Genomic DNA, 70,599 nt, shown 5'->3' with positions numbered 1-70,599 from the left:
TGGTTTTTGGCTGACCGGGCTTCATCCTGAGCCGAGATCCTAGCAGCTCGGGCCCTCTCAAATTTGGCCTCAGCCTGTTCGGCCAGACTACGAGCAAGATGCAACTTCTTCTGCATCTCCTCGTAGTCGTGGGATGCTTTGGAGAGCTCCACGGAGACGAGCTTGGCTCTCTGAAGATGAACAAGGAAAAAACTCAACAGAATGGCCATCAAAAAATGTGGAAAAGAAGCCAAGTCAGAAAGCTTACCTCCACAAAATTCGTCGGCCATTGAAAAGGCTCAGGGACGTGTTCCGGGATGTCTGCAACCACCTCGGAGATGACCAGGTCTTTCCCCGGCACTCTTGGGGACTCATGAAATTTCCCCTTCCCTTTAGCCGAACACGACTCCGGCACTTTCGGATCCGAAGAAGAGGTTTTTTGCCTCTTCGGATTCTTCTCGGCTTCAGACGCCGAGCGAGGGGCTCTCTGCCTCTCCGGCTCCACAAGCTCGGAGGACTTTCGGATAGCCTTATTCAGCATGTACACTGCCAAAAAGCAAGAAAGCAAAGTCAGATTTTCTTCGTTAAAGCAGTAGAGCATAAAGATAAAGAGAAATCCTCACCCTCGGCCTCTTCGTCCGAAGACGAGATGTCGAACACGACGTCGCCCTTGACGAGCTCAGACTCCGTGTATTGTTTCCTAACTATGGGAATCTTGTTGAGCTCGCCATCGAGCTCGTCCAACGGTTCAGGCCGAGGATGACGGATAACGGACTTCGGCCCTCTCCAGGGAAAACTAGGAGCCGCGGTCCTATCATAGTAGAAGAAGCGGTTTTGCCACTTCGGCCACTTCGTTTTACAAAAGGCCCTAAAGGGCTGTACAGGGATCAAGTAAAACCAAGACCCCTTCCTCTTAAATTGAAAGAATTTAAGGATCGCCTTCAAAGACAAATCCCTTCCTAACTTACGGAGTTCGGCAGCGAAGGCCGACAAGTGCCTCCAAGAGTTCGGAGTCACCTGGCCTAAAGGAAGCTGAAAAAAATCTAGTAAATCTATAAAGGCAGAAGGGAGGGGGAAACGAAGCCCGCATTCTAAGCTGGCCTCGTACACGGTGGCGTAACCCTCCGGCGGGGAGTCAGCCCTATGATCACCGTCAGGTACCACCGCCTTCCCCCCAGGAAAAAAGTATTTTTCGGGTAGGGATGTCACAGTATCCTTACTCAAAATACTATGGAAATACTCTACGGTCTTCTCCCCGGACTCTTTCCGGCCAGAAGACCCCTTACCGCCTTTCCTACCGCTACCCGACTCCGAAGAAGAAGAAGAAGACATTTTTCTTACTTTTTGAACGTGAAGAAAGTCTGAAGAAGCTCTTGAAAGCGGAAGAAAATTTCTCGAGAAAGAGAGAGTATAGAAGACGCAACAGCAAAAGTGTTCAAATGAGGAAGAAAGAGCATATTTATCAGATTCGGGAAAGATTTCGAAATCGTTGCGCTGTTTCGAATCCCACCTTTTCAGGATTCAACGGCCGGATTTTACTGTCGCATTTAATGCAGGCACGCGCAAGGCACATCCCCTGACGTCAGCCTCCCCCTTACCGTTATCCAGAATGCCGAAGTGACTCACCTCGCCGAAGTGATTCACTTCGCTTTTCGGGGGGGGTAGTGATGGGGTACGAACTAAACCCTAATGGCAAGCCCAATAACAGTGACGGCCCATCAGCCCAGAGCCCAAGAAAGAGTATCTGTTCGGCACCAAAGAGTTCGGCACGACCAAAGAGTTCGGACTCAGCCTACAGCTCGGTAAAAGCCGACCAGTCAAGCTCTCCTCTCAGATCGGCAAGAGCTGATCGGTAAAGTCCAGCAGTTCGGTCTCAGCATTCGACCGAACTAGGAGTTAGTGGACTCATGAAAGGCCTCCGCGACCTCCACTATACCCACGATCTATTTAGTGGTACGAAGCAGTTATTGAGCAGTTATTACTCACCCACGATCTTGTTAGTGGGGCTGCAAACCACGATCCTAGTTCAATGTATAAATAGGACTTAGATCAGATAGACAGGGTTAAGCTCTCTAGAGATAAAAAATCATATAGCAAGTCTGTGTTGTAAGCTGTAATCCCAGATCAAGCAATACAATCTTGCCCCCCCTTCTTCCCGTGGACGTAGATTTACTTCAGTAAATCGAACCACGTAAATTCTTGGTGTCGTAGTCTTTATTCTCTACCAGCATTTACTAACATCAGAAATTCGCGGATCCATCAGAATGTATGGCCTATTACCGTTTATGCAAATTGAAATGTGACTCTTATTGCGGGACAGACTAAAATGACAAATTATGACTCGTTATGGGACATAGGAGTGATACAAATAAACCTTAAGTCAAATGAATATGGTAATGTCAAGTATCTAGCCTGGATGATTCACGCGTTTTTGAAGCAAGTGGATTTTATAAGACGATTGTACAAATCGAGGTATGATATGATTTCTTTATGAAGTGTAAAATATTGTGTCAATCTTCTCCAAGCACGTGACTCTTCTTATAGGTAGCTTCCTTTAATTCACCATACCAAATAAAAAATGGGCTCAACTGTAAGCAGTATTAGTAGGCCCAAAGTGATCTTGCTCAGGCCCAAAAGTATCACCGAAGTAAACAAAAATCGACATATTCAATTCTTCAATGTATGGTACGACTTTTTTAATTATAAATATATCCAACAATTAATTTTGTTCCCATACATGGTATAAAGTGAATAAAGTAGAGTGAATACAAGTTGTACTCTTCGTGATGTGAGCCCATACAATCAGATATGAGGCCCAATGTTAGTTTAGAATTAGTGGGCCCAAATCGATATATATATATTTACACCAAAAAGATGCATAAAAATTTGAGTGGATTAGACCTTGATGATCATGTCATACATGACAGCATTGTCGACGAAATTGGGGAATGCTAAGTCAATTTAGTTAGTGGAAATCGATTACTATAAGTTCCATTTTTTAAACTAAGAGATGACTAAGACTATGTGTGTGTTCTTTCCTTTTCATAACAAGACTTCTTCACCATTTTAGACTCAAGCCATGGCCCCATCCCTGATTCTACACTACACTTTCAACACTAATAATCACTACTAACATTTTTTTAACTAAATCTACGTATTCAAATTATAAATTGAAAATGTCACCTCTCATCTAATGGGCCTAATTGTAAAATTATTGGTTATTTTAAGGGAGTATGTTGTTAAATTACTACTAGTACTACTTTCTTTATAGATCTGAGTTTGTCACACTTGACTACTATACAAATATATAATAAGCCTGATTTTATCTAGAATTCATGATGAAATTGGTGATGGAAAAATATGCATACATGTAACTGATCAATTCAATTGTCTGAAAAAGTGTTGTAGTTGTAGGGACTTTGAAAGTGGAGTCCAACCTTAAAGTATATGTGCAACATGGTACATGTACTTCACAGTTTCTAACATTCACATTATCATCAAATTCTGAATCATTAAATTAATGCATAGATTCCTGCCAATTGGAAAAGACCAAAGTCATTTAATTTGACCATCACAACACTATAATTGGAAACCCTTGAATTATTGTCATTCCCAATTTTTAGACTTGTATCATATTTAAGTGATATTCCCAGTTTATTTTGTTGAGGTCAGATCAAGCTAGTGGTGAAATAATTGTGAAATAGTATCATATTGGGAGCTCTAATAATAGTACAAGATGTAAGTAGAAATCAATGCCACACCTCAAATATCAAAGCTCCAGTTGTACTTGTACAACAATTCTTTTTGTTTGATGCAAAATATGTTGAAAATATGGAACATATATATATTGACTAATATAGCACATGCATAGCATGAGAGACCCTACACGGCAATTGTTATGTTAATAAATTCCAAAATAAATCATCACCATTAAATTTCTAACCATATATGGGTTTTGGCCCAACATCAAGACTTTCCTAAATCTAGAATTTTTCAGTAACATAAAGGAGATTAAGAAATTAATCACTTGGGTCATTGGTCATGATTGAGAACTAGTAACAAAATAACAAAGCAATCGTTCTATCTAAAAATCGCATATAAAATGATAGCAAACGAGCAACACACGTCAGCAAGGACGAGGCCAAGTTTTAATTAAGTATTCTAGAAAAGACAATTAATGAATATATTAAAATTAATTTTGACTAGTAATAGATTTATATATATGTGAGAAATTAAGGGAGGGCCTATGCCCTTATGTCAATACAATAGATTTCCCTTACGTCGTAGTATTATCTGTCAATCATCATCCATCAGAGAAGAATGGTTTCACCGTAGTAGCTTTAAACCGAATGAAAAGTTTCATTATTAGTGGTGATATTTTTGTTGGTGGGTAACAAATCTTACCTCACTAATTAACCAATCTATCTGGAATCATTTTCATTCGTGCTTGGATAATTATTGAATTAATTATACTCCATGGCATCAATAATGGAGACACGTATCTTTTTTTTTTGTGAAAATCAAATCTCTTTCTCCACCTTCTTTTTCTTATTGATTGACAAAAGTCTGGATTTTTCTACAGCACATTTAGAGGGGGAATTTTCTTTATGGTGATTAATGGAAGGAATAATAATTAAATTTTGGTTTGCTCAAATTTATTAGGTTCGCAGTTTGGTAACACTTGCCAATTTTGGTGTTGACTGAATTAATTAATTATGATTAATTATCCATTCGTTGCTTCCTAAAGTCGATAATGTCAAGGAATTTAGGAACCAACATCAGTTTATCCTTGATTTTGCATTTTCTTCCCTTCTTTGATTAACTCAAATTTTCTGTTGTAGCTCAAAATTAATTTTTTCGAAAATGTCACCTCAATTAAATTTCCTTATATTTCGATTGTTTTTTATGTTCGACACCAGGACATCTACCGGCGAGAATAAAAATATATGTATAAAAAGTAGTATGTGCCTAAATTTTAAATTGAACCGTACCAATTTTATTTAAATTGGTTTTATTAATTATTATACTATTTGTTATTTATCACATCGCCTAATATTAAATGTTAGTATAAGATTGGAAAGATTTATCATAAATTCACGCATTATTTAAAAACTAATCTTTTCTAGTATAAATTATTGTGCAGTATATATGTAATGTATTTCTAATTCATTTTAAATTACTTAATATTAGTAAATCACTTTTAAATGTAAAATACCTAAAATTCTAATATATACTATTGGGGGGTGTCAACGTATTAGCCAAAATATACTATACATCATTGACCAAAACTAAGAAATTTTACCGTTAATTGGGTACTCCTATTTGGCTAAGAATGGAAGATGAAAAGAAAATTTGGGTTTAATCACTATAATTATATTTGGATTTCTCTTCAATTTCATACAGATATTTTTAACTTCTTTCTCAGAACTGATCAAGCTTTCAAAAGATAGAGAAAAATATACTCCGTAAGTGGAAATTTATCGATATATAATATACTGCTACTATATTTATAATTTTTGAAATTTCAAGTGGCATATACACAAATATATAATTTAAATAAAAATAAGTCGGTATATATGTATAGCGGTATTCGTCCTAATTACGTTGAATTAAAAAACTTGTTTAAAAAATAAGTTATAATTAGGTATGCTTCTCTTCACTTTTGAATTATACACATCAAAATTTATCCCTAAGAATTTGAGGGATATTAGGGACAGCTTACAAAGGACAACATTATACTATTATTTTTTAAAATCATACAAAGATCAATAATTTACAAGAAGAGGATAAACTAATTAATTAATTTGCTACAAATAGGGAGTAAGAAAAATAGGTAATGCAACCAACTGTTAGTCAAGTCACAAGCAATTTTTCTCCATCTATCACTTCATGTTAGGCTGGAAATAGACTCACAAAATATGCAAAGGATAATTTCGAAAGGAAAAAAACTTATCAAAATGGAATAATACAATTTTCCAAGCTCCTTCAGAAATGTAATTGATCTCTTTTTTCAATACTAAGTAGTAGAAAATTAACACCATTTATGCATTAAGATAAGTAGTCACTATTTTTGGTACTACTCATTTTGTAAAATACAAAAAAGAGACAATATTGAAACAACGTTTTCAAATCTAAACCAAAGTCGCATTCTTGCCGGGCACGAGCTCAGCGGTTTCCCATCTACTACCTTATTGTAAAATGACACGTAATCATTTTAGTTAGCCAAAAACGCTTGTCTCAATCGCGACTTTCCACCGGGCCTCAACAGTTCTTTTGTCAGCGTTAAAAAGTCGGTACCGTAGGAACCGCACCGGACGGCAACCTCGGCCACGTGTGAATTGTAAGAAACTATTCAACCTGTAATAGTACTTTGCTTTCAAAAATAAATAAAATGAACGAGTTAGGCCATCCACTACGCGGTGCGCCACCGTCCCACGTTCCGTCACGGAGAGATGGAACGCTCGCGCGACGCGTTGCGGCACACCGGCCCGCCCCGTGCCTGTCACGATCACGTCGCGCGACCCGTCCCTGCAAGACAAGAGACGGGCTGTCTCGCCACGCGCCATGGCGACGTGGCGCGCCCCTGCGCCATGCGTGACGCTCACTCGCCGGCTCGCGAGTGGGATTTGTCACGCTGACGCAATAATTCATTTTTTTTAAAAAAATGATTTTTTTAAAAAATATTTTTTATTTAAAAAAATTGATTTTTATATTTAAAAACATTTTTTATAAATAAATGAATACAAGAAATTCGTAATAGCCCATATATATTTAATGGGCTTGCGAATTTATGAAACCATTCTTGGTTGTTTCTCTTTTATAGAGACATCCTTGAATGTTTTATGTTCCACTTTCGATGTAGGACAAACTCATTCTTGGTTGTTTCTCTTTTATAGAGACATCCTTGAATGTTTTATGTTCCACTTTCGATGTGGGACTAACTCATTCTTGGTTGTTTCTCTTTTATAGAGATATCCTTGAATGTTTTATATTCCACTTTCGATGTGGACAAACTCATTCTTGGTTGTTTCTCTTTTATAGAGACATTCTTGAATGTTTTATGTTCCACTTTGGATGTGGGACAAACTCATTCTTGATTGTTTCTCTTTTATAGATACATTCTTGAATGTTTTATGTTCCACTTTCGATGTGAGATTTTAATTATGCCTTTTTCTATTTTTTTAAATTATGTCATTTTTATTTTTTTAGAATTTTAATTATGTCTTTTTCTATTTTTTGAATTTTAAGTTGTAATGTTATTTTAATTTTAATGAAGTGTGTTTTTTTATTTGAATTTGTTGGAAAAAAAAATAAAAAAATGAAATTGAATTAATAGTAATTTAAGGGACGGAGGGTTGCAGGTTCCGTCGTAAAAAAAGTACAGTGGGGCCCGCAAATAGTGTTTTAAGGGACAGTTAAGGGACGGTATAGTGACAACGTTGTGGATGACCTTAGTCTATTACGATAGTACAATTTGTAATTGGTCCATAAATTTAAATTTTAGAGATTATGTGACGCTTATTTAATAAATTGACATTTACGTGTTGTTTGCGAGGTTCACATTGCGGTGAGTTATGAACGACAATGAAGAATTGAAGCTGCAAATTAAGCAGTGAAATACACAAGTTAAGAAGAAAAAAAGACATAAGTGTGAATAAAATTATACTAAAGTTATGATTTAATTCGAAGAGTTTGAAAGTTATAACCTTTGCAAAATGTCAACTACAAATTCTATTTAAATGGCAATTTCTCATAAATAAATTTCTTAATGAAACTTTCTAAGTCTATATCAAAAATAAAGTAATCCGTGCACATTTAAACTTGTACCACGGTGCACTTTTCCACTAATTTGTAGACTTGTAGTAAACCGTTTCCTATTTAATAGTCAAAACGAAAATTCGATTTCCAAATCATTATATCTTCAAAAAGAAATAATAAAATTTGCAATAGCTTCTTACAAGGATTTATTGACTTGAGCTTCATAGAAGGAATTGGAAATTGAGTTAATTACGTTCGCACTAAAAAGACCGGTGCTTCATGATTTCATCTCTATATATATTGAAGACTAACTATATAACTTAGGTACACGTCTTCTTTGAAATTGACATATTACATAATTTTATTAGTATATTTTTCATGAATAACACAAACACATATTAGGTGATTCGAACCTTCAATTAATCTATTAATTAGAATAAAAATGTTTTACCAATTAAACCGGACTACATCATCTAAATTAATGCGATGGGATGTCAATTAACATGCATATATAAAATAAAGGTCAACTAAATTAATAATAAAAGGTTGGGAATCACTAGATTCTCCTTAATGAGAAATCTTAGATTAATAATGCGATACAACCTCATCCCACGTCAGATAAGTGAGGGTAACAAATAATCAACTTATATACACACACCATATATAATGCTAAAAATTTAGAGAAATGAACTCATGAAACGGTATCCAATTGATTTAAATCAATTAAATTATAATATGCATATATATAAATCTATAATACAACAAAAAAACATAATACTATTATGTTTCCGAGAGGCTAGGTGATCATATAAAAGTCATTAGACAGTCTTTTGAATCTTCCATGTGGAAAATTATAATCTCACAAATGTATATATTAAGACTAATTTGCCATTTCGTGCTCTAAAAGTATGTTTAGTGATTGAGACTACGTCCTAATAAAAATTGTTGATAATATATTTCTATATATGAAATTTTATAGTATGTTGAATATTTATATATACATTTTTGTGGATTTATATACACATCTTTTCCAAATTACAATCACTGTGGTTTGAATCCCATGAGATATAAAAATTTCTTTTTTTTTCCAAACAACAGTCAACTTAAGCCTAAAATATTGTAACAACTTTATTCATTCAATATAGAATTGGACATGAGTTCTAATAAGTCTAGCTTGTGTATACTTGAATTATGAATATATAATTAGCATGTTTATCGAGTAAACGAATAGGACATAGTACTAATTTTTACGATAAGTCATTTATCGAATAAACGAATAAATTCATGTCACACTTATAGTTAGCTGTTAAATTGCTAAAAAAAATTGGATACAATGTAAAATGGCCATTACGCCACCTAAATGGCTTGATGACGTCATATATGGACACACCCTCAAATTAGATTATCCATTATTCCTCATTTTGCCGAGTAATAAGATAATTCATGAAGACAACTCATAACTAGCAAACACCCCCCACCCCACCCCACCCCACCCCCACTTTGGAGGGATGTTTTCCCTCTTCTATAGATACCTAATATCTGTTTGTAAACCCACAAACTACAACATCACAACTTCTTTTTAAAAAGACAGGGTATCCACCGGCGATCCCAGTAACTAATTATCCCTAATCCATAGAGATTATATATAATGGGATACAGCGGAAACACCAGTGCGAATGCGAGCCCTCCCTCCTCCTCCTCCTCGCCTCCCTCATCTCCGCCCGTCGTTCTCAGCCCCTGTGCCGCCTGCAAGATCCTCCGCCGCCGCTGCGTCGATAAATGCGTCTTGGCCCCTTACTTCCCGCCCACGGACCCCCTCAAATTCACCATTGCTCATCGTGTTTTTGGCGCTAGCAACATTATTAAGCTGTTGCAGGTTAGCTTAAATTTATTATAAATAATTATCTTACTTTTGCAAATTCATGTGTTTTAATTTGTAGTGTGAAACTAACTTTTTTTGGTGGAAATTAAAAAATCGAGGGAATAAGAAAAGAGAGAGTTTATAAACTTTACATTCTAAAAATTTATTAAGTGGGAAATTTTCCATGATCCCTAGGGAAGAGTCTTTCTTTAGTCCATATTTCCACCAATAAATCAAGAAAAAAGGGGGTTGATTTTTCAAGATTTTCATTTTCTTTTTTCTTGACTTAATTTTTTTGTTTATATATGCAATTGGACTATCAAAAACTGAAAATGACAATTTATTAAGGTCAATTGGATTAGGCGCCTACTGAATATGAAACTACATCAGAAAATTAAATTCTCTAATCATATGTTACTTTGTAACTAACAGAATTGTTGTCATCAGCTCTAAACAAACATTTTATGATGGCAACAAACATTTTAACTAATTAATAATGGTACTACTCAAAATTAATTGCAAATAATCACTATAGTCATATTTTACTTTCCTCTCTATTTATTTTCTATTTATCAATTTTTCATTAAAACTTCCGTCTTAACAAAATTCCTGACCTCGCTACTGAACTTCAGGAACTCCCTGAGGATCAAAGAGCGGATGCTGTGAACAGCATGGTTTACGAGGCGAACGCGAGGCTGAGGGACCCGGTCTATGGCTGCGCGGGGGTGATCTGCCACCTGCAAAAGCAGATCAATGAGCTTCAAGCCGAGCTAGCCAAAGCTCAGGCTGAGGTCATGAACATGCAATGCCAGAATTCCAACTTGTTCGAGCTCATTTGCAAGCAAATGTCGTCTGCGAAAAATGAGGAGGAAAATCTGCAGCCGTTTCGCGACAATTCGGCTTTCCTTTTGGATGAGAGGGTTTTGGGCGTGGCTTGGGAGCCTCTATGGACATGATGTTTCGTTCATCGAATTAAAGATAATTTTAATTTTGACATATATAATACTTCATTACAAGAATATTTATCAAGAAAATAAATTAAGGACTTTAATTTAGTTGTTGTACTTGTACTGATGATTCAAGTTGAGGTTATGGGTTAGGGTTTGATGTACTTAGATATATGTAATTTTGCAATGTCAATTTGACCAAAGGAAAAGAGAAGTGAATCAAGAAAAGGGTCATGACTTTACAAAAGGAGTCCCCTTGGAAATAAGAATTCATGTATTTTGCATCTTTTAATTTTCCGTTCACTTTCCTTCACGGACCGAGTTAAAGCGAGACATTATATCACTGACGGAGTAAGTATTTCATATTGATTCATCATCATATTGATCTAACATAAGTACACAAAAGATGATGACCAAATACAATTTCAAGCTATATGTATTTTAATGCAAAATTAGTACACAAGACAAGAGGTTGAAATATTGTTAGTGGAAAATAAGGCTCGAGGTATTAGAAAGACTGACTTTGGTGGTCGAACAAAATTTTAAAAAAATGAGTCCATTTTCTTGGAATGAGGGAGCATTGAAAAGACGAGTAAAATTAAAATGTGTCGCGCAACTTTAAAAATCATGGTTTTTAAATTGAGACGGATCATCATTTGATCAAATTTTATGATTTTTTTCGAAAAAAAATGTCATCTACTTTGAGACAGCAGCAAATTATACTACTACAGAAATCGACTGTTCAAATTAATATTGAATTCTTAAGGGAAGAAATTTTTTCCCAGAATTATACAAAAATCAACCGTTAAAATTAATATTTAATTCTTAAGGGAAGAAAAGTTTCCCCCCAAGTATTTTATCTTGGAGACTACCTAATTAAGTACTACTGATTAATTGAATTAGAAAGATACTACATATAGTAATGCATCATGATTAGATTTCTTGATTTTGCACTAGTCAAGATATAGTACTATAACTTAATTTGCATGATGAGAATTCAGTTAATTCGTCTCTCTCAAACATGTTGGCAGCAAAGATTTTGGGCTATGTACACACACACTTTTATGTCAAAATTTAATGTAAAGTCTTATATATGTGTGAATTCATAATACTATTGCCTTTTTAAGACAATCACCTGTCGTTTTTTGCCTTTAATATGTCGGCATTCCACTTAGCTAAAATGTGAAAACTATAGCAAACTTTTCATTCAATTCGTTTAGTTATAGTAGTAGTTTTAGACAATGAAACGTATAGTTTGTATTAATTGATAAAATTAAAATGTATACTAATCTTCTCTTCAATAAAAAACTGGAAGTTTGAGTCATCATAACAGTAAATGAAAGAATCATTCTATTGGAAACGGAAAAAAATAGTCCTTGTAATAAGTAAGGATTTTTTAGGTAAATTAGAAATAGAGTAGACACTTATGTAATAATCACAATATCTTATAATTCAATGAAGTCACACACCTAACAAGAAAAAGAAAAAAAGAAAAAATTTGACGATCTAATTTCTTCGACGATGGAATATTTGTGAAATAAGAAGTCAAATTTGAGTAAGAGGCAATCAAATCAATATATAGGAGCATCTCCAATGCTGGCGGACGTCAAATAGCCGTCAAATAGCCTTCACACTGCCACATCATCAGCACTACAATTCTCCTGCCACATCAGCTTGCCACATCAACTGGACATCAAATAGCCATCAAATAGCCTTCACACTACCTATCCACATCACTAATAACAATTATATAATTTAATTTACAATTGTATCAACATACATAATTTAATTTACGAGACAAATACGGAAAATTCGAATAATAATATTAAAATTTAAAAAGTACATTACTTTTAAAAAAAAGTACAACAATTTAAAAAAATTACAAAAAGTAAAAAGTACATTAATTTAAAAAAGTAAAACAAAATCACTCATCGCCGCCGTCCTCGTCTCCGTCGTCGCCCAACGCTTCTTCACTGCCGTCGCCGCCGCCTCCGTCGCCACCTACGCCGCGGCTATTCCCGCCGGTGTCCCTCCTCATCGCCTCCAGTTCTTCACGCTGGCTCTGGAGCAATACGCGAAGAAAATCCTTCACCTCGGGGTCCACCGCCGCTTGGAAGTCGGCTAAGGTCTTCACCATTTGAGCGCGCGTTTGTTGGCGCGCGAAGAATTTGAGCTCCTCGGTAGACCTGCCGAGGGGGGATGCCGAATGGACATCCTGGGAACTCGGTGTGCCCCCCCCTCGCAACCTGCTGCGCCCGCCTTTGCCCAACCGGGCGAGGTCGGCGACCGAACGACCGAGGAGTCGGGACCTCCTGGGCCGTCTCGGGGAGGTCTGACGAACCACCGCTGCTGCCGCTATAATCTCCGGTATAGTTCAGTCTCTGCCTCTTCGGCCAGCCAGCGTCGACGCCTGCCCGGAATTTCTCCGACTCGTTGAGCACAACGTAGCAGTTCCAGTAGGTGAACTCATAGTACTTCTTATCCGGATCGGGGTAGGCTCTTTCCGCAATCCTCCTGCAGTCTTCCTCTGTTTGGCCACTGGTCTGCATGCGGAGGGCGTTGGCGTACAAACCCGAAAATCGAGAGACGCCAGCCCTGATTCGGTCCCAGCACTTCCGGACCTCCTCCCCGGTGCACGGTCTCCCTTCAGGGCAAAATGCCCTGTAGGCTGCAGCTATCTTCGCCCACAAGTTGACGATCCTCTGGTTGTTTGAAACGAGAGGATCGTCGCAAACACTCACCCACGCCTTGGCAACCGCAACGTTCTCCGCGTCCGTCCACTTCCTCCGGCCCCGGATTTCGGCGCGGGGCTGCGACGACTCGCCGACCTTCTTCGCCTTGCCCTTCTTCTTACCCCGCCCTACTCCCTGGCTTTGAATGAGAGTTTCAGAAACGTCGTTAATATCAAAACCCAAGTCCGCTAAGGAGAAGGTCTCCGAATACTGTGCATCCGTTGGGGTCGATGTGTGCGAAGAACCGGTGGAAAAATCAAAAGTCGGCCGATAGGCGTTGTCCCCCCCGTGCGTCGCCTGCGACTGTGGAATCATATGTTGCGCCGGTGGCATCATCTGCTGCGCCGGTGGCTGCATGCCGGGTGCCCACCCCGGCATCATCTGCATAGGGGGCTGCATGCCGGGTGCCCACCCCGGAATCATCTGCTGCCACGGGTACACGTTGTAGTACCCGCTCATTGGAGGCCAACCACCTCCCCCAGGAGCCGGGGAAGTATGGGACCCTGCCCCGGGAGTCGGGGGCGTCTGAGACCCTACACCGGGAGCCGGGGGAGTCTGAGACCATCCCCCGGGATTAACTGGAGTACCTTCGTAGTTGTTCTCCATTGCTCGTTATTGATCTTGTACAGAAAGTAAGGTAGAGAGAGAGTACTCGTTAAAACAAGTGGTGCGAATGAAAATGAGGTTCAACGCGCGTATATATTGTGTTTTGCGAAAAAAAAAAAAAAATATTTAAATCCGACGCCGGTTTGGCGCCGATCCGGGAGCCACAATGGCGCCCGTGAGGATCGGCGTGGGAACCGGCGTCAGCGCGGGAATCGGCATGGCGACGCCGATTTTGACGCCGATTTCGCCCACGCCGGTTCCAATGGTTCGGCGTCAAACCGGCGTGGGCGAAAAATCGGCGCTCCGGTGGTGACGCCGACCATTGGAGATGTTCTTATTGGTGATTTGGTATCACATATGATAAGACCTTTGTCCACTAAAATACCTTGAGAATTAATAAATTAATTAAGTATATACTGTATTTAAGTATTTAACGTACCTAAAAATGGACACATTGTTTTGTAAATAAATATTCAACCGAAATCCGCCAAACAAATTGGAAAATGATGTGCACTTTAATCTGATTAATTAATAATCCGGTAACACTTATTGACTATGTATATATGGTTACTTAAATATGAATTAAAAATAATATCTATATCAAGTGCATGATAATTATAATAATAATAAAGTTGTTGATAATTAAATAATTGTGGAATGATCAATTGACGCGTATTAGAACCAACTACTATCTTGATAATTTTGCAATAATGTCTATATTTAGTTAGTTTTCCACTGTTTTATGTCCTTGGATTATGCTAATTTTTCAATAATATATAACTCAGAAACATTTCCTATAATACATATTCTAACTGAGAAAAATTCAGAGACCTACATATATAATAGTTAAAAATTGAATAGCTTACTGTATTTTGGATTTGTATACTATTTGGGAATACTCACCCATTGACTCTGTAACGAAAGATTCTTAAATAATTTTGTTAAAGTGAACTAAGTATATCCGATATATAGCCTTCAAAACGAGTTTAGTGTGAAAATTTGAATGGTTACAATATTTTTTTCATACTATTGTTTGTGGACCTTAGTTGTGTTTTATGATGTAAACAATGATTACCTAAGCTCGTATTGTGTTTTGCATTTGTAACTCCAAATAATATATATATATATATATATATATATATATATATATATAGGGTTGTGATCAAGGTCGAACCCTTCTTAAAGACCGAACTAGAGACCAAATTTCATCCATCCATTAATCACATCTAATGGTTATTAATAATTACTGATTTTTTATTCAATTAAATTGGTAAAGGGTAGTTTAGGAAAGTGCGGCTCTTCTTCCCTTTCCAAATCCAACCAACTTCTCTCTCTACAATTCTCTCTCATCGTCCCTGCCACCATTTCCTCTTCTCTATCTCTCCCTCATCGGTGCTTCTACGACCACCGCTCCTTCCAGCCGTGTCTCATCGGCGTGCACCGGCGCTCATTCCGCCATGTCTCATCTTCGTTCCTTCCTCACTGCCTCGTCGCCCATGCCGCCTGCCTTGCAGCTCCACCGGTCTGCTTAAACTGCGCCGTGAAGGGTAAGTGGAAGCATCACAGTTGATTTTAAAATATGGGTTGAGGCTGCATTTTAGGCCGACTCCGAACGGATATGGAATCAGTAAATCTCCACACCGATCCTGGCAACCGGGTTTGGCCTGTAGAGCGGCTGAAAATAGAGGCAAGAGAAGTAGGAAAATAGAGATCAGATGCAGAGCATTCATCATCAATATGTTTAGTTGAATGAATGCTCTCAATTGTACAAGTAGAAAAATGCTTGGCTTAAAACATCTGGTTACTTTAACTTTTGGAGTTAGAGGACTTTGACTAGTACTCCCTTAGTTAGGCACCGAATTTTTAAGAAGTCCAGTAGGAGTTTTAATTCTCATCTATTCTTGTTTTCAGTTTGTAGAAAGTATTACTACTAGAAAACAGAGGAAGTAGTAAGGAGGAGGATTTTGTCCTCGTTTTGGTGCCTATTTTGGCCGATGTTGATAGAGATTGTTGTTCAAGTCTTATTCCTTTTGTTTTTTGAATCGTTTTCCCCTTACTTTATTTTTCTTTTAGTATTTTAGAGAGCTTAATTTACTTCATTCACATGTGCATTTACTTCATTCAACAAGTATACCACTTCATCGCAATAGGATTTTACTTCATTGAACTTCAATTGGGTTATTACTTAACTCCATTACCTTATTAAATGAGGTTATAACTTCATCAACATTGACATACATCATAATAAAGAATAAATACTCCATTTTGAAAACGCTTCACACAATATATTCGCTTTAAATTTTATAAAAAGGTTAAACAAATTCAAATTCAAAGTGGAATGAAGTAATAATCTACTGGAATGAAGTAATTAACTATTGGAATGAAGTAATAAATCTACTGGATGAAATAATAAACTATAAATGTAATTTGACAAAAATACCCTCGGTTGAAGTAATTTGACTACCTATTGAATGCGAAAATTTTCACTACATCATCTCATCTCATCTATTAAAAATGCATATATTGCTTGATTCGGGCTAGAAAAGCTTCGAGAACAATTTATCGTTAGATTTCTATATTACTTCATTCAACTAGGATATTACTTCTTTCCGTTAGATTATTACTTCATTCAACGAGGATATTACTTCTTTCAGTTAGATTATTACTTCATTCAGTTAGATTATTACTTCATTCAACTAGGATATTACTTCTTGCAGTTAGATTATTACTTCATTCAGTTAGATTATTACTTCATTCAACTGGGATATTACTTCTTTCAGTTAGATTATTACTTCATTCAGTTAGATTATTAAGTACTTCATTATTTAACTTTCTTATTACTTCATTGACTAAGTTATTACTTCATTTTCTGTTTTACTACTTCATTCAATTATAGTTCAATCACTTCATTCGACTAGGTTATTACTCTAAAGGATTTTGGAGCAGATAAGAAAGAGTGATCACTACTTCATTCATACGTGCAATTAATTCATTCAAAATGTATATCACTTCATCAAAATAGGTTTTTACTTCATTGAACTTCAAGTGAGGTTATAACTTGTTAAATGTCAAAATGTATATCACTTCATCAAAATAGGTTTTTACTTCATTGAACTTCAAGTGAGGTTATAACTTGTTAAATGAGGTTATAACTATAGGAATGAAGTAATTAATCTACTGGATGAAGTAACAAACTGAAAACACTTCACACAGTCTATTCGCTTTAAATTTTGTAAAAAGGTTAAACAAATTCAAATTCAAAGTGGAATGAAGTAATAATCTATTGAAATGAAGTAATTAACTATTAGAATGAAGTGATTAACTATAGTAATTAACTATTGGAATGAAGTAATTAACTATTGAAATGAAGTAATTAACTATTAAAATGAAGTAATTAACTATTGGAATGAAGTAATTAATCTACTGGATGAAGTAATAAACTGAAAAACACTTCACACAGTCTATTCGCTTTAAATTTTGTAAAAAAGTTAAACAAATTCAAATTCAAAGTGGAATCAAGTAATAATCTATTGGAATGAAGTAATTAATCTACTGGATGAAGTAATAAACTGAAAACACTTCAAACAGTCTATTCGCTTTAAATTTTGTAAAAAGGTTAAACAAATTCAAATTCAAATTCAAAGTGGAATGAAGTAATAATCTATTGGAATGAAGTAATTAACTATTGGAATGAAGTAATTCAAATTTTGTAAAAAGGTTTCGTACTTCATTACTGTATTTATTTACTTTATTCCATGTGTTTTATTACTTCATTACACTCTGAATTTGAATTTGTTTAAATTTTTGACAAACTTTAAATTGAATAGATTGTGTGAAGTGTTTTAGTAATCAAATATTTATTAGTATTTATTGTTCATCCCATGAGATTCATTACATCATTGTAGTAGTTTATTATTCATTAAACAACTGTGCATGAATAAAATCGTTTGAATTTTCTCCAAGATAGTCAACTATTTCCACTGTAGGAGAAAGTTGGTAAACCACACCATCCTCATTGTATAAACCCCATAACCAAATACAAACTCTCCATTTGAAAAAAGAAAAAAATTACAAACTTGTCCAATACAATAAATCATCCAAATTTGACACACCAACCCATCTCAATGGGCTGAGCCGTGATTATGGGCACCGCCCGTTTGTTAGGGCGTGGGGACGGCCCATCAAGTGATTGCACAAATGTCCTCATCACCATGTCACCATGCCTCAACTACATCTTCCGAAACTCTTAATCCCTCTCCTCCCATTTGATTTTTCACCCCGTTGTGAGTTAGAGGATTTTCCCATGTGTTATCTTCACCTATATATAAGAAACACATAACCACAATTCAACATTCGAAACATAGTTTATATCATCATTAAAATAGTTTGTAACATTATCATTAGGTTCTTTAGTTCATTACAAGTATACTTCCCAGCTAAATGTACATACAAAACATGTCAGTTTATATTACTTCATTTCATGTGGTTATTACTTCATGAAATAAGTTATTTAGTTCATTCAATGTAATTATAAAGCAAAATATGCATACAAAACAAGTCAGTTTATATTACTTCATTTCATTAGGTTATTACTTCATCAAATTGGTTAGTTAGTTCATTCAATCTTATTTCCTAGCAAAATATGCATACAAAACACGTTAGTTTATATTACTTCATTTCCTGAGGTTATTACTTCATCAAATAGGTTAGTTAGTTCATTCAACTGTTATTTGTGTGCATATAACACAGTTAATAAAATTCATACAACACAGTTAACTTCATCTCATGAATTAGGACTAGGTCATAAATTTATTTTTACCTTCTGGCATATGGATTTATTTGGCTTGCAGTACTGAACATCAAACGGACTTTTCTTGTGTTTTGATTTATCCACCGGTTGTGATTTAGCTACTGACCTACGAGTATATTTGACGCCTACGTTGATCTTCCTCCGCTCTGCTTTATGAAATAATTGGACGAAAATCAGAAACCAAATTAAAAACAGATGAAATAAATTAGAATTTCAAAAACTATAAAGCTTCAAAAGAGTGTATTATTTGAGGCAGACGTTCTGCCAGAACGCAATCACCGTCGTTCATCTTCCATCAACGATTTTTTTGTGTCAACCATTAAAATCAGTGGCTAAAGTATTGTGCTTTGAAATCTGAATTATGAAGCAATGTTTCCAAATTATAAAGTAATAAATCACATTTAGAAGATGCATATCATTTTATGCCACATAATTCAAATGAGTCCAGAAATGAGCCAGAAGCAGACATTAACCACATAAATTCGAAAAAAATGAAAAATCAAACACTAAATTAATAGCCTCATGAAATGATGTAATAACCTCATGAAATGAAATAATATCCTCATGAAATGAACTAAATCGATGATTTCTGTAGCCATACTTTTTGATATATTTCTCTTAAATATCAGAGAAGTAATGTGAAGTAATCTATCCTAAAATAATCGATTTATGCAACAATCAAATGTTGAAGTAATCTCTCCTAAAAAAAATCAAAGCCAAAAAATCAAATGTGTATTACCTGAACCAGACGTACGGCCAAAATGTAATAGGAGTCCTTCACCTTCGATCGACGATTTGCGTGTGTCAACCATTTCGAGCGACACAGTGAGCAGAGCTAGCGCGAAGGAGATGACTATGATGTAGCTTCGAGCGGACATAGACAGCGATGGAGTAAGAAAACTCTGAGCGCAAATCGACGGTGGCAGCGACGACAAATCTGCAACAATGGTTCACTGACAGCGGCTATGGTGAGGTGACGGCGTTGAAGGGGTGCGACAGCCGTGAGAGTCTGGCGACAGCACATGCTGTCTCATGCCGGCGACGACGTCTGTACCGCGGGATGAAGATGCTGAATCGGCGGATTTAGATGTTGAATCGACCGATGGAGATGCTGAATTGGGGATGATTGTCGTTGATTTCAGTTGAATCGGCCGGAGATGATGGATGAAGATGAAGAATCGTTGCTTTTTCAGAGAGGTTTTTAGAGAAGAAGGGGGAGGAGGTGGAATGTGAATGAGTTAATTTTTTGTAATCTGTGAACTCAAATTTTTTACCCTAATTACAAAATGACGTAAATACCCCCGCGTTGAAGTAAATTATGTATGCAATGAACTACGAAAAATAACTCTTAATTGTCTAATCTTATCCATCAAATTTAAGATCTAAGGGCCCAAATTTGGTCTCTAGTTCGGTCTTTAAGACTGGATTTGTGAATAATGGGACCCTATATATATATATATATATATATATATATATATATATAGAGGGATGTATTCATTTCCTTTTCCTATATTTCCTCCTTTTTCTTTCTTAATATCAGCCATTAGATTAGAGAAATGGACAGTCAAGATCAACATTGGGTAATTAATCCCGTGTTGCATTATTTGTCCTATTTTGTGCATTATGAGGGTACAATAGTAATCTAATAATGGCTGGAAACCGCTACGAATAATGCACCACATGGTCACGAGTAATGCATATAATTGCCTATATAATGCACAATATGTGAACTGCAATGCATACGAACAAGATGTGCTGTGTTATGATGTTTGACACACGTTTCTTGTTTCCCCTAAGGGTTTAATAAGCTTAGGGGCTAGGGTATAGTACGTAGACACGTATGTAATCTTCACATGGTAACGAGTAATGGATATAATTGACTATATAATGCACAATTTGTGAACTGCAATGCATACGAATAAGATGTGCTGTGTTACCATGTGAAGATTACATACGTGTCTACGTACTATACCCTAGCCCCTAAGCTTATTAAACCCTTAGGGGAAACAATAAACGTGTGTCCAAACATCATAACATGGTACATCTTATTCGTATGCATTGCAGTTCACATATTGTGCATTATATAGTCAATTATATGCATTACTCGTGACCATGTGGTGCATTATTCGCAGATACCAAAATGTGGCAGTTACTTTTCCGTCAAATGTCATTAATAACCCTGTAATGCATACAACCACCTTCTATAATGCAACACGGAACCAGTTTCATAGAATCAATCTGATCCGTTGATGCCTTAGATCTAACGCGTAATATTAAGAAGGAAAAAGGATCTAAGATGTGAAAAGGAGAATAACGCTCCCCTATATATATATATATATATATATATATATATATATATATATATATATATATATATATATATATAGGGTTTTGATCCATGCAAAACCATTCTTAATACAAAAATGGAGAACCAAGCATACAAAAGTCATTTTTAGGTCATTGTAAGCTTATTTTTACGTCATTATAGTAAGGATGACATGAAATGATCTTAACATGACCTCAAACCCAAAGTTTATAATATGACCTAAAACTGCTTTACAATGACCCTCCGTGTTTTTGTTTAATTATTGACCATTGGATTGTCAAATCTCATGGTCAGGATTTGGTCTGGATTTTGTATTGAGATCAAGTTTTGTATTGATCCATGCAAAACCATTCTTAATACAAAAATGCAGAACCAAGCATACAAAAGTCATTTTTAGGTCATTGTAAGCTTATTTTTACGTCATTATAGTAAGGATGACATGAAATGATCTTAACACGACCTCAAATCCAAAGTTTATAATATGTCCTAAAACTGCTTTACAATGACCCTCCGTGTTTTTGTTTAATTATTGACCATTGGATTGTCAAATCTCATGGTCAGGATTTGGTCTGGATTTTGTATTGAGATCAAGTTTTGTATTGATCATTTTCATATATATATATATATATATATATATATATATATATATATATATATATATATATATATATATATATATATATATATATGCGTTATTCTCCTATTCATCCCTTAGATCCTTTATTCTTCTTAATATGGGCTATTAGATCTCATTCATCAACGGTCCATATGATCTGCATTATTACACTATAATGGTGCATTATTAGTCGGTGTGCATTATTCAACTGAAAATCTGCAGTATTACACTATAATGGTGCATCATTAGTCGATGTACATTATTCAAGTGAAAATCTGCATTATTAAATGACACGTGGCACCAATCTAACCGTCGGAAGACAAAATCGTGGGACTGAGATTAAAAAGAACAAAGAACAAAAGATACAAAAAGGAAATGAATACATCCCTATATATATATCCAATAATTGTTTATTAATTCCTACAGTTTCCAAAGTTCATGAGAAAAAAAAGAGAATAAGAACTTAGTTTTCATAAATTGAAGTGTGAAAATTGAATAGCACTACTGGTATTTAGTAAATGTATGTACGAGGAAAGGACAACTGATTTGTCTTTGCAACACAACTACATGGAAATGCAAATTGGATAGAACTGAAATATTAAATCAGGTAGAGACGAAGACAAAAGGCACAATTCTCTATACTTCCTGCCTAATAAATTTATTTCACATACTACATTAATTATTCTGAGCCATATGGAATTAATTGTTACTCCCAAAAGAAAATAACTAAAAATGAACGGTAAATCGGAAAATGATTGAGAATATTTTTAAATCTTTTTATCATAATTATTCTCATAATCTCATGTGTTATAGTCTTTGATGAGAAGCCATCATAAATAAAAAATTATCATTCTTCAATCTGTCATGATAAATTACATTCACTCCACAATACCTTAGTGAACCTTGGGTTTGAGGAGGAGCCGAATATTCCGTTTCCGGACTAAAAAATGGTTGTGAACCGAATCAATCGGGGTTTCAACCGTGCGAGCCGGAGGAGTGATCGCCGGAGCCGAATATTTTTTTGTTGTGAGTGAAAGAAAGATTGAGAATTGTAAGAATAGAAATGAGAAAATTTAGATGAAAATTGTGTAGTGTAGTGTGAATTTTTGGTATGGAAGTGGAGGTATTTATAAATAAAAATGTATATTTTTGGGGAAAAATTGAAAAATAAATTAAAAGTGGGTAGAAAACGGATATAATTTTTTGGGAAATGGGAAAATATTTTTTTATTTTTAATCATATTTTTAATTAAAATCTGATTTAAAAAAAAATCAAATTGCCAACGGCTTTCCCGTTGGCCAATGGACGGCTGACACGTGGGCTGCTCGCTGACATGGACGTGCTCGATGCATCGAGCAGCGCCGTGCCTGCGGCAAGAGCGCAGCAGCGAGCAGCGGGTACCGCGCCGCTGGTACGAACATACGGTTGCGCTCAACCACTGTGGATGTTCTTATGTTAGAGCAAAAAAAGTCCTCCAACGACATTCAAAACCTTTATATCAAACTCAATTATTATGTTTCGACACATAAAAGATAAATTATCAGAAAAATCCTCAACTTTGATCAACTTTTGATCAATCGCGTGTCCCTCTATAGTAGAAACGTTTTTTTTGGGCACGGGATTTAAGAAAAATTGTGTTATGTGAGTTAAGTAAATAATAATAAAGTAGGAAAGGAAAAAAATAGAAAGATGAATAAAAAATAAAGTAAAAGAGAAGAAAAGTTGTTACTTTTTGCCAAAAAAGAAAACGACTCGGCTACAGTGGGCCAACCCAAAAAAGAATACGACTCAGCTACAGAAGGAGTATAATTTTAAATACTAATATCTGAGATTATGGAACAATGGTGAAAAATATCAACATGGAGTACTAATCAGTTGTTTTTTAAAGCTGCAAAATTGAACTAAGATTGAACAAAACGTTTTCTAGCCATTTGCCTTCTTTATGACATGTAACCACTGAAAATGGCCACACCGGTAAATTTTCCGATACCACACCGGTAAACGTGAGCTTTACCGACGAATCCGAGTACAGAAGCTAGTTTATCACAGCACCAGAGAACTGAACGTAAACAAAAAGGTTCTACGAAAAACAACTTTTCGAAGAATTGAGCTCCAAAAATTTTTCAGACAGCTTTGATGTAACAAATAAAAATCTGGTGGAACTACCATATTGGTTTACCTATTTCTGCAGAACGGGCTCACCAGTTTCCTCGTTTTTGTTTTTGTCCATCGCCTTTCTTGCAAGCTCGTAGCCTGCAAAGTTCATGGCGCCCAGAGGGGCGATCCAGAAGAAACGGGGCACAGCGCCCTTGAATAGTCCGAGAGGCCCTTCATGGCGCAGGATTGAGAAAGCAACAATTGACAATGACACAGAGCGTCCCTGAGGGGCGGTCATTGTCCTTGTCTTAATCACATCGAAGGGAGTTGTCAGGACGGCAGCCAGTCCACCGGATAGAGCCCCGACAGCTATGGTTTCCCAAGGCTCCAGCTCCCGTTCCAGTAGCCGTTGGACAGCCTGAAATATTGAAATATGAATAATGAACATGGTTTTGGCCCGAGTTTTTGTCCCTTTTTTTCGGGTTTAGTCATTTGAAGTCTACATGGAAAAAGCAAGTCAGATCCTCAATCACTAATCAGCTACTACATGAAGCCCATCACTTGTTTTTTGATTGAAAAAAAGGAAGCCTATCACACATTTAAAGGTAATTGAAGAGACGTACGACGCGACAAAAGCTTCTCGGCAGATTAACTACAATAATGAGATCAATACCTTCTTCGATTCAGCATAAAGGCCCATGCCAGCAACGTAGAATGGAACTTCTCGGCAGAGAGTTGCACCAGTCCCACGGAAAAAACCCCGGAGACCATCGTGCTGCCATGTCCCAACAATAGCTTCACCGACATTATCAAACAGACCAGCCTGTAATCTTTGCTTCAACACCTCACATGGAATACGCACTGCTGTTCCGAGAACAGTGCTACAGAATGATGCCAAAGATTGAACCTGAACACATTTTGAAAAATAAGTACTCTCTATCTTAGGTTTTGATTGATTGAACCGGATCTATATCAAATAGGGCTATGAGATCATCGTGATTCTAACCTGTAATTCAGGTAGCGTTGGTGCAAAATTTATCAAGACGAGCTTGCTTGCTTCCATGATTCCAGTTCGGAGACCATGACTGCACTGATAATTAATCAACATTCTGACAGAAAGCATGACGACTAAATGTAAAAGAGAAGACAGAGGAAATAATACCTAGAAAATTGCCCCAATATGGCTGGAACAGACCCCCTATATAGGCCCCGAACTCCGAGTTGTGGAAGCTGGGATAAAATTTCTGGAAAGGTGAGGGTTGAAGCTTGAACTCTTGTCTGACAGACAAACCAGTAGAGAACAGTCAGATTGCCTCATGAAATGTTCAAATCAGACAACATGCAAAACGCACAGACTAAACCTATTTCACTCATCAACTTAAGTTTTAGATTCTTCCTAGAGTAGATTTACGGACTTCGTTGGACATTAATCAGAGAGAAAGTATGCCACAAAATAATAATTAATTTACATGATTCGGGCATACAATTATATTGACTTAATACATAAATACCCTTATAAGGAAAAAGATGGAAGGCTACACCTCAAAAGGTATTTGTAAATAAACTAGCATAAAAAATACTACAAACCATCATCAATGGGATTTCATATTATACCAAAAAGATAACAAAGTTGGATAGAAAAATAAAACAGATATAGACGATGTTCTGTTTCTCAAGCATTTACCTTAATCGTGTCAACGGGGTAAAGTAAAGATGTAGACAAAGCACACGAAAGCCCCCCGATCAATGCTGCCTTTAGAACACTGCCAGCTGGTATTTCTACTGGTGGAGGAACAGCAACCACAGTAGCAGCTTCAAACCAAATGCTTCTGAAATTCACAGAGAAAATTTTGCATTAGTTGATATCAGAGGCTGACAAAGCGTTCATAAAGCACGCAATTATTCTCGATTTACCTTGGATCTTCTTGAAGTCGTTCGGATGGGAGTAAAAGCATGAAGTTCCGGAAATGCCCGTACGATATGGATTGCTCTATATCAGCATTCAGAAAACGCATCATCGCAACAGCATTATCCTCATTCGCAGGCAGTCCAGCATTCTGTAGTGATGCCACAATTTCACTTTTCTGTAGTGTCCCAGACTTGCTCAAACAGAGGCTGGTGTAAGCCCGAAGAATGGTTGGTTCTTTCTGTTCCATCAAGGACAAAAACTGTTTCCAGCCAAAAGATTTTGAGAACAAGTGGCTTCTTGCGCGACGCATGAACTCATTGGCATATCTCTTAGGTAGTTTTCTCTTTCTCATGGCAACTTCAAGATCTTCTAGGGTAACTTGCCCATCACCATCTCTGTCCAATTCAAAAAAAAATCTCTTTCCTGTAAACAAAGATTTAGATTGATATCATGATGATACAGAACAAAAAAATATATATATATTCAGTGAGTGGAAACTACACAATAGTAAACGTTTCAAATGTCAAAGGTGATGATCATAGTGATTCTGAATAAACCGCCCTGCCAAGTCTTCATTGGATTCCTCAGCGGCAAATCAATGACTCACTAAAGAAAATATTAATTACATTAAAACTGGCAAATAAGGGAAAATTGTTCCGGCATGAAAGTTTTTCAACCTATTTTTATAAGAGCATGAAAAAGAACAGATATTTTGTATTGGTTGTGACCTCTTTGGTAGCACAGAGCACATGATTGAGGCTGTTTTGAGCAGGATTTGGTCATATTAGTAAACAAGTTCATTAATGGAAGATATTATATCTCTCTTGTCAAATTAGCTAGCAATCCAAAATCAGAAAGAAAATATAGTACTTCGTAAAAAACATAAAATAAGAGGGAAGGGAACAGTGATCTACATTAAAATACATGTAATTGCAAATATTGTGTGTACATATCATGATATGCGACCAAACCACAGCATAGAGAAAATAAACTCAGATACAACTTCTGAACATATCAGCCAATTTTTTTGCTTCATTGAACCACTAAAATGCCTAAACATAGTCAATAATTTTTAACAAAGTAATCTTGAAGTGTAAAACGCACCTTCAGCCTCAGTGTATCTGAAGAAGTCCTGGACGGAGATGAGTTTTTTCTTGTCAGGATGGTCGCCTTTCGAAGGTCGCCCGATCTGAGGTAAAAGCTCAATCAATTCTGTCAACGAAACAGTTGACAGAGTCGACCTCAAACGCTCAACATTTGACAAAGGAATACTTAGCAAAACATTGGCTAATTTTTGCGGTGATCTGCCTCCAATTTCTTCCTGATTACCAACATTACTAACACGATCATCACTAACATCCTTCACGGAAGGCACTCCAACCAAACTTGACTGAACGCCTCCCACGCGTGCAAACTTCAAATTCCCAAAAAACACATTCACATCTTCTCTTTTATCTTCAAAAATACTAAAAAACGCCTTAAAGTGGTCAAACTGATTAACAGGTGCAGCTGGGGGTTTACACTCAGCACTCTTACATTCATTTTCCTGACCACCCACATCAAATTTCGGAAAATGGTTGAACTGATCAACTACAAACCCTACAAAATACTCAAAAGGAAAATCTATCCCTTCTCTAACCTTCGAATCCTGCTTAATCTCACTACCAACCCTCGATTTTACTCTAGCTTTCACACGAGATTCTTTATCCTCGTTACTCATCTTATGAGCCTGCCTTTTCTCGTGCTTGAATGATCTCGGGAGAGCCTGTACAATGCCATTTATCAAAAACGACAATGCCACATCGAGATGCAGACAGTTCCCATGAAAGCTCTTATCCTCATTCCCACCATTGTGATCTCCATACCTCTCTTTCAACCCTTTCCGCGGCAATTTTACACTGTCATCGCGACTAACATGTACGTTACTGTGCACACTATTTACACCTCTATCCTTAAACACTCCAACAAATATCTTGATTGGAACTCTCTTTTTTCTCCGATCACTTTGACCACTCTTCTTATTCAAATCCAACTGAGCTGCCACCAACTCATTACTAGCATCATCCAATCCACCATTCAAGTTCCGATTTTTGGCAGCCCCACTAAAACACTGCTCGAAATTTTTGGAAACCTTCTGAAAATTCGATTCTATTGGAGAAAAAGCATTCCTCACCACTTGAATCGAATTAAAAAACGACTCCAACGGATCATTCCCTGATACTACCATCACTTGAAAGTGGAAACCCTAGCTAAATCAAAGCTCAACCGAAAATCAAATCTCCCCAAAACACAAATTCAATCCAAATTAATAAACTATACCTTCCTAAACATACAAAAAATCAACCACCTATCCAAACTAGACATAAAAAACACCAACAAAATCAAACTAATACCGACACCGTTTCAGCTCAATGAGCAGCTCTCCTTGCGAAAATCATTCCAAGAGCAATCAATTATTGATAATTTCTGTCGGCTCTACTCGTGTGTATATCACAACATACATGAAAAACATATGCTGATATACATATTGATATACATTTTTACAGAAATAAGTAGTGAATGTAATTCTGAAACGTATATATTCGAGCTCAGAAAGTAGATAATGAGGTATATTTTGTGGGATTGTAAAAATATAGAAATTGTTGTAGAAATTTGTGAGGCTAACAATGTCTCAACTTTTCCAGCAATTGTTGAAACAAATCTGGGGAATCTGAATGGTGATAATGAAGAACAACAAACAAAGGCGGAAAATAAAAAATGAGTTGAAATATTGGGTTTAATTTTTGCACGTTTAATTCAGATGGATAGATTTAAAATACGTCATTTGATAATTATATAGATAATCTGTTGATGAATTACCGTAATACCCTTTATTCCGTCCTTATCCATATTCTTTGACACGTTACTACCCATTTCAAGAAGGGGCACCTCTGCCAAATCCATCTATAGTCTATAGATAGAGTGGGTGACTGGATAATGGCGTGTCACATCATACAAATATACTTTTAATAAGTTATAATGATTTATGGTATTTTGTATATTTAATAATATCGAAAATATTGCAGTAAATGAAATTGATCATAAATATTGATCATAAATATTGCAGTAAATGAAATTTCTTAGAATGGCATATGGGTGCACCCATACAATATGATGGTCCAAAGGGATTATTTTTCCAAAATAATAGAGTTTGAGCAACATTTCCTCGTAATTAATGCATTTTCTCCTCCGAAATAGTGTTTTACTAAATAATAGAGACAGTTGACGAGTTGAATTTGAGGCAATTTGCCATGGAAAGCTAATAAATAGTAAAATCCAAAATATAATAATCCAATAAAATAAAAACGACTAGATAAGACGATGCAGTGTCAAATCTGCAATAGCATATATAAATAAATAAATTGGAATTAATTCTAAAAATTAATTAAAGTATGGAATTAATTATTTGGAATTAATTCTAAAAATTAAAGCCTGCTAACAAACCTCTTGTTTTAAATTATTATGAACCGATTTTAAAGTAAAGTATACTTAAAGAGTCAAATCTTGTAGTAATATAAAAGTGTATGTGCATTTAACACTAGTCATCTTTTTATACAACCTTATAAATTCCAAATATTGTAGAGTTAAATAGATATAACTTCATTTAAGTACAATACAAATTGAATTAAATGAATATTATTTTACAAAGAAATCAATATAAATAGCAAGCATTTCAGCAAAAAAAAAAGTAAATTAATTTAGCAAATTACATATTTAATTGAAAAACAAATATCATTGTCCCTCACACTAGTCTCTATTTGCCAACAAAATATGTTCATGATCCACCATCTCAATGTCCCTCACATATCCACTCTTAAATACAACATGTCTAACATTTTATTAAAGCTCGTGTCGTTCCCAAAGCTCTCCACTATAGCCAATAGCTGCCATGGCCACAATCAGTATGTAGTGATGTCCTTCATAGGACTAATATCAACCCTCGGTGGACCCGAATGCCTCCTAGGGCCGGCGGGGGAATCCGAAAACGACAGCCGTTTCTTTGCAGAACCGACGGCTCCCTTCTCAGGCGTCCTGCCTATCTCCCCTCCAACCGGGCTAGCCACCCGCGACTTAGCTCTTGTCGACTCTGTTGAAGCCATGTAGCCACGAAGTGCAGCCTGGGAGCTCGTTATGCTTTCATCATCCCTCACGGACGAGCCAGCAATGCTGTGCCTCCGACATCTATCTGACCGAACACTTCTAATGCTCTTAGAGTCATCATCTGTACCATTAGTCCCCCATGGGCTTGCAGGCCTGAACTTCGAATGTGGTGTGATTTTCGAATTGGGAGTCGAAGGCGACTGCCGGCTGGGAGGCCGGCTTTGTTTCTGGGCAGCTGGAGACTGCATCTTCGGGTCTCCAGAGACGGACACTGAATGGCTTACGCTGCTTTTCATGGAGTTATGGTCACTGTTATGCTCTTTACTCGCTGCGTTCCCGTTTTCGTATGGACGAGTAGCCATCCATCGCTCTAACCAACTCCAACCCCAATGAGGATTACTTGGATCCATGAATGTTTGGTTTACACTGTTTGATGACGCCCTCCATGTTTGCTGCTACCGAAAACTTTGTGATTCTTCCTAATTGCATTGAAAAAATCGGGTTTTTTCTACTTTGGGTTGACTTTACACGATTTTACATATATGTAAAGTCGATCCAAAATAGAAAAGAATACAAAAAAATCGAGAGTATTACCTGATGCATATATGCATAAGCCAGGGCGCGCTCCCTTCTTATAGCAGCTTCGTACCGGTGGTGCAGATTGGCTTCGATCTGCTCTTTCGACTGCATACTATCATCCCAATCCTCTCCAATCTACACCACAAATGCATCAGTCAAAAGCTTCTAAAAAAATGTTAAAAGCATGAGTTTCTTCAGGAACACTATATGTATCCACACAACAGCAGTCTCCGAATTCCCCCATCTAATAACGTACGTAATAGAGCTTTGCGAGTGACGAAATGATTAACAAGAAACCACCAAAAACAGCAACGTGGATCATAAGAAACAGTTAACTTACCGATGCTCTCAACTTCTCAACCTCCCTTTTGTGTTTCTGCTGGATCTGATGCTGAATCGACAACTTCTCATCAGACTTTCTGCTTCTCCCTGCTCGAACCTCAGAATGCATACGACCTAGCATTTGCATATGTTTTAAGGCACTCGTTGTTTGGCGCTTCACTGATTGGCCTTCTATCAGTGACTTCAGCCTCGCGTGACCTCTCAAAGGCTTCAACGCTCTCCTCGCCTTAAACCAAACAAAGGATTATCACAAATCATCCAAGAATGGTAATAAGCTCGTACGAGTCAAGAATATTGATAAATCATGTACTCCATACCAAATGGCCGCGAAGGGCTGCTTGAATCTTGACAGCAGCTATCTCTTCCCTGGTTTTACCCGAGCCATGAGCTGCAGCTGTGAGCCGGACAACCTCTGCAGCAGCATGAGCAGCAGCAACAGCAGCCTCAGCAGCTGCTGCAGTTGCAATAGCGACAGAATAAGCATGCCTACTCTGTTCATTCTCGGCTTCCACCAGCTTCGCCTCCTCCACCGGAGATCGAGAAGCAGGAAGGACTGCTGCGTTTTCTGCATTGTATGAATCCAAATACAGCCCCTCTTTCCCCAAATCTCCCGATTTTCGATTCCTCTAATCACACAAACAAGAAAAAACATCTAATCTCCATAACCCCCAAAAACTGTGAAATTGTGAAAGATTATGAAAGAAAATTGGTACCTTTCTGCTACTCTGCCCTGATCCACAGCTCATTACTTTCTTCATTGTATGAAGCCATCCCATTTTTCTTCCCATTTTTTACTGAATGAAACAAATTAACCAATTTTACAAGTATTTAAGCACCAATTCCAGAAAATTTCCATGGCTTTGTCAAATAAATGCAACTTGTCTAAAACAAATATGACTAATTTCAGATAATGAACAGATCTGTGTTAACTATTGAGTCCCACACTTTCAAAGCAGCCATTTAATAAAGGGTTTTAGAAAAAGTTCAAACTTTCCCACCAAAAACTGCTCATAACATTTCAAAGGGAAAGAAAAATCAAATCAAGAGCCAAGAGGTATTTCATTAACATTCAAACAAGCTATTTGCCAGAAAATCAAAGCTGTAAAAAAAAAATTTAAAATTAAAAACAAAATGCGAATTATGCTCAAGTTCAATTAAACCCTCGGTTCAAAACTAGTACCTAATTTAGTCGGAAATATCGAATTTAAGCTCAATTTTCTTCATTTTCATTTTCTCTTCGCTTGTTTCAATTGTAGAATACGTGAACTGCTCCAACATAAATTTTAAAAAATGGCAGAAACTTGACGAAAACTGAAAATAGGAGTTTAAAAATTAACAAACCGTTATAGAAAAATCTGCTGTTTTGAATTTAAAGGGCAAATCGTGATTAGGCAAACATATAATCTCTTCTTCTTCGTCTTCTGCTACTGATTAATCGACACACAAGCCGTGAATCGGTCACCAAGGTGGCTTGAGCACTGACATATTTAAGCGGAGATGTATGTGTTTTTATGAGAGAGAGAGAGAGAGAATGAAATCTTATTCTGTTAATTAAGAAAGTGATGAAACGTATTAAGGAAATGCTGTTGAATGATAACGGACAAGGGTAATTTCGGAATTTGACATGCTAGGATGAAGAGCCTATAGCAAGTGGGCCAGCTGGGATGTGTGTGGGGCCCCTCAAATTCTGCTAATACTAATATTCTGAAATTTAAAAGTAAGTAGGAAAAATAATGTAATCTAGAGTTATTCTCAATTATCCAAGATGAAATTGTTAACAAATGTCAATACTAATATTCTTTTGGTTGGTCTCATATTATTAAAAGGCAGGTGATTAAATTTGAGAGATTTGGTAAATAATTACTTAAAATGAAATGTTTGGAATAAAATAAAGATTATTGTGTTATTTTAGTGGAATAAGGCAATCCTCCTAATACGTCGATATATACACACTTTAGCTATTTATTTTACATTTAGGTGGATTTGGAAAGATAGTAACGATTAGGGAACAAAATTACTTGAAATCTTTAAAATATACAACAAAGTTTATTTTTTTCCCCAATGAGGATAAATGTTTGGATAACCAAATCAAGTGATCGTTGAAATTAAAACACGTGATTGTAGCAATAGGTATATATGGTTAGAATATATGAGACAAATCATATTGTGATTATAAAATCAATAGTCATATTTCTTAAATTTTAATTAATTTGGTATCTAATAAATCTTTGCTGAAGAAAATATCTCATTAAATCTTTGCTGAAAATATACTGAGCCTTTATAATAGCGGTAGTCTATGGCATATAAACGATTTTTTTTTGTTAATATACATAAATACTTAGAGCATCTGTAACGCAAGGGGTCGGGCCGCATCTCGCGAGTCCCGGCCCGTCCCGAGCGTTGCACGGAGGAGAGTCACGGCCCAGGCCCGTCCCGGGGCCGCGTTCCCGGCCTGTCGCGCATCCCGCGTCTTGGCCTGGGACGGCGTTGCACGGTGACGGGCCGCAACTGTAGAGTCCCGGCCCAGCGTTACACGCTCCTCGGGCCGGGCCGCAACCATTTTTTTTTTAATTCAAAAATTTTTTCTATAAATACTACTCCATTTTCATACACATTCAACTTCATATTCAACTTCAAATCTCTTCCTAGAATTCGAAAAAATGCCTCCACGTCAAAGAATATTCGAAGATCAAATGTCTCGGTCGTTAGCAGAGGCGCTACCGGCAATCCAAGAAGAAATCAACAACAAAGTTGAACGCTACCAAGCTGTTATTCAAGCTTGGAACGAACAACAAACCCGGGTACCACGTACCCGGATGTATATTCACCGAGACCGTGAACAAGCTGCCTTGCGGCTTTTCACGGATTATTTCTCTAGAGATCCGCGATGGAGTGATCAGGTGTTCCGTCGCCGGTTCCGGATGCGGAGGCCGTTGTTCTTACGCATTGTCAACGCAGTTGTAGCTCGTGACCCGTATTTCTGCCAAACTACCGATGCTGTGGGCCGGGAAAGTATATCGACGTTGCAGATATGCACGTCTGCCATTCGTCAACTCGCTTACGGAACTACATCAGATATGTTCGATGAGTATCTCCATGTAAGCGAGCCTACTGGCCGGAAGTCCCTCGCTAGATTCTGTCGGGCAGTCGTCGAAGCATTCAAGGATACGTACTTGCGAAAGCCAACGACCGACGACGTTAGGAAGTTGGTCGACATGCACGAGGAGTGGCGTATCCAGGATTTTTAATTTGGGGGTGCAAAAATAATTACGATTTAAAATTTCAAAATGTGACCAATCTTTTTTTATTTTCCTTGTTATGCCTTTTCAATTATTTTTTTAAATAAAATCTTTGTCTTTATTTTTTTTAATCAAAAAATTTCATTTTAAATAAAAATAAACTATTTTATAGTACCACATAAATTATTCAATTGAAATACAAGTATCCATGTTTTGTTAATTAGCAATATACCATAGATATGAATATAATGAGGAAGTTAGTTTTATAAATATGGAGTATTTTATAATACTTATTTCAATTTAGTAGTAATTTATATTGAGTTGTTTTTAATTTACAAAAAATATACTTTGTATTAGTCATATAAGTATCTATTAACAAATAATTAATGAAAGTTAAATATGAAAGAATACATAATTAAATTAAAAAGGAGAAATTAGTGGTTAAACTAATAAACGTATTTGTTAAAAACAAAACAATTAATAAAACTTAAATATGAATTGAGAAAAAAATAAAATTGAATTAGATATGATATAGATTAATACAAAGTTAAGTTGGAGAAGAGAAAGTCTAATTAAAAGTTAAGAGTATAAAATGTGCTCAGTGAGTATTGAACTCGGGTCCCTAGCTTGGAGTGAGAGGCAACTTACCATTGGGCTACAAACAATTTTTGTGAATATTGTACTACATATAGTATTAATACACAAAATTTTGGGGGTACAGTTGTACCCCCTTGTTCCAATGTGTATACGCCAGTGTGCACGAGCGGGCACACGGCTTCCCGGGGATGCTTGGAAGCATCGACTGTATGCACTGGCAGTGGCAGAATTGTCCAACGGCTTGGAGAGGACAATACACTAGCGGGCACAAGGGCACACATCCCACGATTGTGTTGGAGGCCGTTGCCGATTGCAGATTGTGGATCTGGCATGCCTACTTTGGTGTCGCGGGGTCCAACAACGACCTCAATGTGTTGAACGAGTCTCCATTGTTCAACGACTTGTGTGCTGGGCGAGCACCGAACGTAGAGTTCACGGCCAACCACCGTCGGTATAGTATGGGGTACTATCTGGCAGACGGGATCTACCCTCGATGGCCAGTGTTCGTGAAGACTATCACAGCTCCGACAACCGATCGGAGGGCAATGTTTGCCCAAAGGCAAGAGGCGGCTCGGAAAGATGTCGAGCGTGCATTCAGAGTCCTCCAAGCGCGGTGGGCTATCGTGAAGGGAGCGGCCCGTGGTTGGCAGCGATCAAACATCGCCGACACAATGTATGCATGTATCATAATGCATAACATGATCGTTGAGGACGAGCAAGATAACGTCACTTTGTGGAGCGACGATCCGCTCGCCAGCACCGGGAGCAACTACGTTGTCACTGAGCCGCCCGTGCAGGGCCTTCCTCACGACATCCGCAATGTCATGGCCCGTTCAGCTGCGATGCGCCAAGAGGAACAACACACTCGCCTCCAAGCCGATCTAATCGAAGAAATTTGGACTCGCACCAATGTTTTCCAGAATTGACGTTATGTTTTTATGTATTTTATTTTCAGTTTTAAAATTTCTATGTTGTAATTTTGCAGTATTCGATGAAATTAAATTTTCTGTGTTATAAATTTCCAGCCTTTTTTATTTTACGAGTTAAATAGGTTGGAGTTGTGAATAGTGTCATTTATTAGTTGCGGCCCGGGCCGCAACCTGCAGGGTTACAGCAGTTGGGGCCTGGGCCGCAACTGTAGAGGAATGATGACGTGGAGGGACTTGGGGCCGAAAATGGGGACGGGGTTAATGATGCCCTTACTATACAAACATAGCATGTGACATATTGGGAAAAGCATTTGACTGAGTCAGTGACAAGGTACATAAATATTTTTTTATTGAACTTGTACATAAAAAATTAATAATAGGTATATTTAGTTTGGCAAACAATATGTAAGAAAGAATATTCTTGAATTATAATAAGGCATTATAATTTATAATGTCAGCACAATCTTGTCCACATCTATATTATGCAATTTTGTCATAATTCCTGTCAGTTTTTCCCATTATTTTTCTAAAAGTATCATCATTTTTTTGAAAAAACAACTCTTTTTGAAGCAACCACTAGCACAAAAGATAAGATGTAAAATGAAAATTACTCTACTTTTTAGACTAATCAAAACACACATGCACATACAGTGCATATCTAATGTATTTATTTACTTATTGAGGGAAAGAAAATAACACATATATAATTTTAAATAAAATATTTCAAGAGGGAATAATAAACAAGTAGTAACAAATAATTTTGTCACTATTGATATTTCAACTTACATTTTTCCACAAAGGGAAAAGCAAATTTGAATTTTGGGTTATTTTCAAAGTCCTCATCACCATCACCATCACCATCACCATCACCATATTAAAATACGTTAATGTGATGTTTTACTTTGACACACGTATGTGCATTATTTATTGATTAATTAATAATTGACCAAAATATATTGTAAATTAATCTCTTTGTTCAGGTGACTTCATTGAATTTTATGTGGCTTAGGGGTAATGTTATTGCGTGTAGAGGGTGTCAATTGCTGAAATAAATCTATAGTATTACCATTCAAACAATGAATATTTTATATAAAAAAATTAATATATTTTTGGATTTAAAATACATGAAAGATCATTTTATTCCTAATAAAGGTGGAGACTTGGTAGTTATTGGGATTTGTAGGTTTAATTATTTTGAATTATGACTTTGGTAGGAGAGGTGGACCGATTCCTAGGAGGCACAAACTCTCAAGTTGGAGATATTACGTTTTGACTTGTTTATGGAGTATTTAATTTGCTCACTTTTTCTAAAGTACAATAATAGATGTGGTAGCATTAGAAGTATTAGATCATTATTTTCACTTTTTTAATTTAGCTTACTTGTTATGTAGTATACTAAATAAGAGTAAGAGCATCATTTAATAATATAAAATTTTTTTTGGAATGACCTAGTGGTTGAGCTTACCTAGTTGAAGAAAAATATTACTATCATGAATTAGAGATTAAAAAAAATGGAACTGTTCGGAAATGTTAATATCTATCAATGAAAACATGTAAAAAAGGTGAAAAAAATAAAATATTATGCATTCCTCATTTACTCTACAATGACACCAACTTAAAATTTGAAGTCTTACCAACTAAATTGCGTTCCGTTGCTAAGATGAAAATGAGGTTGAGTTTTGATGAGGCCATGTTATTCTGTATTTCCATTGGCTTTTCAAATAATTGAAAAATCAACTTGTACTATATTTGGCCAAAAGACATAAAGGTTGTACAAAAGTTAACGCACTACTTCCATTATGCGACTTTAATTTAGTTTTGACTTTTAATGAATTTAGGCAAAAAATCAAAACATTATAGTATTATTATAAGAGGACTCACAACCGTGCTCTTGCCAACGAGCACGGTTCTGGGCCCGGTGCCACTATTCCTACCTGCTCTTAGGCAAGAGCACAACACCCACAATTGTGCTTTTCCGCAAGGACAAGCACAATTCATTTTAAATAAAAACATTTCCATAACATTAAAATTTATTAAAAAAACTAAAATAATATTACAAATTACAAATAAAATAAAAAAGACATAATTAAAATCCTAAAAAATAAAAATTACATAATTAAAATCCTAAAAAATAAAAATTACATAATTAAAATCCTAAAAAATAAAAATTACATAATTAAAAGCTAAAAATATCCCCGTGGAAGACTACTCATCCGGCGGCACTACCCCCAATTGTTTTTGGAGGCCCAATATCATGGCCTCGTGCGATCGAAGTTGCAAGGGGGGTCATAGTTGACCTATCGGCCATATTGAGTTGGGCCAAAAGGGTCCACAACGAAAGGGATCAGGGTCAGGAGCATCGCCGGATGGAGTCGCGGTGCGACGGAGGTTGGCCGCCGCCTTCTTCCTTCCTTGCGGTCGGCGTTGGGAATCGCTCGGGCCGGCGTCGGGGCTACCCAAGTTAGCTCCGGCGAGTTGGCTAACCACGTCTTTGGAGCCGGAGTCGGGTAGGGATACCGACCTTGATCGTTTGGAGAAGCCGCTAGAGGAGGGTGTTACGTCTCCCCTATACTTCGGATGCGACCGCGTCTCCTGCCAAATGTTGAGGTACTTGAACGCCTTGTAGTTCATTGATTGGTAGGTCGACATGGCGGAACTGATGATGTCGACCTCGCTCCGGCCGCTCCCTGCCGACCGCTCTTCCTGGAGGTAATACCCCTGGAACTTGTTAATTTCTTCGTTGGCTCGGTAGATGGCATTGCGCACCATACTCTCGTTGCGCTCGATTGTTCCCTCCGGCCGGTTTTCATTGTACCAGCGACAGATGCGCCACCAAAAGTGATCGTCGGATTGGTTCGTGCCAACCTCCGGATCTTCGGAGATTGATAAATACGCCTTGAACAATTTCTCCATCTCTGCTGGCGAGTACGGTATGCGGACACCGCGAGTAGGAGGAGTCGGAGTTTGGGAGGGGGCGGTCGACCTCGCTCTAGGCTCGGGTTTCCACCCGTATCGCCCTTCGGGGGCATCTTGGTCGCCGATTGGGTATGGCCGGTAGCCACCCGGAACGCCCGAACTTTGGGTTTGAGGAGGGGCCGAATATTCCGTTTTCGGACTAGGAAACGGTTGTGAACCGAACCAATCGGGGTTCCAACCGTGGGAGCCCGGAGGGTGATCGCCTTGGCCGGACATTAATATGTTGTATGTGTGGAAGAAATGGAGATGAGAGAATGTAGATGAGAATGGAAATGAGAGAATGTAGATGAGAATGGAAATGAGAGAATGTGGTGTGATTTTTTGGTGTGAAAGTGATGGTATTTATAGATGAAAATGTGTATTTTTTGGGGAAAAAAATAAAAAGTGGTAGAAAACGGTAAAAAAGGATATATTTTTTTTGAAAAGTGGAATTTTTTTATATTTTTAATCAGTTTTTTTAATTAAAAACTGATTTTTTAAAAAAAATTAAAGGCAACGGCTATGCTGTTGCCTAATCGCAGCACGCCACGTCATCTGCTCGTTGGCACGGACGTGCTCGATGCATCGAGCAGCGCCGTGCCAGCAGCAGACGAGGACCGACGGACGTCGTCCGTCCACCGTTGCAGATGCTCTAAGATTCATAATTGCGATCAGAAGTTTTGAACACGCACGTTTGCATTTTTAAACATTATCTTTAAGCAAAGATATAAAATTGTTGAATCGGAAAAACTAACACAAAACCACTTAAACTAGTAGTAATCAATACAATCATTCTGATTTAATTTGTTTGTCAGAGTAAGTTATTGTATTAAATTACACTTAGAGCCAAAAAACTAAAACTATACTTCCTTCGTCCTGTCATTGGACAATAATAGTGTTATTACAAAATAAATAAGAATAGTAAAATAAGAAAGAGATAAAAATGGAAAATAGCGCGAGATCCAAGATAACGGACGTAAATTGTAAATGACCTAACAAGCCTTGAGGCGTCCGGTTACAAAGCCCAAAATTGTCCATTAAGAGCATCCGCAGCGGTGGCGAAAGTCGCCACCGCCGTCCGCGCCGTTGGCAAGGCGAAGGACCGCCGCCGCTGCAGCCGCGCCGCTGGCACGGCGCTGCTCGATGTATCGAGCAAGTCCGTGCCAGCGGACGCACACGTGTCGCGCTCCCATTCGTCAACGGCATAGCCGTTGTGTTTAAACTTTTTTTTAAAAAAAAAATCGGGTTTTTATTAAAAAAATCGATAAAAAAAAAAATTTTCACTTCCCCAAAAAAATATATCCGTTTATAACCGTTTTTTACACCTTTTTCATTTTTTTTTTCATTTTTTTTACCCCAAAAATACACACTTTCATCTATAAATACCCCCAATTTCACCCCAAAAATTCACATCAAACTACACAACTCTCATCATCATTCTCCAATATCCATTCTCATCTCCATTCTCTCATATCCATTTTCATCTTCATTCTCTCATACCCTACAAGGCTACAACATCACTATGTCCGGCCAAGACGATAACCCTTCGGGCTCCCACGGTTGGAACCCCGAATGGTTCGGTTCACAACTGTTTCCTAGTCCGGAAACGGAATATTCGGCCCCTCCTCAAACCCAAGATTCGGCCGTTCCGGGTGGCTATCGTCCATACCCAATCGACGACCAAGGTGCCTCCGAAGGGCGCTACGGGTGGACACCGGAGCCTAGGCATCGCGCCCCTTCCCAAATGCCGATTCCTCCATCTCGCGCCGGTGTCCGCACACCGTACTCACCGGCGGAGATGGAAAGATTGTTCAAGGCGTACTTGAAAATCTCCGAAGATGCGGTGGTTGGAACGAACCAATCCGGCGATCACTTTTGGTGGCGCGTCTCTAGCCGGTACAATGCAAACCGGCCGCCCGGAACGATCGAGCGCAACGAGAGTATGGTGCGCAACTGCATCGGCCGAGTCAACGAAAAAATTGGCAAGTTCAACGGCTATTTCATCCAGGAGTCCCGGAATGCCGGGAGCGGCCGAAGCGGGGTCGACATCATCACCGCCGCGCTGAGCACCTACCAATCCATGAACGGTAAGTCGTTCAAATATCTTAACGTTTGGCAGGAGACGCGGACGCACCCGAAGTATAAGGGAGGCATAACATCCTCCTCTAGCGGCTCCTCCAAACGATCAAGGTCGGTAGCCCTATCCGACTCCGGCTCGGAAGAAGTGGCTAGCCAACTCGCCAGAGCTAACTTGGGTAGCCCCGACGCCGGACCGAGCGGTTCCCAACGCCGCCCCCAAGGAAGGAAGAAGGCGGCGGCCAACCGTCGTCGCGGCTCGACTCCTGAAGCCACTCCCGAAGCCGCTCCCGCTCCCTATGTGCCACCTCCACCCCCGAACAATTCGCTGTGGATGCTCTTAAGCCAACTCAATATGGCCGATAGGTCATCTATGACCCCCACGCAACTTGAAACACACGAGACCATGATAAAAGGTCTCCAAAAATAATTGGGGTTGATCCTGCCGGATGCGTAGTCTTATTAGGAGTTTAATTATGTAATTTTTAATTTTTAGGATTTTAATTATGTAATTTTTAATTTTTAGGATTTTAATTATGTAATTTTTCATTTTTAGGATTTTAATTATGTAATGTTTAATTTTATTTGTCATTTGTAATATTTATTGTGGTTTTTAAATGAATTTTAATATTTTGGAAATGTTATTGTTTAATTGAATTTTAAATTAATTGTGCTCGTCCTTGCGGAAGAGCACAGTTGTAGGTGTTGTGCTCTTGCCAGAGAGCAGGCATGAATAGTACCGCCCGGGCCCACAACCGTGCCACTGGCAAGAACACGGTTGTGGATGCTCTTAAACTCAAAAAATTTTCGTTAGCAAGAAAACTTTTCTGTGTCTGCCCCCGATTACACCCCCGTGTTAAAAGTGGGAACGACCCCTTTGCACTTATAAATTGCGACATTTTTAGTCATGAAATCGTCACTCTATCGACTTTGCCACCGGTCGAAAGAGCACAAATTGAAAAGGCTAGTACTGATGCCTCTTTCTGTGTTTTCTGTACAAGCTACAATAATTCATGAAACTATATTCCAAAACACATCATCAAATTTTTCAAGACAAACACAGTCACTTTATGAAGAAAACTGTCATTCAAACTGCAGTCAAAATAAATATCTACAAATACGAGTAAAAAAATTAGATTCTGTTTCTAGTTGGCATCAGAATCAAGAATCCCCAATCAGCACCATCTTTCAGAAGAGCATCTGTCATGATTCATGAGGCGATCCGAGCGCTCCCGTTTCACTAGCCTTGGCTCGTCCCGAGGATGCACGGCCGTTGTCAGATGGCATCTCCTTACTTTGATCCTCCTCTGCTGAAACGCAGCCATCGGCCGCCACTTCATTCACGGATGCTGATGATTCTGGCTTGTCGTTGCCGATGCAAGGCCGCGTTTGTTTCACTGGGGTTTGAGGTGTATCCGTTTTCGAGGACGGGGTTTTCCCTTTAACTTCCTCCAGCTTTCTTTGCTGATCGAACATCTCTTGGAGACGCTTCCCTTGTTCTTCGATTCGTATCTGCAGAGTTCTTTGAATCTGGAAGGATATGAATTTGACATTATGGTACCTTACATGACTACCGTCACCCTCACTAAATCAGACACTGGTTAACCGTTAACGTACCTCAAGTTGATCGTGTAGCTGCTTCTGAACTTCCATCTGCAGTCGGAGAGCTTCAGTTATGCCCACAGTTCTGCCATCAAAGTTAAATATGAGACATTGACCTTTAATTGCAAAAGTAGGGAGAGTAAGAGATAGAGAGAGACGCTTTCAAGTCGAGGGATGTCATATCGTTTGCAGTCTTCAACTTCTTTTCCGGATTTCCTGCCAATGAAAAGCATAACACAATCGATTATCCACGCTCCAAATATGACATTGCAATCAGATAATCACGATATTATTCAACACCGATGTCTTTATTTTAGTAAGTGCCAAGTGAAAACAAATAAATGGAATGGAAGTGAAAATAATCGAGCAAAATAAGAATGCATCGGTACATACCTTCTGGTGATTCCGGCTTATATCTTGCAGATCTGTATTTCTGAAATTCCAAAGCATAGTATAAGAATTTCCTTGCATCAGAAAAAACAGAATCTCGAAGAAAAGAACGTCTTCTCATACCTGTAAGTGGCTTTTCACATTATAGATAGTCAGGCCTTCGACATTCATGATCTTCAAAACACCTTTTGGTGTAGCTCCTGAAATTCAAGATTTTTTGGGAATTAAACCTGTTATTTACATCATTATCATATCATAAATTGAAAATATGTAAAAAAAACAGATGCTCACTGTCGCAACCACCGAGCTTATTCACGGCATCAACAAAAGCCTCATGAAGCTCCGGAGTCCAGCGCATCCGTGCTTTATTTGAGGGCGGAGTTGGAGAGCCTACTGCTGGAAAATCATTTGAACATGGCACAGGATTACGCTGCAGCTGCTGAGTTTGTAGTTGACGTGAAGATGCATTATGTGGCAGATCCGGCAGCTGGAGGTCATTTTTAAAGTAAATTATTATTTTGAAATATTAACAAGAATCGAGACCATTAACGCAATTGTGTAGCCATGTATGCATTAGACATGGCATAAGCCGCATAACCTAAACAAACATAATGCCGTTGTGCAAGAATTCAATAATGCCGTGGTGTGTTGGTTTCAGCAAGAATTATAATGTCCTTAGCTTTAGATGAAAACCTCAAAAACTAAGAGAAAAACTAATAAATGGTGAAAATAGATGAAAAACAAGTAGACACGGAAGAGCAAGGAAAAAATGAGACTATATTCAAGTTAACATCAGAAAGCATCAAACACCATTTACCTTTGCTATGCAATGGTATAGAGAAACAAACCTTAGCCACTGGTTCGGGAATATTTCCCTGAACAAGAAGATCGCTCCAGTTTGAATCGAGTGTCTCATCATCAACTGTAATCAACTGCTCGGCCCATTCCTGCCAATTAGTTTTCTTAGAATGGTCTTCTGCTACCATAGGATCTCTAGATGTGTCGATTCGGCCAACCTGGTCCGCCATTTTCAAGGGAGCGTCGAGAAAGTTCTCGATCTCATTCCAGGAAACATCATGGTTCTCCATTGCATAGTCTCCTAACTCTGTGGACTGCATAACCGAGTAAGGATGTTGATTTTCCATAAAAGAATCTCCACCTTTTGGCGACAACGAATACATTGTCGAACATATTGATCCACTTGTGTTGGGGGAGTAATGGATTCTAGTAGGGCATCCAGAATCAGAAGAAAAAACTTGAGGCGGATTTGGCAATCGGGGGAAATTTTCTTCTATAGGAGAAGGAAGAACGTGCAAAGATTTGACCATAGTTCCAGAAACGTCCATGTTCGCTGACTGTGTTTCACCATATGTCTTCTTAAACGATGCAGGGGCCATGCTCAATTTTCTCCATAAACAGGTAAGCACCGAAAGAAACCTAAAAAATCAAACTTGTCAATAATATAACAAAATGCCAAAAGAAACTACAATCATCACTTCCATTATAAATCTTTCACATACTTCTTTCATTGACACCCAATTTATAAACAAACTTCTAAGTGAGATATGTTGCGAAAAAAGTGCTATGTAACATTTATATAGAACTCGTTAGCGGACATAATAAGGGGAGAGGCTCTATGTAATCAATATACAAACACTTTCACTGCTTAAAACTAGAAACACTCGTGTCAGATAAGAACTTCAAGAACTCGGGTAAGCTATTTAGAGTTCTAGATGCGATGTAGAGCTAACGAAATCGATAAAATGGCATTAAAGTGAATGTATGTAATCAATCTACAAACACTTCCAATGCTTAAAACTAGTCAGATAAGAACTTCAAGAACTCGGGTAAGCTATTTAGACGTGATGTAGAGCTAAATGAAGTCGATAAAAATCGCACTAAAATGAAAGCCTACAAAATCCCACCCTAATTGAAACATGCCAAACCTTAACCATGAAAATCACATGTAACAACTCACTACTATCCTCATGTCTTTTCTATCATCAGTAAACCACCAAAATCAACCAACTATATAGCTTCTGAAATCCACAAGTAGATCTAAAACTATCAATTTCATCACACCAATTAGGGGAAACTTTCATAGTAGGACCAATTTATACAACAAATCCAACAAATTGATTGAGAAATCTAGCCACTTTTCCCCATACAGCAACAAAGATTCCATCTTTTGGGCAAACTGGAAAAGGGGGATTGTTTAAACACAACTAAAAAGAAATTCACATTCAATAGCAAAAAGGGGGCAACATAAAAAGAAGCAGATTTCTCACAATTATTGACAACCCAATTCAATTCAACAAAATCAGCAGCAACATATGCAATCAAACCGTGCAAAGAGACGATAAAGATTACAAGAAGATATGGAATTAAACGCGGGTAGAAAAACGGGGGTTGAATTCAAGGAAAATGAGAAAACGAACCTTTATTAGGAAGAATCTGATGGAATATCGGCTGCTGTGGCGGCTGACTAAATGAATCGTCAATAAATAAGAGAACAATTGGATTATAAATCAATTTAATTTTGCAGCGATAATCCAACGTTATAACTTGCCGATGTTGTAATCGACTTGCTGACTTTCCAATTGAAGCAAAGATGTACGAGTCTAAATTGTGTCAAATTAAATTGTTTTTATTATAGATATAGGAGTATATCATACCCATTATTTGGATTAGGGTTATTAGCTAATTTTCGATTTCTTGAGTTTAAATTCTGATTCTGCATATCAATTTTACAAAGTTTATTGATTTTGCATATCGATTTCAAAATCTTATAGTATAAAATCATAGTATATTATTGATTGATTTGTTTTCATTTTGCAATCAATCAAAATTTTGCACTCAATCAAAATTCTTACTCAGTATCACACGTTAAACAAAATAATGCTATTATATATACATTAATGACGGTGTATATTACTAAATTAAAGTAATTATATTTGTTGAATTATAATTTATGATAAGAAAAATGAGATAAAAAGGAAAAAAACAAAATTATTTAATTTAGTAATATGGCACTATTTCAATGCTAAAAATGATATCGTTGCTTGACTGTTGTAAAATAAGAATAAATGTTTGATAAATTTTAAAATCTATACAAATTTGGCGAATCAAATACCCCAATTAATTGTTTGTGATCTAGGCCGTTGATTTGCGGTGACTTGTTTGCTGTTGACTACTAAATCTACGGCTGGAAAGTGGGAAGCGGGGAGCTGGTTAGGTAATTATTGGTTTAATCAGTGATTATTGATTAATAAAACAGCATAAGTGGAGCTGACTTATGTGGGAATTCTTGTCCATTTGATCTGATTTATGTGTATATACATTTGTGTATATACATTTTCCCTCATACTAATATTTGGAGTAATAACTTCATTCGTTCGTGAAATGTTGTCCATTTTTTTTATTTTGATCCGTATGCGAAATGTTGTCCTTTTTTTTCATTTTTGGTAAACGGAGCCCTCTTTCCACTGACTAATTAAACTCATATTCTATTATAAAACTAATACTCCTACATAAATACTATAAATACCACATTTTCCACTAACTTTTTATACTCACTTTCTTCACATTTCTTAAAATCTATATCGAATCAAATGTGGACAACATTTTGCAGACTGATGGAGTAATTCACAATAGATGGATTTATTCTTATAGGTTCACAAGTGATTGGTATCACAATAAGCACTCCACATTCCCTTAAAATATAAACTATTAAAGGAGTACGAGTTTTAATACACAATTATTAAAGTTAAGAGATAAAAAATAAAGGTAATTTAAGTATTATTAACGGAGAATGAGTCACACATCATCAGAGTGGAAAATGTTTCATAAAATAGAAAGTACATAATTTAAGTGACGAACTAAATGGAAATAATTCATATTTTTAAGGGGCGGTGGAGTACTAAACAACCCTCGGAAAAAATCTTATGCCGAAAAGTTGCTTCACTTTGAAAGAGATGAGGTGAGTGTAGTTTTTTCTAAATTGTCAAATTATATTCAAAATATGGAATAGTTCCCAATCTGGGTTGAATTGGGCAAACAAACACCAAATGAAATGTGACTCTCATGCTGATTAGGATCATGTTAGCTAGCGCATGGCCTTACAACCCAAATTCTTCAAAAAGTTATCTAAAATGAGTTTAACTCAAGAAGGATTATTATAAGCAGCCATTCTTGAATGAGTAAAAAATGAAGTTCTATCTTCGTCGCCTTTTATCTCTGCAGAAATCACTTCCACAGCGACACCGGAAAGCCTTGATAGGATGGCCTTTGTCCGAAAAATCAATCCCATAATCCTGCATATTATCATGCAAGCCAAGCATCAACAATGGATTGAATCAATCAATGGTCGAGTCGAAACTTTGATAAGAGCATCTCCAACAAGGAAAGGGTAACTAAAAGAGGCATATCATCTATATACCTCTTCAAAAAGTGAAATATACATTTCCAAAAAGAAACATACTTCAAAGGAAAAGGTATATAGAAAGGTAAATAATTTTTTAAACATAAAATAATACTAGTACAAAGTGCATTAAAAAACATAAAGTGTGATACCTTCTCAAATACCTTCTCCCTTGGAGAATGGTTTTTAATGAAAAGGTAAAGATACCTCTTCATTGATGGAAATGTAAAGATACCTCTTCAAAATGGGAACAAGTTTATAACTTCTCAAATACCTTCTCAAATACCTCTCCCCTTGGAGAATGATTTTTCATGAAGAAAAGGTAAATATGGTAGTTATATAACTTTACCTCTCCCCTTAGAGATGCTCTAAGCGTATAAGCTAGGGAATCTTCAAACCAAGATCAAAGGTAAATGGTTGACTCCCGGTGTGTTATTCCACACTTTCATGTGGAACCGATACTAAGATTCTTAAGATAGGCCGGATGTCATGTCTTAATAACATGAGTTACAGTTTCAGGTTTGGCTCCTAACTCCATATTAAGTAGAACTCAAATCTACCATAACAAATATTCTCTCCGTTCACTATCAATAGTCTCTCTTTGTAATGGATAACATGATTTTTAATGCAAAATTGGTAATGTAAGAGAGAGTTTGTAATAGATAACATGATTTTTAATGCAAAATTGGCAATGTAAGATAGAGTTAGAGAGACTAAGTAGTAGTTTGGTTAGTGGATAATATGACTAATCTCTTTATCAAAAATGGAAAGAGATTAATTTTTGTGGACGAACCAAAATAGAAAAACATGACTATTGGTTGTGAACGAGTGAAAGATGTGTTATATGTCAGTAAAGGTGACATATAACACATCTTACTATGGATGTATGTGACTATGTGTTATTGAAGATGTGTTATATGTCAGTAAAGGTGTTCTAACTTGAAGGGTATGCCTTTTTTTACTTGCCATTAAGTGATAGAGATACTGTAACATAGATATTCATAGTGATGATATAACTATGTCAATCTGGGACAATGTGACCTTCTATATCAATTTACATTTATCAATATGTTGTTCATTAAGAAGACATCAACAGAAAAGGAAAAAATCTCAGGTCATGATTTACCATATCAGTGTTCCATCCATGGTGATCTAGAATGGATCAGTTTTGCTACATGAATCTACATGTTACTTAATCAAACAATTAGAGGAAAGGTAGGCTAACCGGTGATTGATAAACCTAGCAACATTTCCACAGTTTGTTGCATCCAAGCAGAGAGCCTCTTCATCCTTCAGATTCTCTTCCGTAGACCAATCTGCATCAAGTAGCACAGGATATACATGTTTTTTATTATCAGCAGCGCTTTGAGTGTTCCTCTCGTACAGCTCCATGTTGGTCAAAATCTCTCCAACATATTCCCCCTGTGGCAGCTCTTCGAGTGCTCGTACACCCCAGCCTTTTCCTTTACTTGTGACAAAGACCTAAAGATCAAAATATACAATAATCACTCTTATAAACAGGAAGCTAACCACTTCTTATTAAGGATTCCAACTTTAGAAAGAAAATCAACACTCAAAATGTGGCAAAAAAGTCTTCTCCAAATAGACTAACCTGCAGTTTCCTTGTTATACCTCTCTGAACAACTCTGTTCCCACAATTCATATCACATCCGCATTTCTTCCAACACTCTTTAATGAACTTCTTCAAGACGTGACCTTTGCACTTCCCAGGCAAGTCCGAATTCTTAGCCCTCTCTAAAGGGCAGTCATTACAGTAGACAGCATGCTTTTTATCCCTGGATTCCATAGGGATGCATTTCTTCAAAAAGTGTTCAGTCAGCAAGCCCTCTGTGGTGTAAGCGTATTCACCTCCAGTCGAACCAGCACACGCACAAGGTAAACGGGACGACAGACAGTTTCCTTTACAATCTGAACAGCAGTCTTCATCCGCAATACGAGCTAAAGATATATGCACATGTGCAGCTTCATAAGTCACATTTTCATTGAAATAGACAAAATCAGGCAGTTTCTCATTCCCAATTTCATCAAGGGAAATCTTCACTTTCTCAGTGCCTCTTGTTATGTCCTCAACAGTGCTGAATACCATCTTTTGCTCGCTTTTAACTGCAACAGTTGCCTCATTACACGAAGGATTAACTGTTACTGTAAGAGAATTAGAGAAACAACCATGATTTATAGGAAATAGAATTCTAAAACAGCGACAAAGCAAAAGACAGAAAGAAAAACTAGAGATACCTGAGCATATATTTGAAGAATGAGCTCCTTTTGGGGAGTGATCAACAGGCTTCCCTTCCCGTGGCACTGCCTGATTTCCATTATCACCTAAATCAAGATCGATCTCTTCTTTACAAACAATGCTCTTGCCCTTCCCTTTTGACAGCATCTTATCCTCACCATTTCCCCTATTCTGTTTCTTAAACGGGCGTTCCTCTTTTCTCTCACCATTCTGCCAAACAGAGCACCAGAACCAGAAAACGCAACCAAAAAAAATCAGATTCATCAAAGTTGCACTGCAACATGAAAAATGTAAGGTGATGACAGCAATATAAGTCATTCAAAACCTCATCATCTTCGCATTCAAAGATCGCATCAGCCAGCGTCCTGTAGTTATCCTCCTCGATAAGCTCCCATCTCTTTCCATACAACTTCAGAAGCCGTTTGAGGACTGGTTTCACTTTTTCTTCACCTATTCCTAATTTCTTCATTGCTTGGAAGGCTTTACCAATCTTCTCCCGTGTAGCCATTGTTTCTCCCACGCCCTAATGGTTTAGCACATTGCAACAAAATTATTCACTCCACATTAAACTTGAAATTTCGATAACATAGACATTAACACTCAGTAGAGCAAGATTTTCAGAAATGAACACCAACAATTAAGCGAAATAACAAACAAATTAACCAAATTCCCTTTGATTTCACAAAGATTAACAACTGAACAGAGCACCAACCAAAAACACAAGCAAATTGCATGGTTGAACAGTGGATACGGCAAGAATAAACACATTAAAAATCAGTAGAGCAAGATTTTCAGCAATGAACGACAACAATTACGCGAAATAACAAACAATTGAACCAAATTCCCTTTGATTTCACACGGATTAACATCGAAACAGATCATCAATTGAAACACACAGCAAATTGCATGGCTAGGCAGTGCGTACAGCACGAACATCTCAATTCTCAAGCACGCAGCAAAATGCATTGGTTGAACACAGCATGATCGTCTCAAATTCCAGAAAATCCCCAAACTAACGAAAAATAAAGCAAATCGATAAGTCTACTTCGACTAAACCTTTTGATCCAGACCTCAATGTGGAGAAACACGTCGATCATTTATCGAGAAAACCGAAAAACATTGTAACGATGATGAAAAAGCAACAATAGAATAAGGGCTAAACTAGCAAGCACATTATGGCGCAGGATTTTACCTAAAATGGTAAAATTCGGAGCTAGAAGCATAACCGGAAAAGGTAAACTTTTATTTTCTTTCCACACTAGCAAAAAAAAAAAAGCAAAGGCTTTTCAGCGTGTTCTCAATCAAAAATCATGAATAAAATAATCGCTCCATTGTATTTGTAACAGAGAGGGAGAGAGTGGCGGCGGCGGCGGCGGCAATGCATAGGATAGGAGGAAGGAGTCTGCAAATGCTAAATTCTATTGGACGTGGGGAGTGATTCAGTGTGCCTTACGACTGATTTGATTGGCGCGTGGACCTCGTTCATTGGTTGCTATCCCCAATTACAAGTACAACCTCATGCAATCAAATGCAACTCATTTTTCGTTTTGTTTATATACACAATATCCACCTTAATATCCTTTATTAAAAAAATTAATATGAAAAAAACAATAATTATAATATATACTTATAATTTAGCTTTAATAGTAGTATATTTTATCATTTTATTAATGTTTTATAAATCAAATTTATTGTAATATATTTAAATTATTATTATGCACCACTAAGCCTGTCAAAATGGATGTCAAAACCGAAAAGGTCGGATAATTGGATACCCGAAACCGATATTTTGGATATCGGATCGGATCAGGTAGTGAGAATTTTGGACTATCGGGTATACCCGAATTATCCGATTTGTTTTCTAAAATTATTAAATTATGTTTTATTATAATTAAATTAACTACATTTTAATTATTACTTAATAGTTAGCACATAAGATATGTAATTTAATTTTTTAATTATATTTTAATTTCATTAACATGTGATATTTTGAATTTTGAATATTTGATGATGTTATTGTTAGATCTTGATTCTCATGAATTTTTGAATTGTGATGTAAATAAGGGATGAATGTTTGAACTTATGAATTTTGATGATTATTGACTTATTGTGGATGGATAAAAGATGTTAATACAACTTATGAATTTTGTATTTTTCAAAGTTTGTAGTTATTTCAAGAAATTTGTATTCCTAAAAGTTTGTAGTTATTTTCTCTTGAATACTACTTCAGCTTTGTATTTAATTCTAATTAAATAATATTAAATAAATTCTAAAAGTTTATAGTTAATTTTAAAAAAAATAATGCTCATATCAGTTAGCCATAAATTTGATAGTAATATACATAAAGGGCATTTGGAAGCTTGATTTTTTTTTATTATTGCTTGTTGAGGGAGTATGATTCATGGGAATACGGTTGATTACCAGTTCTGAGTTGTGATATAGCATATATGCGCAGGAAACAAAACAAATGATACTAACAGAATAATGTTAAAAGCATAGGAGTATAAGTTTAGTAAATAAATTAGAAAGGGTGAAGTACAAATTCCAAGAAGCCTTGCCTTTCCTTGTAACCTGGTCTTCATAAAAACCTTGGATTGGAATGTGGAATATCATCAATTAGCAAATATTCCAGATTTAAAAACTGTTGTGCTTCATCCTCTTCATCACTCTCTTCAAGTATGGCCTTCAAATGCATGATCTTTCAATTTGAGCACTTGAAGATGGGGCAATAGCTTTCATATCTTCCCAAGGAAATCGCCAACCACTCAAGGTTAACTTTTTTTTAGTCTCCGTTAAATCCTCTAAATTCTGTCCCACATCGACTTGGTGAAGATCCCATCTAATCTATATAAGTGTGGATAACCCTCCCCCTTATGAGGCCTTTTAAGGGGTGAGTGGCCCATTTCTAATATGGTATCAGAGCGGGCCCAAGTCGATGATGGTTTTCTCTTTATCTCTTATCTACCTCACGAGTGGAAGACCGATGTCCTTTCCGGCCCACATCGATGATGGTTTCTCTTGCATTGTGAGTGGCCCATTTCTAATAGTCTCTTTGGAAAAACAGGATTGCAGATAATGGAGGAGATATGTCAAAATGGCCGGAATCAAGCAACACAAATAATACTTACACTCTCAATAATTGCTTCCTGTTTTCATTCAACTTGTCCTTTTGCATTTGTTGTTAAATTAGCAAATTATTTATCAATGGAGATGCTATTGGGTTTTACAATTCTACCCTTTTGCGTTTGCAGCTTATACAAGGCATCATTGGCGACGCAAGACGGAAACTCAAAATTCACATGGTAACTAACGCAAATTAATAATCTCCCATCTCTTTTATTTTGTTGCTAAATAATTTTCCTTGTCTTGCTGATTATTTCAAAATGTATTACTTCTAATCAGTGCAGTTTTTAAGAAATTGTTTGACGTTATGAAAGAAAATGAGAAAAAAGTTAGTGTAAGGTGGATCCTAATTTTGGATATTGGTTTTATAGTAATAAAATGTGAATGAAATGAGTTAGTGGAATGTGTGATTCACGTACCAAAAAGAGTAAAAGTGAAATGAGACATTTATTAACAAACGGACGAAAAATGGGATATTTAATGTCGGATGGAGGGAGTACTATTTTTAAGTTTCTTATGGTGTTGAAAAGCATTATAGTACTATTAGTTTCGTTGTATTTGTTGTTTTCTCAGAACATGGAGGAGATGAAAAAGGCGAAGCAGAGGATGTGAAAGTTGTTATTGGCAGCTCGATTTCTGCAATTGGTCCGGTCTCGCCTAAACCAAGCACCATTATGGGTGTTCCTGCACCTGCAACACCAGATATCGTTGCTAGACATGGCTAAGCTTCTGCTACTGATGCTAACAAGGGCTCACATTCCAAAAAAAGAGCATGCTGCAGATCATTAAATCTTGATACGAGTGAGAATGGGAGTAAGGATATTGGGCGCCCTTAGACTCTTCTCGCGTATAGGAGAAGACATGCAACAAATCTGGTTCAGGGCACTCAGAATAACAAATTGATCAGCAGTATCCACTAACATTTATACTCATTTTCCTTAGGGTAAATTGCTTTAAAAGTCGTCAACTTTGCAAATAGTTTGGTATTTCTCGTAAACTTTAAAAGTTGCATGAAAAGTCATGAACTTTACATTTGGGTGCCGATTTCCCATGTCGGGTATTCCGGCCATCCGAGATTTGTGAGGTGGAGGAATCGCCACCCTACCTATGGAGGAAACACGATGGGATTGTAGATTGACGAATCGCGACCAGTTACATGTCGCAATGGAGAAGAAAGAGTTTAAATCTCAACGGGAATTGAGATTTCTGTCACAGAGAGAAGAGACATAAACCCTAAATTGATATATATTTTAATTTAATTGAAACTAGAAAACGACGTCGTTTTATTGTTCTGCCGGAGATTTTGCCATGTCACGCCTCCGTCGAGCCACGCAGGGCTAGTTTTTGTCGGAAATGTACCGGGTCGGGTCGTACGAGAAATTTGCAACACTTGGTAAAGTTCATGACTTTTCATGCAACTTTTAAAGTTTACGGGAAATACCAAACTATTTGCAAAGTTGACGACTTTTGAAGCAATTTACCCTTTTCCTTATAAAGTCAAACAATTTCTTTAAAACTCATGCCGAGTCAAAATGTGTCTTTAATTAGCAGACAGAGGGAGTCTTAGTTTTGTTGTTTTTTCAGAACTGGGAGATGAAAAAGGCTAAGCCGAGGATGTAAAAGTTGCTATTGGCAGCTCGATTTCTGCAATTGGTCCGATATCATTATCCACGACGCCTAAACCAAGCAGCTTTAGCAGTGTTCCGACATTTGCAACACTAGACATTGTTGCTAGACATGGCAAAGCTTCTGCTACGGATGCTAATGAGTGCTCACATTCGAAAAAAAAACATGCTGCAGATCTTTAAATCTTGATAAGAGTAAGAATGGAAACGAGGCTAAGGATATTGAGCGTCCCCAGATTCTTCTCGCGTATAGGAGAAGACATGCAAAGGTTCAGGGCACTCAGAATGCTGTAATGCTGATCAATCTGTTATTTTGAGTGCCCTGAACCTTTGCATGTCTTCTCCTATACGCGAGAAGAATCTGGGGACGCCCAATATCCTTAGCCTCGTTCCCATTCTTACTCGTTTCAAGATTTAAAGATCTGCAACATGTTCTTTTTTCGAATATGAGCACTTGTTACTTGTTAGCATCTGTAGCATAAGCTTTGCCATGTCTAGCAACAATGTGAGGTGTTGCAGGTGTTGGAACACCACTAAAGCTGCTTGGTTAAGGCATCGTGGATAACGAGATCGGACCAATTGCAGAAATTGAGCTGCCAATAGCCACTTTTACATTCTCGGTTTCTCCTTTTTCATCTCCCAGTTCTGAAAAAACAACAAAACTAAGACTCCCTCTGTTTGCCAATTAAAGACACAGTTTGACTTGGCACGAGTTTTAAAGAAATTGTTTGACTTTATAAGAAAAATGAGTAAAAATGTTAGTGGATAGTGCTGATCAATCTATTATTCTGAGTGCACTGAACTAGATTTGTTGCATGTCTTCTTCTATACGCGAGAAGAGTCTGAGGGCGCCCAATATCCTTAGCCTCGTTCTCATTCTCACTCGTATCAAGATTTAATGATACACAACATGCTCTTTTTTTTTGAATGTGAGCCCTCGTTAGCATCGGTTGCAGAAGCTTTGTCATGTCTAGCAATGATGTCTGGTGTTGCAGGTGCAGGAACAACCCTAATGGTGCTTGGTTTAGGCGAGACCGGACCAATTGCAGAAATTGAGTTGTCAATAACAACTTTCACATCCTAGGCTTCGCCTTTTCTCCTCCCTGTTCTGAAAAAACAACAAAAATAGCGAAACTAGTAGTACTATAATGCTTTTCAACAACATCAGAAACTTAAAAATAGTACTCCCTCCATCCGACATTAAATATCCCATTTTTCCTTTTTCATCCATTTATAATTAATATATTTAAGAATTTTCATAGTATATTTTATTTTAATTTTTTACTTTATAACAGTTTAAGAGAAAAAGAGAGAGAAGGAGGATTTGACATAAAGTGAAGTGAAAAATATCAGTTTAGGTATTCAAACTATAAGAAAATATCATACTCCCTCCGGCATAAGGAAGATGACTCATTTTTTGGGTGGCACAAGAATTTATGCAACTTTATTTTGTGTGTGAAGTTGAGAGAATAAAGTAAGGAATTAGAATGAAACTATAGGAATCAAACAAAAAAAAGTTGTACGAAAATTCATTGAGTTTCCAATATTATAAAAATACAACGATTCTGGGTATGGAGTATTTTTAAATTCTTGGATCTACTATATCATCTTTCGAAGTGCTTGCAAATCAGCAAGAAGAATATTTACTTGATCCACCGATGAATACCCTTGATAACATTAGTGAGAAAAACTTCAAATAAAAGATTATAATGATCATGGTACAATATATACTAACACTCCTTAGTAATTAATACTCTATTTTTCACCTAAAAATAAACTCTTTTCTTTTTTTGTCCGTCACCTAAAAATAGAAAATTTCTAGTTAGGAAATTTCTTTCTCTATAATAAAGTGAGACTCTTTTTCCACTAACAAACTTTATGTGACGTTTCATAAGTTTCTATTTTTAGGGGACGGGGGAGTATATAAAAAAACGTTTTATAGGAGTGCATGGCTTACAATTTCAAATAAATTCAAATTAATTGACAAAATTAATTTAATACCTAATTGGGGGAATTGTAATTTCATAGGATGATATCAACTGTTTAATTTATATACATATTAGATGGCTCGGAATTGGATATGTTTACAGGTGACAATAATTAAAGGAGACAAATTTATTAATTTCCTAAGTTGGAGATGCTGAAAGACCGGTGAGACAGCTAAGCTTTCAAATTTCAATTTTATCTTTCAATATGTAATTATGATGAATTTCATATGAAACCATGTTGCAAAAAGGATATTATTAAATTTGAATAATTTTTAAACACGAAATTATAGTTCCATACATTTTTCCGTTTCTCATGGAAATTTTGAGGATCATTCGTGGCTAAACAAATTTGAAACAATTTCAACTTCAAGAACTAATGGTCAAAAAATCATTACAAAAAATAAAGCAAAATTTCAATAATAATTTACAAACCACATACACTCAACATTTCCATTAATTCCCACTAATCGTCCGTGCATCCTACCACGGGCGACGAATGGATGCCACAGCCCTGCCTCCAGACCCCGGCGGACCGCCCATCGCGGCCCAAATCCTCGAGATCAGCCTCATCTCCGCTCAAGACCTAACGCCTCTCTCGAAATCCATGCGCACCTACGCGGTCGCGTGGATCAACCCTAGCCAAAAAGTGACCACCCAAACGGACCATCACCACACGAACCCCACATGGAATGACAAATTCACGTTCCACGTGGACATCCAGGCCTTGTTTGAAATTAATGCAAACTTGCACGTGGAGATCTACACAATATCATGGTTCCGCCACGTCCTTGTGGGGACGGTCAACGTCCTAGTCAGCGATCTCCTGGCCCTAGCCATCCGGGGCTCGCCCCAACAGAGCACGAGATTCGTCGCCCTACAAATCCGACGCCCCTCGGGCACCCCTCAGGGCATCCTCAACATGGGGATCACCTTCACAGACCACAGCCTCCGCGCCATGCTCCGGCAGCACAACAACGACAACTTTTCCGAGATCTACGGGAAAGCGAATCACCCACCTCGGGAAACGGGCGGAGAACACGGTGGCGGATTTCGCAAGAAAATCCAAATGTGGCGGCGATCGGCCAGCGAATCCGAGATCAACCACAACGACTTCCCTCTGAAGTCGGGATCCGTTTGCAACGGATCCATGATCAACGGATCCGTTTGTAACGGATCCATATGCAACGGATCCATGATAAATGGGTCGGAGCTTTGCTCCGACATTGGGCCCTCGGCATCCATCGTGGCAGCTGACATGGCAATGAAGATGCAGCCGCCTCCAATGGCGAGGTGCCACGTCATCAAACACGTGGAGCCCGATGATTCGAGCTCAATTGTGGAGGAGATGACAATGGAAGACGCCATGGCCAAGGGATACATACCCCGAATCGCCGGAGACAGGTGGCGGAGGGTGGTTTACGACGGCGATCAATCAGAAACGTCAGCCATGGGGAGCCGCCATTCGCGAGGGAACTCCGATGGCGGCCTGTTTTCGTGTATCGTTTACGGGATTGAGATCAAGATAGCGTGCGGCGGCGGCGGAAACAATCCCGGCGGTGGTAAACACGGAAATGCCGCCGGCGCGGATAGAAGGAGAGAATTACATTAGTGATATATACAATATTTTTTTAGATTAAAGGTTTTATTATAATCTGCAATTGTTTATATTTAATGTTCAAACTAAACTAGAGATTGGAGCTTAGCTAAAGGTTTTCCTTGATTATATGCTCCCATTTTTTGAATTTTATTTTACTCCTACTGCTTTTGAATCTTAATTCTTCCCATTCTTTGTATTTTTTGACTCGGTGTTTAATTATTCCAGTTAATTTTTTGGGTTCTCTAATGTTATGAAATTTATGATTCTATTGTCTTGGGCAACATGAGATTTAAGGTTGCATCAACTCATTATATTAACATGTATGGTTTACTTATATATATGGTAGTGATAAAATGCTATAAGTCTATATATTGTACAAACTCCAAATTATGATATGGACCGTTAGAAAATGTGAACAGATGAAAAAATAATAGTAACAAAAAATGTCAACACAATGTTAACAGTTGATGTTGTATTGACATCAAAATCTTGAAATTTTACACTGTGTTGACATTGTGTTGAAAAGTTTAGAGTTTATACAATATATAAAGTTTGCATTTGATTAGCGCGTAAATACAACAATTTGGATTTAAACAGAAATTGAAATTGCTTATCTAGAGATAATCAAAAGAACACTACATTCATATATTTAAATTTTAAAAAAATGATTTTTTTTATAAAAAAACCTATAAAACGATGATATTAGGAGTACTAATGTACTATGCAACATAGCAATAAAAGTAAAATTTCATCAAATGTTTATATCTAGATCAAATCCATTTAAGCAAATATCATATCAAAACATTCCAACTCTACATCCTATCATCAATTCTCACTTCTCAAAAACACAAAATGAAAAAAATTCAAGAAATTACAATTCCGCTATTGGAATCACGGTGCCGATTCTTCCCGCCACCGTAACTCACGGCGAACTCGCAACCGCACGCATTCCCGAAGCACGAGAACCGGCCGTCGCCCTCGCTGCCTTCGGCCGTTCTACTCCGGCTGTGGCTGTTCTTCCTCTGCCTCTTATTATCGCCGCCGTTCCCGAGCTTCTGATACCCTTGGTCCAATCGCCATTGCTCCAGCTTCGTCTGCAAATCCTCCACCGTCGCCTCCTCCCGCCGCACCGTCCAATCCTCCAGCACCAAGCTCCCCGGATTCGCTGCCGGCCGCTGCTGCAGCGGATACAGCCCGTGCGCCACAGCGATCGCCACCACCGACGGCGAAGGCCCCAAATCCGATATCACCGACTCATCGGCGCCGGCGCCGGTGCCGTCGACGGCGAGGTCGCTGGAGAAGGGGCAAATCGGACCACCCCTCTTCCGCTTCTTCTCCCCCGGCATCCGCGACAAATCCGTCTGATCGCTGAGCGTCCGGGTCAATTTTTTCTCTCCGGCGCCGGCGAAGTCGCTGGAGCAGACGACGAACGCCGGGCAGAGGGGCATGCTCTTCATGGTGTTGTCGAGGAGGGCGACGCCGATGCTGAGGATGCCCTGGGGCCGCCCCGAGTGGGGGCGGCGGACCTGGAGAGCCACCACGCGGCGCTCGCGGCGGACGGCGGCAGGGATGAGGTCGCGGATTAAGACGGTGACGGAGCCAACGAGGTTGTCCTTGAACCACCCGACCGCGTAGATTTCCATGACGACGGAGGCCGTGTCCGAGTCCATGTGCTTGTCCTCAACCCGGTACACGAACTTCTGGTTCCAATGCGGGTTGTTATTGCCCTTGGTGTCGGGTCGGGTTTTTATCTTGCGGGTCGGGTCGATCCATGCGACCGCGTAGGTTTTGTGATGCTTGGACAGGTTTTTGCATAGATTTTTGGACGCGGGGGCGAGATTCTGGGCCGAGAGGATGGTGAGCTCTAGGAGCTCGAAAGGGACTCGAGACATGGACCGAAGCTTCGAGAATGCCTACCTTGCTATCGTCGGGGACAGCGACGAGCGAGGTAGGCAGCGCGGGGCGGAGGTGGAAGATGTGGAAATTTGAGGTGAAAGAAATTGGTTGTGTGGGATTGGTAAAAATAATGGTGATCCATGTGTTAAGGTTTGGTGGATGGGTGAGACTGTTTTGTGGAGCTATATTAGACTAGTAGTGTCCCATAATTTTCGAATTAATGTAGTATTTATGGTTGGTTTAATATATGGAATTAATGTATTTATTGTTGGTTTAATATCATAATTAATTGAACACACTACGTGACAATATATTTGTTCATCGAATATTTATTCCGACATGGAATTTGGTTGTTCTCTTCCAAAATTTCCACATCATCAAATCGAGATTTTAAATTTGTTTGGAAATTTAAAAGTTTAGTACATTTTGGATTTTTAGATCGGTTAGGATCAAATATATTAAAATTTTAAAAAAATCGAAATGTTGATATTTTTATGATTTTTCAGTATTGTTTTAAGGAATATTTCTGTGAAATTCTAACTCAAGTTTCCTATAAGTTATAAATGTTTTTTTGTACTATAAGACAAACATTGGCACAAATGAAATAGAGTACAATCGAATATTCTTTTAGAAACTTGTCCACTATCTTTCAATAATCATCTTGTAAGGTTTCAAATTGAATATTCTTCCAGGAAACTCTCTTCATATCTCAATTATTAGCTTCATCGTCACAAATAAGCGCGATCAAATTTATTTTATGTGAAAAAATTAAATCTTACTGTATTTCATTTGTGGGGTAGTATTATTGAGTCTTAATTTGATTGTATAATATTTTATTATTTTTATTCAATCAAATATACTTATCTTCTAAATATGGTTTCTAATTCAATTCAATTTATTAATATTATTACCAATAATATTTAATAGAAAAAGAGCGACACCCTAAAATTGGATTATGATATTATTGCACATTTTTAATTTGTAATATGCAAAATTGCTAGAATTTATTACTATTAATATTATTGTTATTATTATTTGTAATACCAACCGCTGAAATATTATTCAACGCAACTCTTCAACCACTCTCTCTCTCTGCCGTCTTCCACCGAACTTCCCACAAACAATCTTACCACTTAATCGGTAATTCCCTTTGCTGACCATTCACCAAAATCGCCCAATTTGCATTCTTGAAATCTCTTCTCCCTCATGAATTAGTTTCTTAGATTCTCTCTCACAGAGAAAAGGAATAACGCTCTCTTTTTCTCTGTGGGATTTGGGAAATCTTGGCTCGATTGAACATATTTTCCAAGAAATTAAAAAGGAAAATGTCAGCTGGATTGTGGGAGTGCTGCAAATCATCCTGTTTCGATGATTTTCAATTTGAAGAGCTTCTTCAAGAACCAGAGCCTTTTTCCCTGCCTCAGCCTCTTCCACAATGGCCCAAAGGTATGTTCTTCAAATTTTTAATTTGGTCAAAAATTCTTCCCAAAAACTTCAATTCTTGATATTTGGGTTCTCTGTTTTTTTTAACTAATTGTTTTTTTTCTGAGAGATTGATAAAACTGATTACTATTAAATCTTTGGAATGATATTTGAAGAGGAAAATATTTTCATTTGAGTTATGAATGTTGCTTGGTAGTTGGTATGAAAAAATTGTTATTTTGGCAGTGTGTGGACTTGGTCAGTTTGTGTGGTTGGTTTTTTTAGTGGAATTTCATTTTTATTTACGAAGTCAATTTCTTGAGGAGTGGAAAAATATCTTGGAGTTTGGATTCTGCACGAAAACTCAAATATAAATTTTTTATTGAAAATCATGTTTTTGGCATGTGTATTACATTCACTAGCATCTTTTGCTAAAGATAATTTTTTGGTCATTTTATGTGAAAAGAGGCAAAGAGTTTATCTTGCATAGTTGATGAGCAAGAAAGTTGATAAGCTGATTGAAAAGGTGAAAAAAAAAATCTTGATTTGTTTTGCCCTTTTTCATGAATTAGGAATCTTTAAAATGTTCAACTGTTTCAAAATCTCTAGAACTAGATGGCTTTGAGCAATAATTTGGAAATGTACAAGAAATTTGACTGCATATATGAATAAAAGATCAAATTTTGTTATGTTTAAACTAAGAGTGAACTATACAAATAGTCTCTGGACTATGGGTTTATCTCGCCCATAGTCCCTGGACTTTAAAAATAGCGTCAGACATCCCTGGATTAAGGGTTTATCTTAAAAATGGTCAATTTTCACTGTTTTCGGTCGAAAATACCCTTTTATGGGTTTTAGGGGTTGGGCAATTTGGTCTTTTTACACTTTTAACATTTTAAATCTGATATTATTTCAGTTATGTACTAAATCTGATATTATTTAAAAATTATCATTCTTCTTCCCTTTTGTTATCCTTCACTTTGTTTCTTTATTTCAATATTAGATTTAATTTTATAAAATTAAATTTTAAATTTTGATTTTTAAATATCAATAAATTTTTTTAATTAAAACTATTAATTCATGGACACTATAAATATTGATTAAAACTATTAATTTTTGTTATTTAATATAATATTCAGCTGAATTGAAGAAGTACGGAAAAATAATATTAATCATGATGGAAAAATAAGAGCTATTCTATTTAGCCTTCGTTCGGTTGTTATAATAGGTTGTGATTGAATATTATGAAGTTGACTAAAAATTTGATCCTACTAAAAATTTTATATAAGAGTATTTTTGTTGAAATTTTCTAGTAAATTTTGATTGTTTTCAAATTAATAAACGAAAATTATATTAGTATTACATTAGATGCATATTTATTTCAGAATAAATCGTGTTATATGATCTATTTATGATTAAAGCTATTAAATATTGATTAAAACTAAGGCGTTGTCATACCTTATTGATTAAATATTAGACACTATCAAATATTGATTATGACTATTAATTTTTGTTATTTAATAATTTTTATAATTTTAAAAAATTTATTGATATTTAAAAATTAAAATTTAAAATTTAATTTTGTAAAATTAAATCTAATATTGAAATAAAGAAACAAAATGAAGGATGACTAAAGGGAAAAAGAATGATAATTTTGAAATAATATCAAATTTAGTACATAACTGAAATAATATCAGATTTAAAATGTTAAAAGTGTAAAAAGACCAAATTGCCCAAACCCCCCAAAACCCTCCAAAAGGGTATTTTCGACCGAAAACAGTGAAAAAAGACCATTTTCGGGATAAACCCTTAATCCAGAAATGTGCGAGATAAACCTATAGTCCAAAGACCATTTTTGTAGTTCACTCTTAAACTAATGTTGTTAAACCAACTCTTTCCTTCATAGGTAAAGCCTTTGCAACTGGGAAAGTTAGCCTAGGAGAACTAGAAGTAGCTCAGATCACTAAGTTTGACAAAATATGGAGCTGCACCCCTTTGTTCGGGTCGGCTAGTGGCGTCACATTCTACCGGCCTAGTGGCATTCCAGCCGGGTATTTCAGCCTCGGTCACTACTGTCAGCCGAGTGATCAGAAACTGAGGGGCTATGTTCTTGCTGCAAAATGCACGGCAAGTGAAGAATCGAGCTCCCCGGCTCTTGAGAAGCCTCTTAGCTACACGCTGGCGTGGAGTGAGTGTTGGGATTAGATGAATGAGGCGTTGAGGATTAAGAACTTGGAGATTTCGAATCTTGAAGAGAATTTCCTTCTTGGAATATTGGAATGGAATTGTGTAAAAGCTACTGTACAAAGCTAACTAAAAGATTAGCTATTTAACAAACTAACGGCTATTTTTAATCCTACGGCTAGGATTAAATCTTGACTACCAACCAGATCTAATGGCTGTTAAAACGAGTTGTCATAGCAGCCGAGCTCTTCTTCATGTTTTGATCTTTCTCTCCAGATCACGGAGCTGCCGAGCTTGTTGCCGAACTGCCGAACTACCGAACTGCCGAACTTGCGAACTGGCGAACTTGCGAACTGGCGAACTTGCCGAACTTGCCGAACTCGGTGCGCGAACTGCCGAGCTATCACAATCTACCAACAAATTGCAACTGAGCAATTAATGTCTTCACAAATCTCCACCTTCATTGACCAGTTGGAATTGTGGCTCTCTGCAAGCCAACCAACTCCAAACAAAACTCAAATTTCTCTCTTGTCAACGGCTTTGTCAGCATATCCGCAGGGTTCTCCTTTGTATCCACCTTGAACAATCTGACCCTACCTTTCTCCACCTCTTCTCTCACAAAATGTAGCCGCACATCTATGTGCTTGCTACGTTCGTGGAATACCTGGTGCCTCGCTAAACACAATGCACCGTTGTTATCACACCCTATGGGAATGACTTGCTGCTTTACCACAAAATCTGCAGCTATCCCTCTCAACCAAAAACTTTCTTTAACCGCAGACGTAAGGGCAATATACTCGGCCTCGGTTGTGGACAATGCCACCACATCTTGCAACATTGACTTCCAACTCACAGCCGAACCATACAAGGTGAAAATGTATCCGGACTGAGACCTCCTTGTATCAACATTGCCTGCGAAATCACTATCACAGAACCCCATCAACACCTCAGTCTCTTTTCCAGCATCAGCTTTGAACAAGATCCCAATATCTCCAGCTCCCTTGAGATATCTGAGTATCCATCTTAAAGCCAGCCAATGCTCCTTTCCATGGTTGCTCATGAATCTGCTTGTGCAGCTTATTGCTTGAGCCACATCTGGCCTGGTTCCAATCATTGCATACATAACACTCCCTACAATGTTTGCATACGGGATAGCTTCCATTTCCTGCCTTTCTTCCTCTGTCTTCGGTGATTGCTCCATTGATAGCCTGAAATGCTGTGCTAATGGAGTCTTTGTCAGTTTAGTATCCTCCATCCTAAACCTCTTGACGACTCTGGAAATATAGTCAGTTTGATTCAACCACAACTCTCCTTTCTGCCTGTTTCTGACTATATTCATACCCAGAATTCGTTTGGCTCCACCTAGGTCCTTCATATCAAATGCAGACCCCAGATCATCCTTCACCTTCTGTACTTCTTGCTGCGAGGCTCCTGCCACCAACATATCATCCACGTACAGAAGTAAATAAGCAACAGTAACACCTTTCCTCTTCTTTATGTACACACACTCATCATACTTGGACCTCACAAACCCATTCTTGAGTACATGGTCATCAAATTTTTTATGCCATTGCCTACTAGCTTGCTTGAGACCATATATGCTCTTCTTGAGCAGACACACCTTGTCTTCCATCCCTGGCTTAATGAACCCCTCAGGCTGAGACATGTAGATAGTTTCCTCCAAGTCTCCATGCAAGAATGCTGTTCTTACATCCAATTGCTCGAGTTCCCAGTTCATTCTTGTCACCACAGCCAAGAGAATCCTAATTGATGTGTGCTTGACTACGGGTGAGAACACCTCATTGTAGTCCACCCCATATTCCTGAGTGAATCCTCTGGCTACCAACCTAGCCTTGAACCTTATTTGTTCATTATCAGCGGACTCAATCTTTTTCTTGAAAAGCCATTTGCAGCTGACTAATTTTCTGCCCTCCACCTTATCTACCAGGATCCAAGTCCCATTCTTGATGAGGGAATCTATCTCCTCAATCATAGCCTTTAACCATCTGTCTTTTTCTTTGCAATTCATGGCCTCTGCATAAGAGCCAGGCTCTGCAAAGTCTAATTCTTCAGCCACACAGAGAGCAAAGTACAACATCTCTGCATCTGCAAATCTGCTTGGTGGCCTTACATTCTGCCTTCTTGTCCTGTCTCTTGCTAGTTGATAATCTCTCAGGTTAGTTTCTCCAGCTACAGTTACTGGAGTATCTCCATCAGAGCCTTCAGATTCTGATGAGTCATCCATTCCCCCAACCTCAACACTAGCACCAGGCACAGAAGTTTCAGCATTCCCAGATGGCTTTTCGGTTTTCTTGAAGGGCAGCTCAGTCTCAGTGAACACCACATCTCTGCTCACAACTACCTTCTGCATTCCAGGCTCCAAGCACCAGAGTCTATAGCCTTTTACCCCAGATTGATAGCCCAACATCACACATCTTAAAGCTCTTGCATCTAACTTTGTTTGCTTCATATAGGCATATGCTTTACACCCAAAAATCTTGAGTTGTGAGTAATCTCCATAACTTCCATACCATCTCAAGTCCGGAGTGTCACTTTTAATGCTAGAGGAAGGGCATTTATTTATTAATTTGACAGCAGTGGACACAGCCTCTGCCCAAAACCTTTTCTCCATACCCGAGGTGAACAACATGCACCTTACCCTCTCCATAATAGTTCTATTAGCCCGCTCCGCTACACCATTCTGCTGGGGATTTAAGGGGACGGTTCTATGCCTCTTAATGCCCCTAGACTGACAAAAGGTCTCAAACTCTTTAGATAGGAACTCCAAACCATTGTCAGTCCTTAAGCACTTGACTGCACAGCCTTTCTCTTTCTCCACAATTAGGCACCACTCCCTAAACTTGGAGAAAGCCTCTGACTTCTCCTTTAGTATGTAAACCCACATCTTTCTAGAGTAGTCATCTATTACTGTCATGTAATATCTCCCTCCCCCAACAGATAGAACCGGAGAAGGCCCCCACAAGTCGCTGTGCACATAATCAAGTGGGGCAGTGGAGGTGTGTTTACCTTTCTGATATAAAAGCTTCTTGGCTTTGCTCAGGATGCATTCTTCACATGGTTTGCCGGATCTTTCTTCAGATCCTTCAATCACATCCCTTTTCATCAGTTCTTTAATGCTCCTATCAGCTGGATGCCCAAGCCTTAAATGCCAAAGCTCCATAGACCCTGACTTCACTGCATTTGCCTGAGCAGCATCTCTGACAGCAGATCCACATAGATAATACAAGCTGCCATTTCTTTTGCCTCTAAGCACCAAACTTCCACTTCTCCTGACTTCCATTGCCCCATTAACAGAACCAAAAGAGCAGCCCTTCTTTTCAAGGGACCCCAAAGATATCAGATTACGTTTTACTTCAGGTATGTATCTGACATTACTCAAGATCATAGTGGAGTTATCTTCAAGCTTGAATCGAACACTCCCAATTCCTTTAACCTGGCACACTTGGTTGTTGCCCAACACCACAGTCCCTTGTGCCCCTGAAATCTCTTCAAATAGCTCAACACTGGGACACATGTGAAAACTACATCCGGAATCAAGAATCCATGATCCTACTCCCGGCCATTCCATCACATTCAAGGCATGAGTGGTCTCTTGCTCCTCAACACAATCGGAGCTGGGCTTGGGGTTGTCACCTTCTTGGGCTTGCTTCCGCTTCCAAGCGAAGCAATCTTTCTTGAGATGCCCCGGCTTCTTGCACCAATGGCAAGAGCGTGTCTCTTTCTGGCCGCTCCCATTAAACTTGGGGGCTTCCTTGTCCTTCTTGAATCCCCTTTTTCCCTTGAACTTTTTGATAGTCAAGCTCTCGGGGACTACCTGAGTTCCTTGGTCCCCATTCTTCTGCAATTCCTTTGATCTGAGGGCCGACTGAACCTGTAGCAAAGTCACAGTCCCCTCCCTTCCAAACAGAATTGCATCCCGCATCTGATCGTATGTTTTAGGCAGGGCATTCAATAGGAGTATGGCCTTATCCTCTTCCCCGATGGTGACGTCGATGTTCTCAAGATCATCGATTGCCTTTCCGAAATCTTCCAATTGCTCCAAAATATTATTCTCCTCACTAAAGCGGTATGAATACAGCCGCTGCTTCATAAAAAGTCGATTGGCAAGGGATTTTGTCATGTACAACTCCTCGCACTTCTCAAGAATTCCGATCGCCGTAGTCTCCTTTGAAACTTCTCGCAAGACCTTGTCTCCGAGAGATAACACTACCACGCTATGCGCTTTAGCAAGTACCTCAGCTCGCTTCTGTTTTGATCTCTCATCGAGAACTACTTCCGGATCATCTTTGTTGAGTGCATCCGCCAACCCTTGCTGGATTAGCAACGCCTTGATCTTCATTCTCCACAAACCGAAATCATTTTTTCCGGTAAACTTTTCTGCTTCAAATCGCGAAGCCATTGAAATCGATTTTAGGGCTTGATCGATTCACCACTGGAGCTTTCCTTCTGGACGCCTCTCCGATTCCCACAGACGGCGCCACTTGTTGGGATTAGATGAATGAGGCGTTGAGGATTAAGAACTTGGAGATTTCGAATCTTGAAGAGAATTTCCTTCTTGGAATATTGGAATGGAATTGTGTAAAAGCTACTGTACAAAGCTAACTAAAAGATTAGCTATTTAACAAACTAACGGCTATTTTTAATCCTACGGCTAGGATTAAATCTTGACTACCAACCAGATCTAATGGCTGTTAAAACGAGTTGTCATAGCAGCCGAGCTCTTCTTCATGTTTTGATCTTTCTCTCCAGATCACGGAGCTGCCGAGCTTGTTGCCGAACTGCCGAACTACCGAACTGCCGAACTTGCGAACTGGCGAACTTGCGAACTGGCGAACTTGCCGAACTTGCCGAACTCGGTGCGCGAACTGCCGAGCTATCACAATCTACCAACAAATTGCAACTGAGCAATTAATGTCTTCACAGTGAGGACACTCATCGCGATGGAAGTGGCTACATTTGGCTTCCAAATGCACCACAAGGGTACAAAGCTATGGGATTTGTGGTCACCACAAAGTCGGGACAGCCTGATGTTGAGGAAGTGAGATGCGTCCGAGGCGATCTCACTGCGAGCTGTGAGGTTGATGAGGTCTTATTCGATAGGAAAGCAATCTTTTCAAGTGGGAAGTTTTATGTGTGGAGCACGAGGGCGTGTGAGCGAGGGATGCTCTGTAGGAGCGTTCCCGTTGGCACGTTCTACTGCAGCAGGGACGACAGTGGTGAGGTCTCGAGCATTGCTTGCTTGAGAAACCTCGATGCTTCGTTGGATGCAATGCCGGATCTTGAGCAAGTTCACGCGCTCATCCACCACTACGGGCCGACACTGTACTTCCACCCCGATGAGGTTTACTTGCCGTCGTCCGTTTCTTGGTTTTTTAACAACGGATCGCTTCTGTATAAGGATGGGATGGATAAAGGAGTGGAGATTGATTCCCACGGCTCGGTTTTACCTAGTGGCGGCTGGAACGACGGGGAATTCTGGCTTGATCTCCCGTCGGAAGAGAAGTGGCACGAGTTTGTGAAATCGGGTAATATTGAAACAGCAGAGCTTTATGTTCATGTGAAGCCAGCCTCAGGGGGGAGTTTCACAGACATTGCAATGTGGATATTCTGCCCCTTCAACGGCCCGGCCACGATCCAGGTTGCGTCGTTCAGCTTCCCTCTCACCGCGATAGGTGAGCACGTGGGCGACTGGGAGCACTACACTCTCCGTGTGAGCAACTTCACCGGGGAGCTCTGGAGCGTTTACTACTCCGAGCACAGCGGGGGGCGGTGGGTGGACGCCTCCGAGCTCAAGTTCGTAGACGGGAACAAACCCGCCGTGTACGCGTCGAGGAACGGGCACGCGAGTTTCCCCCATGAGGGGTGCTACATTCAGGGCTCGTCCACGCTCGGGATTGGGGCAACGAACGACTGTGCGAAGAGCGACTACTCGGTTGATTCTAGCTCGAGGTATCGGGTCGTGGCTGCGGAGTACCTAGGCGACGTCGTTGTCGAGCCGGCGTGGCTGCAGTATATGAGGGAATGGGGGCCAACTGTTGTGTATAGCTCAGGGAGTGAGCTGGAGAAGATACTGAACAACCTTCCATTTTTTCTGAGGTTTTCAGTGGAGAGCTTTGTGGAGCTTTTTCCGACGGAGCTTTACGGGGAGGAGGGGCCGACGGTGCCGAAGGAGAAGGACAACTGGTTGGGGGATGAGAGGTGATGGTTTGAATGCCACAAATTTGCAGATTGTATGGTGATTTTCTGCTTCTGAGTGAGTGTATTTTGATATGTGAAAGTGTAGGGTGAGATGGGATTATTGTGTATAGAATTATGTTACAATTGGAGTAACATTGTGTGTATTTTTGGTAGGAGTTGGTTGAAGGATCTATATTTGTATATTGGATATTTGGATCTCCTACATTAATCCGATATAGTTTACTCAAAACTGGTCATTTTATTTGTCTTGCTTTCCCTCTAACATTTAAAATAACGAAGTCTGGTCAAATTCTGGTCAGTCTCATGAATCTTGTTTAACATCTTATGATTCTTATCCTTCAAATACTCAATCCACTCGGTGTAGAGAAATCTTACCTCAAAAGTAGGGGTGTGCATTCGGGTTTCGGTTCGGTTTTTTGTCAAAACCGAACCAAAACCGAAAAACCGAATTTAGTTCAAAATCCAAACCGAACCGAACTGAAAAATCGAAAAACCGAAACCGAAAAAACCGAAAACCGAACGTAAAAAACCGACAAACCCGAACAAAACCGAAAAACCCAAAAAAAAACCCGAAAAACCTGAAAAAAATAAATATAATATAAATATATATTTATATATGTGTATTTTATTTTATTTTATATATACTAATAGAATATTTATATAATATAAAATTAATAATACATATAATATATATTATATAGTAGAATATATTAAAAGAATATATATTATATATAATATAATATATTAAATTAATAGAATATATATATAATTCGGTTTTTCGGTTTTTTTCTTCGCCCGAACCGAACCGAACCGAACCGAAAAACCAAATTTTTTTTATTTTTAAAACCGAACCGAACCGAAAAACCGAAAAAATTGAACCGAATTTCAAAATTTCGGTTTGGTTCAGTTCGGATATTCGGTTTCCGGTTTTTTTTACCCCCTACTCAAAAGTCGTCACATTGTTGAGTAGACGAAGAACCGTTGAAACGTGCCTACACAGATCACTACACTCTTCACTCCTAAGCATTTCCTCGGATAATTTAACAGCGAGGAATAGCGACGACATGAGAAGTGACATTCTGCAACCGGGCGATATCCACGATTTACACATGCACTCATCCAAGCTTAGTTGCACGCTGTCAGTCCATGTATCCAATTCTATCTTCATAGCTAAAAGCATTTCAATCCACTGCATTTAATTTTGGACACGAGAAGTAAGAAAGTGATGTTTAGTAGGTAATAGAGTAGGACATAGAATAAATTTAAATTATTAAGCAGTACAATAAATACGAAATAGTACTAGAATAATGTACGAAAGAAAATAAAAATTTATTTATTTATGATATCCCAATAAGGAATACAAATCACTTATCTTGCG

The 70,599-nt window shown here is 38.0% G+C and overlaps 8 protein-coding genes across 10 annotated transcripts; 3 read left to right on the top strand and 5 right to left on the bottom strand.

Moving 5' to 3' along the window:
* The first annotated feature begins 9,366 nt into the window (after window positions 1-9,366).
* On the top strand, window positions 9,367-10,560 carry LOC121783922 (LOB domain-containing protein 1-like). The gene is made up of 2 exons (XM_042182110.1): window positions 9,367-9,613; window positions 10,231-10,560. Exons 1-2 carry the CDS (start codon window positions 9,386-9,388, stop codon window positions 10,552-10,554), a joined length of 552 nt encoding a protein of 183 aa, XP_042038044.1. The 5' UTR covers window positions 9,367-9,385; the 3' UTR covers window positions 10,555-10,560.
* Window positions 10,561-23,542: 12,982 nt separating this feature from the next.
* Window positions 23,543-28,422, bottom strand: LOC121785133 (mitochondrial substrate carrier family protein C-like). Its single transcript, XM_042183503.1, has 7 exons — window positions 26,746-28,422; window positions 25,647-26,064; window positions 25,417-25,561; window positions 24,895-25,010; window positions 24,739-24,817; window positions 24,406-24,639; window positions 23,543-24,150 (listed from the first exon to the last, which is right to left on the bottom strand). The coding sequence occupies exons 1-7, from the start codon at window positions 27,866-27,868 to the stop codon at window positions 23,815-23,817; spliced, it is 2,451 nt and encodes an 816-aa protein (XP_042039437.1). The 5' UTR covers window positions 27,869-28,422; the 3' UTR covers window positions 23,543-23,814.
* Window positions 28,423-29,351: 929 nt separating this feature from the next.
* On the bottom strand, window positions 29,352-32,259 carry LOC121784974 (protein IQ-DOMAIN 1-like). Its single transcript, XM_042183267.1, has 6 exons — window positions 32,044-32,259; window positions 31,416-31,496; window positions 31,020-31,328; window positions 30,701-30,928; window positions 30,376-30,495; window positions 29,352-30,233 (listed from the first exon to the last, which is right to left on the bottom strand). Exons 2-6 carry the CDS (start codon window positions 31,488-31,490, stop codon window positions 29,580-29,582), a joined length of 1,386 nt encoding a protein of 461 aa, XP_042039201.1. The 5' UTR covers window positions 31,491-31,496; window positions 32,044-32,259; the 3' UTR covers window positions 29,352-29,579.
* Window positions 32,260-41,500: 9,241 nt separating this feature from the next.
* Window positions 41,501-45,124, bottom strand: LOC121783494 (protein PHOSPHATE STARVATION RESPONSE 1-like). Of its 3 annotated transcripts, XM_042181585.1 has the most exons (9): window positions 44,929-45,124; window positions 43,507-43,927; window positions 43,339-43,437; window positions 42,782-42,977; window positions 42,614-42,690; window positions 42,494-42,533; window positions 42,259-42,316; window positions 42,116-42,185; window positions 41,501-42,028 (listed from the first exon to the last, which is right to left on the bottom strand). In XM_042181585.1, exons 2-9 carry the CDS (start codon window positions 43,885-43,887, stop codon window positions 41,702-41,704), a joined length of 1,248 nt encoding a protein of 415 aa, XP_042037519.1. In that variant the 5' UTR covers window positions 43,888-43,927; window positions 44,929-45,124; the 3' UTR covers window positions 41,501-41,701. The 3 variants fall into 3 exon arrangements, with proteins under 3 accessions (XP_042037519.1, XP_042037517.1, XP_042037518.1); XM_042181583.1 differs by having other exon boundaries at window positions 43,339-43,927; window positions 44,929-45,123; XM_042181584.1 differs by lacking the exon at window positions 44,929-45,124 and adding an exon at window positions 44,779-44,903 and having other exon boundaries at window positions 43,339-43,927.
* Window positions 45,125-46,550: 1,426 nt separating this feature from the next.
* On the bottom strand, window positions 46,551-50,279 carry LOC121783947 (histone-lysine N-methyltransferase SUVR4-like). Its single transcript, XM_042182133.1, has 6 exons — window positions 50,238-50,279; window positions 49,493-49,690; window positions 49,167-49,377; window positions 48,523-49,073; window positions 48,136-48,392; window positions 46,551-46,803 (listed from the first exon to the last, which is right to left on the bottom strand). The coding sequence occupies exons 1-6, from the start codon at window positions 50,262-50,264 to the stop codon at window positions 46,653-46,655; spliced, it is 1,395 nt and encodes a 464-aa protein (XP_042038067.1). The 5' UTR covers window positions 50,265-50,279; the 3' UTR covers window positions 46,551-46,652.
* A 6,120-nt stretch (window positions 50,280-56,399) lies between these two features.
* LOC121784450 lies at window positions 56,400-57,512 on the top strand. Its single transcript, XM_042182585.1, has one exon. The coding sequence runs from the start codon at window positions 56,400-56,402 to the stop codon at window positions 57,510-57,512; it is 1,113 nt and encodes a 370-aa protein (XP_042038519.1).
* Window positions 57,513-58,363: 851 nt separating this feature from the next.
* Window positions 58,364-59,392, bottom strand: LOC121784449. The gene has a single exon (XM_042182584.1). The coding sequence runs from the start codon at window positions 59,390-59,392 to the stop codon at window positions 58,364-58,366; it is 1,029 nt and encodes a 342-aa protein (XP_042038518.1).
* Window positions 59,393-60,457: 1,065 nt separating this feature from the next.
* LOC121784653 lies at window positions 60,458-69,669 on the top strand. The gene is made up of 3 exons (XM_042182847.1): window positions 60,458-60,842; window positions 62,725-63,010; window positions 67,947-69,669. The coding sequence occupies exons 1-3, from the start codon at window positions 60,722-60,724 to the stop codon at window positions 69,223-69,225; spliced, it is 1,686 nt and encodes a 561-aa protein (XP_042038781.1). The 5' UTR covers window positions 60,458-60,721; the 3' UTR covers window positions 69,226-69,669.
* The last annotated feature ends 930 nt before the right edge of the window (window positions 69,670-70,599 follow it).

The sequence above is a fragment of the Salvia splendens genome, chromosome 21, assembly GCF_004379255.2.
Source record: "Salvia splendens isolate huo1 chromosome 21, SspV2, whole genome shotgun sequence".
Lineage (NCBI taxonomy): Eukaryota > Viridiplantae > Streptophyta > Magnoliopsida > Lamiales > Lamiaceae > Salvia > Salvia splendens.
The sequence above is the reverse complement of the archived record's forward strand: the minus strand, read 5'-3'. Positions and strand labels throughout refer to the sequence as shown.

Excerpts from the sequence above, each read along its gene's own strand:
- LOC121783922 (XM_042182110.1), top strand. The coding sequence starts at position 9,386 with ATGGGATACAGCGGAAACACCAGTGCGAATGCGAGCCCTCCCTCCTCC. Across the intron at positions 9,614-10,230 it reads ACATTATTAAGCTGTTGCAG|GAACTCCCTGAGGATCAAAG; the intron begins GTTAGCTTAAAT and ends ACTGAACTTCAG.
- LOC121785133 (XM_042183503.1), bottom strand. The coding sequence starts at position 27,868 with ATGGTAGTATCAGGGAATGATCCGTTGGAGTCGTTTTTTAATTCGATT. Across the intron at positions 26,065-26,745 it reads CAGATACACTGAGGCTGAAG|GAAAGAGATTTTTTTTTGAA; the intron begins GTGCGTTTTACA and ends CTTTGTTTACAG. Across the intron at positions 24,151-24,405 it reads TTTATGCTGAATCGAAGAAG|GCTGTCCAACGGCTACTGGA; the intron begins GTATTGATCTCA and ends TCAATATTTCAG.
- LOC121784974 (XM_042183267.1), bottom strand. The coding sequence starts at position 31,490 with ATGGGAAGAAAAATGGGATGGCTTCATACAATGAAGAAAGTAATGAGC. Across the intron at positions 31,329-31,415 it reads CAGGGCAGAGTAGCAGAAAG|AGGAATCGAAAATCGGGAGA; the intron begins GTACCAATTTTC and ends TTGTGTGATTAG. Across the intron at positions 30,929-31,019 it reads CAGCCCTTCGCGGCCATTTG|GCGAGGAGAGCGTTGAAGCC; the intron begins GTATGGAGTACA and ends GTTTGGTTTAAG.
- LOC121783494 (XM_042181583.1), bottom strand. The coding sequence starts at position 43,887 with ATGGCCCCTGCATCGTTTAAGAAGACATATGGTGAAACACAGTCAGCG. Across the intron at positions 42,534-42,613 it reads ATGTGAAAAGCCACTTACAG|AAATACAGATCTGCAAGATA; the intron begins GTATGAGAAGAC and ends TTGGAATTTCAG. Across the intron at positions 42,029-42,115 it reads AGCTACACGATCAACTTGAG|ATTCAAAGAACTCTGCAGAT; the intron begins GTACGTTAACGG and ends ATATCCTTCCAG.
- LOC121783947 (XM_042182133.1), bottom strand. The coding sequence starts at position 50,264 with ATGATCGACGTGTTTCTCCACATTGAG. Across the intron at positions 49,691-50,237 it reads ACGTGTTTCTCCACATTGAG|GGCGTGGGAGAAACAATGGC; the intron begins GTCTGGATCAAA and ends CTAAACCATTAG. Across the intron at positions 49,074-49,166 it reads TTCTTCAAATATATGCTCAG|TAACAGTTAATCCTTCGTGT; the intron begins GTATCTCTAGTT and ends ATTCTCTTACAG.
- LOC121784450 (XM_042182585.1), top strand. The coding sequence starts at position 56,400 with ATGGATGCCACAGCCCTGCCTCCAGACCCCGGCGGACCGCCCATCGCG.
- LOC121784449 (XM_042182584.1), bottom strand. The coding sequence starts at position 59,392 with ATGTCTCGAGTCCCTTTCGAGCTCCTAGAGCTCACCATCCTCTCGGCC.
- LOC121784653 (XM_042182847.1), top strand. The coding sequence starts at position 60,722 with ATGTCAGCTGGATTGTGGGAGTGCTGCAAATCATCCTGTTTCGATGAT. Across the intron at positions 60,843-62,724 it reads TCTTCCACAATGGCCCAAAG|GTAAAGCCTTTGCAACTGGG; the intron begins GTATGTTCTTCA and ends TTTCCTTCATAG. Across the intron at positions 63,011-67,946 it reads TACACGCTGGCGTGGAGTGA|TGAGGACACTCATCGCGATG; the intron begins GTGTTGGGATTA and ends ATGTCTTCACAG.